This window comes from Theropithecus gelada, chromosome 9 (assembly GCF_003255815.1).
Source record: "Theropithecus gelada isolate Dixy chromosome 9, Tgel_1.0, whole genome shotgun sequence".
Lineage (NCBI taxonomy): Eukaryota > Metazoa > Chordata > Mammalia > Primates > Cercopithecidae > Theropithecus > Theropithecus gelada.
Genome location: NC_037677.1, coordinates 50282914 through 50355002, shown reverse-complemented (window position 1 = coordinate 50355002; position 72089 = coordinate 50282914). Strand labels below are relative to the sequence as shown.

The following is a 72089-nucleotide window of genomic DNA, read 5'->3' as shown; positions in this document are numbered from 1 at the left end:
CACAATTGTTTTTCAAACATTGTGCTGGTCACCCAGCAGCAGACTTGGCTACAGGCTGGTTGTGACCTCTGCTTTGCAGAAAAATAGAACTCCTCTTTTTACACTTGATCTTAGCCAAAAGGCTGAGAAGTGATAGAACTCCTCTTTTTAAAAGAGCGGTTCATGGATTTTTTTTACTGTAATTAACTTAGGATTTTGTTTTGTTTTGTTTTGTTTTTTGAGACAGTGTCTCACTCTGTTGTCCAGGCTGGAGTGCAGTGGTATGATCCCGGCTCACTGCAACCACTGCCTCCCAGGTACAAGTGATTCTCCCACCTCAGTCCCCCATTAGCTGGGACCACAGGCACACACCACCATGCCCAGCTAATTATTTTGTATTTTTAGTAGAGATGGGATTTCACCTTGTTCCCCAGGTTTGACTCGAACTCCTGAACTCAAGCAATCTGTCCGTCTAGGCCACCCAAATGCTGGGCACGAGCCACCACTCCAGGCCAGCTTTTTTATTTATATATTTATTTTGTGACAGACTCTTACTCTGTCACCCAGGCTGGAATGCAGTGGCACAATCACAGCCCACTGCAGCCTCGATATCATGGGCTCAAACAATCCTCCTGCTTCAGCCTGCTGAGTAGCTGGGACTATAGGCACATGCAAGCACACCCAGCTTATTCTTTGATTTTTTTCGCAGAGATGAGGTCTCACTATATTGGCCAGGCTGGTCTCAAACTCCTGGGCTTAAGCGGTCCTCCTTGATCTCCCAAAGTGCCAGGATTACAGGCATGAGCCACCGCACCCAGCCTACTTTGTTACTATTTGCCTTGTAATTATGGACTGCACCTTTCATTAAATGAGCTTTCAAATCTCTAAGACCAATGAATACTCTAGACAGCACAAGTGAACCAGCACTGACCACTTACATTTCCCTTCCTAAAAACCTAACACGGCTTCAAATTAGAAGGGAAACACTAATAGAAGGGAAGAAGAGACAATGACTACTGTTTCTACATTCATCCCTGGATTAGACTGTTCAAGGACCCTCTTTGAGTAAACAGTGACATCCACTGGTTAAAAATCAGATCCTGCAACATATTCACTCAAGAAAAGAAACAGGTTAGCAAGACATCCTTGATCTAGACTGGGGATTCTCAGTTACCAACAGACAGCAAAGAGAAAGTAATCCGGAGTCAAGACAAAGCAGATCTTGAGAGAACAGAGAGGTTAGTAAGAACAAGGAGGAAATGTGATCCCCAGTACATGCCAGGCTGCTTTGGGAATTACAGGAGTCTCCTCACTGTGCTCAAATCAGCTGCCAGACACCAGAGCCAGAGGGACCTGTGGTTCTGTACCATCTAGTACAGGATCCTGACCCCTCGTGATTACTGAACTCTTAGGTTATGGCCAGTCTGAATGGCAATGTGCTATAAGCATGAGCTACACACTGATTGTGAAGGATTATTAATGAAAAAATATACAAACTATCTCACTGATAATTTTTATATTTATGGCATGCTGAAATAATATTTTCGATTATGTTGGGTTAAATAAAATATACTATAAAATTAATTTTACCAAGTTGGATTTTTCTTTACTTTTTTCTTATAAGTACTAGCACAGTTATATCTCATCTACTCTCATTGTTCTCAGCCCTGCTGAGGATCAGAATCTCCTGAGGAGCTTGTAAAATATGCAGATGTGGGGGCCTCACCCTCACAGGTACTGATTCAAGTGGTGGAGGGATGTAATTGAGAGAAACACAATGAAATGTATTCTCCTTCAGTTTCCTTTCTCTGTGGTTTCTACATCTAAGCTCTCCTTGATCCCCCTGAATGTTATTGATCTGTAGTCCTCCTTAAGCACCACTTTCATCTTGCACTTCCCCGCTCACAAATATATAATGCCTTCATTCACTTAACAGTCGTTAGGCACCTACCATGCACTTCAGGCCCTGGAGGTGCAGAATGAAGAAGACAGATAATATTCTTCTGTCTTGGAGCTTACATTTGGGGTGGAGTGGGAGACATCAATCAAATCAGTCAATCAAGAAAAATATTAGCAGAGAACTAGAAGAGGGGGATATGAGAAGGAGAGATTGTATGGCCACTTTAGGCTAGGTGGCTTTGGATGGCTGCCCTGAGGCAGTTCAACTGAGGTCTGAGCAATGCCAGCTATGAGGTCAAGAGAAGAAGCATTGCAGGCAGGGGAAACCCAATACAGAGGCTGACAGTGGTAAGTCGGCTAGTGCATTTGAACAGCCAAAAGAAGCCCATGGTGGCTATAGCAAGGCAAGTTTAACCAGGATTGGAGGGGTGAGAGAGCAGAAGGGGGCCTGGGACTTTATCAAGGAATAATTATTAAGGAGGTGTTATGGTCTGAATGTGTTCCCCCCAAGGTTCCTATGTGGAAAGCTTCACCTCCTTAGAAGATAAGAGCTTTGGGAGGTAATTAGATCATGAGGATGGAGCCCTCATGAATGGTATTGGACCTCTCACTCTCTTTCTGCCATGTGAGGATACAATGAGAAGTCAGCAGTCTGCAACCCAGAAAAGGGCCTTCACCAGAATTGACCATGCTGGTAGCCTGATCTTTCCCAGCCTCCAGAACTGTTAGAAATAAACGTATGTTTTTTTAAAAGCCACTCGGTCTATGGTGTTTTTCTACAGCAGCCTGAATCAATTACAACAGGCGGAATCAAGGACTCTAAGCCTGAACTAGGACAAGGTGAAGCAGGAGCAGGAAAAGGAACATGCCAAACAGAGGGAAGGATTCTGTGCAAAGCCTCTGCGGCAGCAAGGATACCCAAAGGCCTGGAGACAGGCCCGTATGCCTGGAACACAGTGGGCAATGGGGTCAAGGTCAGAGCCAGAGACACAAGTCTCTGATATGTAGGAAATCTCTGTGCCTTCCTCTCAATTTTGCTGAGCCTAAAACTGTTCTAAAAAGAAGTAAAATCTTTTAAAAAGTTTAGGAACTCCCCCTCACAAGAAAAAAACTAAGTTGCTAGATGAGACATATCAGGGCCCCTGTACTTACTGTTTTCTCTGGCTGAAATAATCTATCCCTAGACTTGGGTGTGATTAATGCCTTTATATTAATCAGTTCTTGCACAATTGGCCTTTCTAGACCCCTCTATATAAGACAGCATCCCTTCACTATCTAGCCCCACCTTTATTTCCTTCACAGCACTTCAAATTACACATATAATTGTCATGTGTGTGTGTGTGCGCACGCGCGTGTGTGTGTGCGCGTGTGTGTTTCTTTTCTTTTTTTTTTTTTTTGAGACGGAGTCTTGGTCTGTCGGCCAGGCTGGAGTGGAGAGGCCTGATCTCGGCTCACTGCAAGCTCCGCCTCCTGGGTTCACGCCATTTTCCTGCCTCAGCCTCCCGAGTAGCTGGGACTACAGGCGCCCGCCACCACGCCCGGCTAATTTTTTTTGTATTTTTAGTAGAGATGGGGTTTCACCGTGTTTAGGCAGGATGGTCTCGATCTCCTGACCTCGTGATCCGCCCGCCTCGGCCTCCCAAAGTGCTGGGATTACAGGCGTGAGCCACCGCGCCCGGCTCGTGTGTGTTTCATAAAGAAGAAATGTACCTGTTCACCAATACGTGGCCAGCATATTGTTTATAATACCTAGGACACAGTAAGTATTCAGTAGATATTTGCTGAATGAAAAAAGAAAACATCACTTATCTGTAATGCGGAGGGGAATAAATGGAGTAGGACCACAGTGGAGACAGGCAGATGGCCAGAAGACTATCACAAATGGTCCAGGTGAGAAACAATGGTTTGGAGTATGGTGATAGAGAGGGAGAGCTCAAGATAAGGGAAGCTGGTGATATACAGTGGGTAAGGAGAAGAGGAATGTATCAAGGATAATTCTCAGGATGTAGGGTGGTGATGTTCATTGAGTTGGAGAACACTGGCAGAGGACCAATTCTAAAGAGGAAACCCTCACATTTGATTTTGAAAGAGTTGATCTTCAGATACTTTTGAGTAAACCAAAGGAAAATATTTAGAAGGCTAGTAGATTCTGAAGTATTTACAGACAAAATGATGTGATGATTTGCATCATCTTCAAATTACACCAGCCAAGCAGAGGATGAGGAGGAGCAGGGAGATGAAAGAAACAAAATGGCACAAAGTCAAGAGTAGCTGAAACTAGATTCTAATTATTAGTGGTTCATTAAATTGTTCTATTTTGATATGTGCTTAAAATTTTCCAGAGGGGAAAAAATGCTTTAAAGGATACAGGTGAATATATGTCTGGAGCAAAGGGGGAAAGGCTCAGACTAGACATGTAAATTTGGATGGTACATATTTAAAGGTGGTCATTAAAGCCATGGACATGGATAAAATCTCCCAGGCAGAAAGAATAGAGTAAATATCTAGGAGGCATCAGACCTCATCTTGTAGAAATCTACCATGCAGTGGCTGAGCAGAGGCAAATGCACCTGCAGAAGGGACTGGATGGAGTGGCCAAGAGAAAGAAACCTAGTCGAATGGGTGTGACTCCACAGACAGGTTCAACCAATGTCACAGAGGAGGAAGCTCTATTTATTAGCTTATATAGTTAGCCTATATAGAGAGGACCACATTCTTTGAGCATCTGACAGAGTGCCAAGTGGAAGGGACCTTGCTGATTCTTGTGGTCCCAAGCAGGGCAACATGGGTTAGTGCAGAAGTCTTGGGTAAGTAGGTTTCCCCTCAGTGTGCAAAGGGGGTGCTCAGAGAGGCCTTCATCTGTTAAAAAATGTTCTTGGTGTAATGCACTGCATCAGGCATCAGACAGGCATAGAATTTCTCTGGAAAAACAGGGAGTTTGTAAAAAGAGCCTGGGAATGGATCGGGATAAATAAAGCAATGAACATGAAACAAGGGGCTGATGGTGTGGGCACCTCTTCTATGTCCCTCAAGCTGCTATTCAGATTCTTTCTTGTGTCATCATTGTTCTTGAAAGTACTTTCTTCTCTGCTGGAGTTTAACTTGTTTTCCTTTGTTTTTCCCTTTCACAACCCCTGGCAGATTAGACCGGAAAATGTTCATTGAGGGCAGAATGAGCAAAGCCCCTGTGCCGTGTCTTGGCCAGCTCTCATGCTTGGTGGATGCTGCCCTTCCTGGATATACTTCCTCCTCTGCACAGGGCTGGGGAGACTCAGAAGCCAGACCACCCAGGTGTGAATCTTGGCTCCCTCTCTTACCAGCAGAGAGACCTAATCTAGCAAGTCATCTTATCTCTGTGTGCCTCTAGCTCCACCAGCAGTAAGCTGAGGGAATGAGGCTAGACAGAGTGGCTCATGCCTGTAATCCTAACGTTATAAGAGGCCAAGGCAGGAGGATCACTTGAGGCCAGGAGTTGGAGACCAGCCTGGGCAACATGGTGAGACGCCATCTCTACAAAAAAAAAAAAATTTTTAGATTAGCTAGGTCTAGTGGTGGGTACCTGTAATTCCAGCTCAGGAGGCTGAGGCAGGAGGTTTGCTTGAGCCCAGGAGGTCAAGGCTGCAGTGAGCTATAATCAGGCTTCAGTGAGCTATGATTACACCACTGCACTCCAGCCTGAGTAACAGAACAAGACCCTGTATGAATGAAGATGACGGAATAACAGTCACTATTTGAGAGTTTTGTGAGGATTCAAGGAGCCACCATGGGAAAAGCAGTTAGAGCAGTGCCTGGAAAATAACAAGCTCTGAGTAAAGGTTAGCTCTTATTATTCTCTACCCATCCCAAATGCATGCTCCTCCTCCTCACCCCACCTCAAGTCCAGCTCCATGTTCTGTGACCTTGCTCATGGATTTTGTCTAAAACCTCAAGCGCCCTTGCCATAGTTCCCTGGCAGACATCCAGGCATCTTTCAAATCCCAGCCCCCAGCTCCAAGCTCCCAGCCCCAACCTCACAGTGTGGGTGTTTAAGTCATTCTTCTCTAGACCAGAAACCCCTGAGGTCAGAGATGGGGTCTCACCTCTTCATGCAACCTGTACCTAATGCAGATCAGGCACCTGGGAGACGTCTGGTGAAGGTTTCATGAGGACATGAGAATACCGAACTTGGAATCACACGAAGCAATGTTTGAGTCCAGGCTCTGCTATGAAGTTTGCAGACAAATTCTCTGTGCTTTGGACCTCAGTTTGCAATCCGAAAAATGGTGCTTGCAGTGTCTGCCTTATAATGCTGCCGTGATAATTGAAATACCCAAGGGAACATGAGGTACAATTCCTATTACTTCCGCATTCCCTTCAGGATTCAGGTGCTTGTAAAAACCTTCACCATGCCCTTGGCCCTCCCTCACTAGCCTGTGAGCCCTTCTCTTTGTTAGCCTGTTTCCAGTTCCTTTTGTTAAGAGTCCAGCCGCTCCACCTGTCTGTGAAGGCACTGAGATCTGGAATTTTCCTACTGTCTCTTCTAATAAATGCAGGTGCAACTCCCTTTAATGGGCTGTCAGTGGGCAGTAAGAATCTGGACTGCACAATTAAATGAAACAAATGCCTGGCCATCTCTGCTAACAGCTGTGAAGCTCAGGAAACCCTTATGTCCTGAAAAACTGAGGTTTTATTTAGCATCTGTACATTAAAAGCACAGCCCACTCCTTTTGGAGATGGCGTTGTTCCTGTGCTCTTCGCATTATTTTTCCCTTCAACTTGGTAGTTCACACAGATGGGTAAAATGACAGAGGATGAGAGAGGATGAAGGTTGTTCTTTAGAAAAATAATTAACCTGCATATGTGTGCTGGTGCAGAAGGAGAATCTTTCATGCCAAACCTCAGCATCCAGGCCCCTGTAGTACCTGGGCCTCCTTCCTCTCACTGCCTTCAGCAACTCAGCCCACACAGCTCTTGCTGAGCCCCTGAGAGGTGAGGTCCTATGGAAGCCAGGCCCCAGTCATCTGGATATCTACAGGGCTAGTGTAAGGTTGGGGGATGCCCAAACAAAGCACCAATCCAGGGTCCTAGAAGGCCACCTGGGCTCCCCTGTGTTGCATGTCAATACAAATCCACCCTTGCTAGGGGACCTGAAGTTCTTTTTTTTTTTTTTTCTTTTTCTTTTTTTTTTTTTGTGAGACAGATTCTCACTCTGTGGGCCCAGGCTGGAGGGCAGTGGCCAGATCTCAGCTCATTGCAAGCTCCGCCTCTGAGGTTTATGCCATTCTCCTGCCCCAGCCTCCCAAGTAACTGGGACTACAGGCACCCGCCACCTCGCCAGGATAGTTTTTTTGTATTTTTTGGTAGAGACGGGGTTTCACCATGTTAGCCAGGGTGGTCTCGATCTCCTGACCTCATGATCCACCCATCTCAGCCTCCCAAAGTGCTGGGATTACAGGCTTGAGCCACCGCGCCCGGCCCTGAAGTTCCTCTTAATCCAGGCCGGAATGCATTGTTAGTGGCCCTGTTTATCCCATAAACAAAGCCTGGTGTACAACTGAAAGTCCTAGGCTTCGTTGATTGTGGTGTCTCTCAAATGTCCTGTAGGAGGCTGGTTAGTTTTCTTCTGGTCATGCTAGCTCAGGAGGAACCGGTACTAGCTTCAGCTTATGGTTTTACTTTGCAGGCTAAGAAATAGAGTATTTGCCACAGGGGGTGGGCTCTGCTTTCTGGAGAATGATCATTAGTATTAACTTTTTTGTTTAACCAACGTTTACTGAGCACTAACTATGTGCTGGCTAGGAGGAGAAGTGTATTAGTCCATTCTCACACTGCTAATAAAGACATACTTGAGACTGGGTAATTTATAAAGGAAAGAGGTTTAATTGAGTCACAGTTCAGCACAGCTGGAGAGGTCTCAGGAAACTCACAATCATGGTGGAAGGGGAAGCAAACATGTCCTTCACATGGCAGCAGCAAAGAGAAGCGCTGAGCGAAGTGGGGGAAAAGCCCCTCATGAAACCATCAGAACTCATCAGAACTCACTCACTATCACAAGAACAGCATGGAGGTAACTGCCCCCATGATTCAAATACCTCCGACTGGCTCCCTCCCGTGATATGTGGGGATTATGAGAACTACAACTCAAAATGAGATTTGGTTAGGGACACAGCCATACCATATCAAGAGGCAATTAATGACATCAGAACAGATGGGGTTTCTGGGATGAATGACTGAGACACAGGGAGACAAAACAATACATAAACTGAAGGGGGCAACTTACTGTGGTCAGTGATGACCCCTGTTACAACCCAGGAAGCCAAAGCCAAGGGAGCTAAAGCCCGCAGCGGGCTGTTCAAGACATAGAGGAGGCCTGAGTGCCTATGCCTCCCGCCTGTACCAGTTGTGACACTGAGTGGGCCCCTGACCCTTTTGAATCTGAGGTCCTTCATCCACACAGTGGAGGTGATAATCCAGTAAACATTAGCTTCCTTGTCCTTAAGGTAGGAAATTAGAGCACTGGAGAAATGATGGGCTTTGGAAGCAGAAAGAATAGAAGTGAGTTCACCAGTGTGTGCTGACTTGCTGTGGGAGGTTGGGAAAGTCACTTACCATCTCTGAGCCTCATCCTCTCATCTCTTTACTGAAGATGATAATGCCTGCCTCATGCGGTGGAGAGGGACAATGAGTTGCTGCATGGGAAACCCTGGAAAGCCCTGAACAGTCACTCAGTCCCAACCCTTTGGTCCATGAGACACTCCAACTTTTCAGGGAAGAGAGCATGTCCAGATTTGCTCGCAAACGTATCTTTGGTGCTTGGCCCTAAGGCACCCAACACATAGGAAGTCATAAAAATTTTTGTTGAAGGAATGAACCTCCTAATTTTGCAATGGGGAAACAAAGGTATTAAAGTAACTTAACAACCTTGGGTCTTTTCAAGAACAATTTTGCTAAAAGTCAAAAAACAAGTTGGTGACCAAATGTGGGAACGTTCCCAGTGCACCATGGAAGAGGAGACAGCAAAAGGCAGAGTGAATCCCCAGAGACCCCAGAACAGAGGTGTAAATGCTCGTTCTACTTGAGGCCTATGCTGGAAAAAATTATACAAGCCCCTTGGAACTGAGAACATTTTTACAGTTTGGTCAGAAAAGCACTTCAGGGTTTGTAACTACTCAGGAGAAGGACCTGGAACGCTGTGATTCTCTGGCTCCCTTAAGCTCTCCTGGCAAGATTCAGGACAACCTGCTAAACTACAGCAGCTGAATTTTCACCTCCACATCATGTTTTGATAAATGCAAAATGGGAGCAGATCTGAACTTGTTTAGATGAACTGGAAGAATGATGAGGCAGAACCTCGAGATATTATGGCCTTTCTGAGCTTTATTACATGTGACACTATCTCATCTTCTACGTGCTGAGAAAACCATAGAAATCATCGTTTTTATCACTAAGCCAGTGACAATAACACTTAGGAGATGCTGTCATGCTTTGGGATAGAAAATCTATCTCCAGGCAGTGATAGGGTATGCCGCCATGCATCGAGAGTCAGCCAGAACCACTTGGTAAAGCAGTCTCCAGAGCTTGGCCACTGGTGGCTAGGCACCCATTGACCAATCAATCTATGGGTCATTCAAGGCCCTCAGTCAGCCAGTGATTCTTGATATACCACCTTCTGGATTTGATTCATTTTTAGATTCCACTTCCTTTTACTAAGCATGTGGTATTGGGTAAATAATATAATCCCTCTGGACCCCATTTCCTCATCTATGAGACAAGCAAGACAAGGACCCATTGCATTCGCTTGTTGTGAGCACTAAATTAAATAATGCATGCAAAATTTTCAGTAAAGTGTGCAGTGCATAGGAGGTTTTCCAGAAATGGTTGTTGATGCTGCTGCTGTCACCATTTTTTTTTTTTTTTTTTTTGAGATGGAGTCTTTCTCTGTCACCCAGACTGGAGTACAATGGCACGATCTTGGCTCACTGCAACCTCCGCCTCCCAGGTTCAAGTGATTCCCCTGCCTCAGCCTCCTGAGTAGCTGGGATTACAGGTGTGCACCACCATGCCCGGCTCATGCCTGTAATCCTAGCACTTTGGGAGGCCAAGGCATGCTGTTGCCTTTTTCATGTACAGTAGCTCATCTGCCAGTGAGTCAGACAGGAATTTAACTTCAGAACACAGATTAGATGATATATTCACGTTGATTTCTCTGGTTTTTAAAAAAAGTGTTTGTACATGTACAGACATTTATTTGAGAAACTGGGTTGTGAACTACCTGCCAGTTTGGATCGAGCCCTCACGGCCTCCTAGAACAGAGAACAGCACAGATGGCCAAGTCATGGCCATCTCACATATCACTGGGTCCTTCTGTAATCCAGTAACTGTGATCTAGGTACAGCATTAATTCACATTTTGCCCAAATCCCTTTTTTGCAAGTGCTTGATGCTCCTCCTATCACCTCTGTGGTGGTTTTCAGTATCTAAAAGCAGGGCATCTGTCCTGTGTCCCATCATGTTAGATTCAGTTCCTCACTCCAGCCTGCCCTGAATCTGTGGGTGTTTGATTCTGCCATTCAAAAGATTCACTATTTCTCTTTCTAATACACCTACCTCCTTTATCTAACTTATTGATAATGTTGATAGGAAAATAAATATGTTGGATAGAGTAGGAAAGAGGAACAGGAGCATTTGTAGAAAGCCAATTATACCTAGCTAGATGTGATGGTCCGTACCTATAATTCCAGCTACTTGGAGGTTGAAGTAGGAGAATCGCTTGAACCTGGGAGGCAGAGGTTGTGGGCAGTCAAGATCGTGCCAATGCACTCAAGCCTAGGCTACAAAGAGAGACTCTGTCTCAAAAAAAGAAAAAGAAAACCAATTATACCCAGTCCTTTAAGTTTATTGATAAGCAGTGAGGTTTAAGCTCTTAAAATCATGTGTTCTGGGGTCAGACTGCCTGGAAGCAGTACTCTCTGTGTGAGTTCAGGCAAATACCTCTGCCTCTCTGAGCCTTAATTTGCCCAACTATAAAATGGAAGGGAGGATGACAAGACAAACCTCAGGGGATTTGCTGGGGCCATTACTTGAGCTAATACATGTTCCTGATGTATGAACTCCAACCTCTTCAGATAGGGTTCTCTAGAGGGACAGCACTAATGGAATAGATATATATGCAAAAGGGAGTTTATTAAGTATTAACTCACATAATCACAAGGTCCCACAATAGGGCATCTGCAGGCTGAGGAGCAAGGAGAGTCAGCCCAAGCTCCAAAACTGAAGAACTTGGAGTACAATATTCGAAGGCAGGAAGCATCCAGCATAGGAGAACGATGTAGGCTGGGAGGCCAGGCCAGTCTCTCCTTTCACATTTTTCTGCCTGCTTCCATTCTAGCTGCACTGGCAGCTGATTAGATGGTGCCCACCCAGATTAAGGGTGGGTCTGCCTTTCCCAGCCCACTGACTCAAATGTTAATCTCCTTTGGCAACACCTTCACAGACATACCCAGGATCAATATTTTGTATCCCTCAATCCAATGGAGTTGACACTCAGTATTAACCACCACAAATCCACCCCTTGTCAAGTTGAACCCATACACATCTCCTGTGGTCGTACATAATCTTCAAATAAAGACAATAATAAGGTGATAATTATACCTAACATGATACAACTATCTTTCATACAACCAGAAACGCACCAATCCCCAACCCAAATACTATTACATGAAGTTAACAATACTTAAATGCTGATGTAAAGTCAATAAATCTTATGTCATATAATAAAAGGAAAAGAAAGGAAATAAAATGAAGATATTTTCTTAGTACAAGTGTATACATGTACAAGCATGTTTTTAACAAAAGAAGGAGGAAATATTCATGACAATTATAGTCCTTGTTTCTGCAGCTGGTCACGTGGTCATAGCCGGTATTGATGACTACCTTTGTCTACTACCCATTCTGTATTCCCTTTACCTTCAGCGAGCACCTCAGCAGGTCATGGTTTTTTCCCTGGTGGAGTGACCCAAACATTCATTCCTGAAGGGTCTGGGTCATTTGTAGTCCTGCCTGGATTGGGCTGTTGTAGTTTCCCATTGACCTTAATCACAGGGCACAATAATACTAAGAGACACCCTAATGGATCTCTTGTATTAAATGCATAATCTTCCTTACCTCTGTTGTGGAGTAGTGAACTGATTTCATCTTGACAGTCTGGGTCAATCACCCCGGTCAACACCATAACTCCCTTCTTAGCCTGTTGACTTAAAGGTAGCAGGAGCCCAAAGTGTCCAGGTGGCAATCTTAACTTCCAGCTTAATGGAATCGTTGTGTCTCCTGGTGGCAGTGCTCCTTCCTCTGGAACTAAGACCTCTAGGCCAGCAGAACTTAATGTTGCAGGAACAGGAAGCAAAAATTTTGCTAGTGGGTTACTAGGGGTGATGGTGAGTGGTGCCACTTCCACTTCTGCCCTTGATTCCTAGACCCGTGAATCCTGGCTATGGGAGAAAGAGTACCATATATTGGATGATGATTCAGAGCATACACAGCTTTCTGGAGAACTTTGCTCCAGCCCTGCAAAGTATTGTCACCTAGGTGGCATTGTAATTGTAACTTCAGAAGGCCATTCCACCATTCTATCAATCCAGCTGCTTCAGGATGATGGGGAACACAGTAAGACCAATGAATTCCATGAGCATGAACCCACTGCCACACTTCTTTAGCCATAAAGTGAGAGCCTTGGTCAGAGGCAATGCTGTGTGGAATACCATGACGGTGGATAAAGCATTCTGTGATTTCACGGGTGGTAGTTGTGAGAGAAGCATTGCATGCATGATAGGCAAACCCATATGCAGAGTAAGTGTCTATTCCAGTGAGGACAAACCTCTGCCCTTTCCATGATGGAAGAGGTTCAATATAATCAACCTGCCACCAGGTAGCTGACTGATCACCCTGAGGAATGGTGCCATATCAAGGGCTCAGTATTAGTCTCTACTGCTGGCAAATTGGGCACTCAGCAGTGGCCGTAGCCAGGTCAGCCTTGGTGATTGGAAGTCCATGTTGCTGAGCCTGTGTGTACCTCCATCCCTGCCACCATGGCCACTTTGTTCATGGGCCCATTGGACAATGGCAGGGGTGGCTGGGGAAAGAGGCTGAGTGGTGTCCACAGAACAGGTCATCCTATCTACTTGATTATTTAAATCCTCCTCTGCTGAGGTCACCATTGGTGAGCACTCACATGGGATAGAAATATCTTCACAGTTTTTGACCATTCAGAAAGGTCCATCCACATACCTCTTCCCCAAATTTCTTTGTCACCAATTTTCCAATCATGCTTCTTCCAAGACCCTGACCATCCAGACAAACCATTGGCTATACCTCATGAATCAGTATATAATTACACATCTGACCATTTCTCTTTCCATATAAAGTGCACAACCAAGTGCACTGCTTGCAGTTCTGCCCACTAGGAAGATTTCCCTTCACTGCTGTCCTTCAGGGACACTTTGGGGTGGTGCCTGCATATGGTGCAGAACCATCTGTGAACCAGTCCCTAGTATTCTCTTCCTCTATCAACTGATCATAGAGAACTTCCCATGAGGCCATCAGTGCAGGCTAGGGGAGAAAAAGCAGGGTGGCAGGAATGGAGGCCATGAGCATTTGAGCCCTTCCTCATGTAACTTGTGCCTTCAGGACCTGCTCAAGCCCGATCACATATATACCACTTCCATTTGATGATGGAATGCTGCTATGCATGAACCACCTTATGGCTAGATGGGTCAGAAGGCAGCCAGTTCATGATAGATAATTCAGGTTGCATGGTGACTTGATGGCCCATAGTCAAATGTTCCATTTCCACCAAAGCCCAGTAACAGGCCAAGAGCTGTCTCTTAAAAGGGCAGTAGTTATCTGCAGAAGATGGCAGGGCCTTGTTCCAAAATCCTAGAGGCCTCCGCTGTGATTCACCTATGGGGGCCTGCCAAAGGCTCCAAACAGCATCCCTATCTGCCACTGACACCTCAAGCACCATTGGATCTGCTGGGTCATATGGCCCAAGTGGCAGAGCAGCTTGCACAGCAGCCTGGACCTGTTGCAGAGCTTTCTCCTGTTCTGGACCCCACTCAAAACTGGCAGCCTTTTGGGTCACTTGATAAATGGACCAGAGTAACACACCCAAATGAGAAATGTGTTGCCTCCAAAGAGGCATTGTGCCTCTTTCTTGGTTGTAGGAGGGGCCAAATGCAGCAACTTATTCTTCATCTTAGAAGAAATATCTTGACAGGCCCCACACCACTGGACCCCTAGAAATTTTACTAAGGTAGAAGGCCCCGGAATTTTAGTCGGATTGATTTCCCTTCCTTTGGCACACAAATGTCTCACCAGTAAGTCCAGTGTGTTTGCTACTTCTTGCTCACTGAATCCAATCAGCATAATGTGATCAATGTAATGGACCAGTGTGGTATCTTGTGGAAATGAAAAGCGATCTAGGTCTCGCCGAATAAGATTATGGCACAAAGCCAGAGGGTTGATATACCCCTAAGGTAGGAAAGTAAAAGTATATTGCTGGCCTTGCCAGCTGAAAGCAAATTGCTTCTGGTGGGTCTTATGGACAGGAATGGAGAAAAAGCATTTGCCAGTCAATGGCTGCATACCAGGTACCAGGAGATGTGTTAATTTGTTCAAGCAATGAAACCACATCTGGTATAGCAGCTGCAACTGGAGTCACCACTTGGTTAAGCTTACAATAATCCACTGTCATTTTCCAAGATCCATTTGTCTTCTGCACAGGCCAAATGGGAGAGTTGAACGGGGATGTGATGAGAATCACTACTCCTGCAACTTTCAAGTCCTTGATAGTGGCACTCATATCCACAATCCCTCCAGGGATGCCATATTGTTTTTGATTTACTATTTTTCTAGGTAGAGACAGCTCTAACGACTTCCATTTGGCCTTTCCCACCATAATAACCCTTACCCTACCAGTCAGGGAGCCAATGTGGGGGTTCTGCCAGCCACTAAGTATGTCTATGCCAATTATTCATTCTGGCACTGGGGAAATGACCACAGGATGAGTCCGGGACCCACTGGACCTGCTGTAAGTTGGACCTGAGCTAAAACTCCATTAATTACCTGACCTCCACAAGCCTCCACTTTAGCTGGAAGACCACAGTAATGTTTTGGGTCCCCGGGAATCAATGTCAGCTCAGGGCCAGTGTCCAGTAGTCCCTGAAATGTCTGATCATTTCCCTTTCCCCACCCTGGTAAAAAGCCAGAATTTTCCTTGGGGAAGGATGGGAGAAAGATTCACTCCATAAATTGTCGCTAATGTAGTGGGGTCCTTCCTCAAGGGGACCCAGCCTCCCCTTCATTCAAGGGGTTCTGGGTCTGTAAACTTGCTGAAGTCTGGAAATTGACTGAGGGGTCGTGATCCTCTGCTTTTATAATTCAAATTAGTCTTTCGTCCATTCAACCTAGAAGTTTTCTGCTTATATAAATTAAGTAGGAATTTATTGATAGGAAGCAGGCTTCCTAACAATTTCACTTCTAGGAACACAGTGATTAATTAGCCAGTGCCAGAGCTCTACACGAGTCAGACTATTCTGATTGCCACTTTGCCTCTGCTGTTCATTATGGTAGCTACGCCCACCTTGCCTTTGGTGGTTGAGTGTTGCCACTTGACCCCTGCCACCTCGGGATCCAATTATTCCCATTGTATTTAAAGTTTGTAGTTGAGTGACTGGGGTTCCCACTGTTAGATCTGACATACAAAGAAGAGCAATTACAAGCCTCTTCAAAGATGCAGGTACTGCCCTCACAAATCTATCTCATGAGGCATTGGTCAAGGGTATATCTTCTGGACCCTCCCAGCTGGGATGAGTAGCTCTAAAGAGAGTAATCCACTCCACCATTCCAATCTCCCTAAGCCTCTGGATTCCTTCCTCTACATTAAACCAGGGGAGATCAGGCATTTCTAGCTCACTCAGAGTGGGCCATCTTTTAACCCATATTTCAGCTAACCAAGCAAATAAACTATTAGAACCTTGTTTAACTCCCAAAGCTGCAATGATAAATGCAGAGTCCCTACTTAATGGGCCCAATTCAATAAATTCAGCCTGATCCAACTCTATGTTCCTTCCACCAATATCCCACACCCTTAATATCCATTCCCATGCCTGTTCTCCAGATTTCTGTTATATAAATTAGGAAACTCAAGCGGTTCTTTTCGAGTGTAGTGCACTTCTTCATGGGTCACACTCTAAACCTCACCTCTAGGGGCCAGACAGGACTTCAGTCTAGTTATAGGTCTTGAAGCAAACAGGGGTGTTGGGGGTGGCTCCTGAGGAGAATCAACATTATGTTGCCTGATAACTGCCCCAGGGGATGCCATCACTGTTGCCTCAGGCAGAGCAGGGTTTATCTCCTCAGACAAAAGACTGATGGCAGCCTGAGTCGGGGAGGGGATGTTGCCCCTACTGGGGATAGGGAAGCTGTTTCTTCTGGCAAAAAAGGTTCATCAGAGTTTACAAACTCAGTATCCCCAGCTTCATTAGGGTCCTCCCACATATTCCCATTCCAAGTTGCAGGCTCCCATTCTTTTCTAATCAATGCCCTCACTTTAACAGTAGACACCTGGTGAGGCTGTGCATGCATCTTTTGTTGCAGGTCAGCCACTCGCATAAGAGCTTGTACCTGTTTTTCCACAATTTCAGCTCTTTCTCCACAGGAGATAAAACTCTCACTCAGGACAATCCTAGCAGATTTGAGGCTCAGTATCTGCTTTTGAAGCTGGGAGATAGAATTCCTGAGTTTATCATTTTCTTTTATCATTTGTCCATTGAACTTAGGAGCAACCAACCAGCTTCATTATGTTCCTTGACTCTCCAGATATAGTCAAAGGTATTATGTATAGAATCATTAAACTCCTTGCCTCTCATGAGCAATGAATCAGGAGTGTCAAATGCATTTATTTTGCATAACTCTCTACACAGTTCACAACAAGAACTCTCAGTGTTCTCCATACTATTAGAAGTAGAGTCCTTAGCATTGGGGGTCTAATCATAATTAAGCAGCCAATTCCAGAAATCCAAAACCAACAAAATAACTCCATCCTTAATATTCTGTTCCTTTAGAACCACTGCTGTTACCAAAATCTGTATTAGTCAGGGTTCTCTAGAGGGACAGAACTAATGTGATATAGATATAGATATATATAAAGGAGGGGTTACTAAGTATTAACTCACACAATCACAAGCTCCCAAAATAGGCCGTCAACAGGCTAAGGAGCAAGGAGAGCCAGCCCAAGCTCCAAAACTGAAGAACGTGGAGTCCAATATTTGAGGGCAGGAAGCATCCAGCATAAGAGAAAGATGTAGGCTGGGAGGCTAGGCCAGTCTCTCTTTTCACATTCTTCTGCCTGCTTATATTCTAGCTGCACCAGCAGCTGATTAGATTGTGTCCACCCAGATTAAGGGTGGTCTGCCTTTCCCAGCCCGCTGACTCAAATGTTAATCGCCTTGACAACACCCGCACAGACATACCCAGGATCAATACTTTGTATCTTTTAATCCAATCAAGTTGACCCTCAGTATTAACAATAACTAATGCTCAGTAAACATTACATTTGATTCTTATATAATCTTTATGACAAGACTGTAGGTGCTATTATTCTTTCCACTTACCAATAAAGAAATTGAGGCTCAGGGTGTTTTGGTAACTTTCTAGCAATGTTGATAGCAGAATGTACCTGGACACCTATCCCAGACTGTATGTCCCCGGACTCGTAAGTGCTGCTGCAACAGGCTGCCACCCAGGAGGTACTCCAGGCACATTTTCTGATGGATGTGTGTTGTTTTCTCATCCATGGTTCCAGCCATCACAATTCAGACTCTTCTCTCTTGTACTACTGAGGGAGAGAAAGCAGAAGTAGATGTCAGGCAATAGGTAGTGGGGATAACGGCCCTAAGACTCTATTCTTCCTCTGTTAATTTCCCTAGAAGCAGAAGCTCGTATGACAAGGGTTGAGTCCTTAATGAACAATTCTTGAGGACCTGAGTGTGGGTTTGTTTTGTCCACACTTACAGCATGGCTTAGTAGACAGCAAAATATACTTGGCTTTAGATGGGAATAACCTTAGCAATTTCTACAGCACATATAAGTGCACATAAACATGCACATGCTCAGCTAAGAAGAAAACTAAAAATATATATTCTTTGCATGGTCCACTGAGTGACATCCTACCTAGCAAAGAATCTCTAGCTCCAAGCACCTGCTCAGTCCAAACTTCAGACAAGCATTAGACTATTATCCTGGCCTCTAGGTGTGAGAGGAATAAAGATTGATTCTATCAAGGGTCTAGGAGAGGAAAGGAAGGGAGCCAAAACATGGCACAGGCCTTTACATAACCTATGGGAGATCACCAGCTCAAAATGGGATTCTTGAAGATTAAAACAAATAGTACTTCTGTATGCAAAGCAGCCCCAGACAGTATGATGGATGAGGGCTAACTCCTTCCCAGATCTGTGTAATTTCTTTCTGCTCTTCCTTACTGGGGGATTTAAGCCAACTCTGAGCTGGGTTTTCTGTGTGATGAGTGAAGCCTGGAAACCTTTCTTCCCATCCAAGGTGCCGGTTCAGCCAGAGGCAGTTCTGAATATTAGCTGTGGCAGCTTCCTGGAAGCAAAAAGAGAATAAGCTGATTGGTCCAGAGTTGGAACTTAGACCAGGGGTTGACAGATGTGTCTGCACATTAGAATGACCTGGGAAAGCATGTAAACATTTGAAATTGACCCAGCCATATTTCAGGTTACGTAAACTGCAATCTGTTAGGCAGGACACAAGCACCAGGAGTTTCGAAGCTCCCCAGATGATTCCAGTGTACAGACAAGCTTTGGGAACCACTGGTTTAGACATGTGGTTCTTTCCTGGCAAAGTCTGCACTCCTTAAAGGACATTTTGCAATGTCAGGAGACACTTTTGGTCATCGCAAATGAGGGATGATGCTGCTGACATCTAGTGGGAAAAGGCTGGGAATGCTGCTAAACATTCTCACAAGAAAGAATTATGTGGCCCAAAATGTCAATAGAGTCCAAGGTGAGAAACCTAATTTAGACCCTTGCAACTCAAAGTGTGGTTCACGGACCAGCAGCTTGTTAGACATACAGAACCTCTGGCCGGGCACGGTGGCTCACACCTATAATCCCAGCACTTTGGGAAGCTGAGACAGGTGGATCACTTAAGTCCAGGAGTTTGAGGCCAGCCTGGGCAACGTGGTGAAACACCATCCCTAAAATATATACAAAAATTAGCTTGGCCTGGTGGCGGGTGCCTGTAGTCTCAGCTACTTGGGAGACTGAGACACGAAAATTGCTTGAACCCAGGAGGCGGAGGTTGGAGGTTGCAGTGAGCCAAGATCTTCCAGCCTGGGCGACAGAGCGAGAATCTCTCTCTCTCTCTCTCTCTCTCTCTCTCTCTCTCTCTCTCATATATATATATTTATATGAGATATATATATAAGAGGGACAGAAATAGAAATACAGAACCTCAGACTCTACCCCAGACCTACTGGCTCACAATCTGCATTTGTACAAGATCCCCTGGTGATTGGTAAGCAGATTCGATTTTAGAAGCACTAGTTTAAACTAATTTAGGGCCGTTTTGTATAACGGGAGGTCCCTTCCATTTAAACTGCTAGACTGGATTTCTCATCCATGGCAACCATTTCTTCCACATTCTCATTCTCCCCACAACTCCTCAAGCTTGCATACAGGAACAGCCTCTGGCCTTCTTTTATTACATTGTATGCCTGTACACATATGTTTATGTTTATCACAGTCTCAGGCTTTAGAATCAGACACATCGAGTTTGGATCCCAGTTCTGAATAGGATCATTTAAAAGCTTAACCTCACTATGTCTTTTTTTTTTTTTTTTTTTTTTTGAGACAGAGTCTCGCTCTGTCGCCCAGGCTGGAGTGCAGTGGCGCGATCTCGGCTCACTGCAAGCTCCGCCTCCCGGGTTCACGCCATTCTCCTGCCTCAGCCTCCCGAGTAGCTGGGACTACAGGTGCCCACAACCGCGCCCGGCTAATTTTTTGTATTTTTAGTAGAGACGGGGTTTCACCGTGGTCTCGATCTCCTGACCTTGTGATCCGCCCGCCTCGGCCTCCCAAAGTGCTGGGATTACAGGCGTAACCTCACTATGTCTTAATGACCTAAACTGCAAATGGGAAAATGATGTGAAGACAAGATAAACCACGCAAAATTAGCGGTGGTGTCCAAGCAGTGTGAGTTGGAATCCGAACTTCACCAATTTACTAGTTTTTGATGTTGGGCAATTTATTTTCTTTCTTTGAACCTCAATTTTCTCATCTAAAAAAAAAAAAATGCATCACCACACCTGATCGTGGAGAGTATTATCCAGGCGATGGATTTTCAGAAGCTAACATGGAGTAGGAGTTCACATGCAGTCATTTGCTTGCTTCCTGAAATACGGCAGGAGCTCCATAAACAGGATAGTCTTTCATTCAAACCCCACACCAAAGCGCCATAAATCCCTTCTCTGTATTAATCTGGTGGGACATATGTTCACAGTCATAGGCTCCCCTTCCTCCATTCTGGGGCCAACACAGAAGGAGGATGTTGTCATCTGCTGTCTTGTCTCATCATCTCTGTTAAGACTGTGTCTTGAGGGTGGGTGACCCGCTTGTCTTCCACTGCAATCCCACTTCAGTCCCACTTGCAGCTGGGTGATGTGCACAGAAAGTCCTCAATAAATATTTTCTGCTAGTGATTCAGGATTCAAAGTCCTACAACTATAAGAGAGGTAACTGGGACTCAAACTTGGTTCCTCCCATTCTGAAACCCAGGCTGGCTTCACGTCACCACACTACCTCTCCATGGCAGGTGTTCCTGCCCCCCATCTCTTCCCATACACTCACAGAATGCAGCAGTCGGTTAGCAACTGCCTGGTGGAGTTTACTGTAGGGACATGAAAGTTCATTGTTTCTCCTGAAATGGATTGTAAATGGCTCGAAGCACAGGCCATGCTTTTTCCTTATTCTGTGCTCCTTAGGGACCTAAACACATGGCTGAGCACACAGCAGAAACTCAATAAATCTGTGTTATCTAATTGATTGATTGGTGAGCCAGTTGATTGATTAGGTCATGGTTGACTGAAGTAAACGCAGCATAAGCATAAAAGATGCAGGTTGCAATTATGTAATCTCCAACTCTGTCTTTGGAAAACTGCTCTAATTTCCTAAAGATTTTCCTACATTCAGGATAGACCTGTTCACCCAGCCTTCACCAAGAACTCCCATACACTTTATAGAAATTAAACATTCTATAAAGTGAGGATAACGAGGCAGGCAAGGGGAAGCACTGAAGCCCCAAACCCACAAGGCTTCTTGTGTCCTATTGCCATGCGGAGAAACACTGACAGGACACTGTGGAACAATATCCAGGCTAAGCCTAAAAAAATGACAGAAGTGAGAGGAGGAGGAACAGGGAAGAATGGGAGCCAAAAGGCACAAAGTTTGGAGCAAAGAGATCACCTATGAGGTAGAGCAATGAAGACAGCTTCCTTGGTGGGTTTGCCAGAGGACATCACCCATTCAGACAGGTAGGCAAACACCTGGCTTCAGGGGCTATAGAGAATATAATTAACACGGACAGGAACTTAAGAACCACACCAGGTGAGCCAGACAAATTTGAGCGATCCCAGCCAGCCAGCAGTGCCTCTGGTCCAAGTGGCTTGGCTTTAACTCAGGAACCCCAGAGCAGGAGGAGGCTCCACTTCCAATAATAAAGCACAGGTTGGAGCCATTGGACTTGCGCATAGAGATTTCAATTCTACTTTTTTGCCATAAACAAACTAAGCATCTGCTATGCGGTAACTGTAGCAAAGCAGCCATGAAAAGAAACATAAGTGAGCATTGACTTTGCCCAGGTTAAAAGACTACATCCTAAGTGGCCCATTTCTCAAAAGAAAAAGTGAGCCAGACCATCACTTCCCCTGCCCAGTCTCTGCCTCCCGCAGGCTGGGCCCGGGGCCAGAGGTTTAGACAAGACATCTTCAATCACTCTGTGGAATAAAGGTCTTCTGAGCCTTCAGCAGGGCTGGATCAGCCCAAATTCCTCACCCCTCTTCGATGTCAGAGGACAACTGTTGTTTCACCAAGACAGAGCTGAAAATACCTAAACCTCAGGCTGCAGGAAGAAATCAGCTGGAGAGCCAAGTGAAGAGCCAAAGAAGACTAAGGAGAGATAAGAGAGCAAAGGGTAAACTCAAACCCAGCCCACAAAGCAGTGACAGGCTCCAGGGCCTAAGAATCACGTAAGAAACAAAGGCAGGGTGCAGTGGCTCATGCCTGTAATCCCAGCACTTTGAGAGGCCGAGGCAGGTGGATCACCTGAGGTCAGAAGTTCGAGACCAGCCTGGCCAACATGGCAAAACTCTGTCTCTACTAAAAACACAAAAATTAGCCAGGCATGGTGGCGGGCATCTGTAATCCCAGCTACTCAGGAGGCTGAGGCAGGAGAATCGCTTGAATCCAAGAGGCAGAGGTTGCAGTGAGCCAAGATCACACCATTGCACTTCAGCCTGGGCAACAAGAATGAAACTGCATCTCAAAAAAAAAAAAAGAGAGAGAGAGAAAGAAAGTAAGGGAAGGGCTTATTTGAGGGATTTTCTCCAAAGATTAATTTCTTTTCTGGGCTGGTGTTTACGTGCCACCCATAAAGAAAGACCTTTCATGGAACCCAAACAGAAACAACAACCCCGAGCCCAGATCCGTCTCTATGAAGCCTGGAGATATCGTACGGTGGGGAAGAAGAGAAAAGAAAAACCTGAGATTCCTGTTTCTTACCCTTTTAAGAGCTGAGATTTTGATCTTTGTTTTGTTTTGTTTTGTTTTGTTTTGTTTTGTTTTGTTTTGTTTCTTTTCGGACTGCCTTAAAGGTAATCCAAGGAGGGAAAGACCCTGCTTGGGAACTGTGGGAAGATGGCCTGAATCTCAGAGTATCACTCTCAGGAAGAAAAAGAAGAGACTGCACTGAAGAGATAATGACATGCAATGTTATTTTTAAATTACTGGTGAGAATAAAAACAGGAACTATAAGATGTTTGAATTCAGGCCGGGCGCGGTGGCTCAAGCCTGTAATCCCAGCACTTTGGGAGGCCGAGACGGGTGGATCACGAGGTCAGAAGATCGAGACCATCCTGGCGAACACGGTGAAACCCCGTCTCTACTAAAAAATACAAAAAACTAGCCGGGCGAGATGGCGGGCGCCTGTAGTCCCAGTTACTTGGGAGGCTGAGGCAGGAGAATGGCGTAAACCCGGGAGGCGGAGCTTGCAGTGAGCTGAGATCCGGCCACTGCACTCCAGCCCGGGCGACAGAGCGAGACTCCGTCTCAAAAAAAAAAAAAAAAAAAAAAAGATGTTTGAATTCACACACACACACACTCACACACTCACACCTGTTCCCAAAATGACGCTCACTTGTGGTGAAGCTAAACAGCGCAGCAATCTTCTTTAATAATATAGTAGAAGGAATGCCTTCTGTCACTGTTAAAACTGTCAGAAGATACATTTTCACAAAGACTGATAGGAATGAAGTGTGTCCTTCAACTATATGGGAGGAAGCAAACTAATTTTGACCACTTACCAGTGGAAGCACCTTTTGGCAGGGGGCTGTGTATAATTTATCTCGTGTAACCCTCAGAGGAGCCCCGTGAGACAGCGTTATCACCTCTCATTTACTAATAACAAAGTCAAGATTCATAGAGGTGTAGTAAGTCTCGAGATCTCACAAGTAGTAAGTCAGCAATTTCACCAAACATTTGCAAGTTGACAATCTGATACTGACTTCTGCCCACTCCCCCAGCAAACACACCACCTCCCCCAAACCAGATCATCCTGAGAGGAATAATGGATAATGTGTCCCCGCTAAAGGCAGACGGGTTTTAAATCAATCCACCAAGTGACCAATTAACATTCTCCCTTCTATAGCCAGCCTCTGATTCCTGAAAGGGATGAGAAAATTCAGTGTCTTCTCAGCTCACATTGATATTCATCCCAATTACCCTCCTCCTTCTCCGTTCCAGCAGCACATAAATTACCAGCTCTGTTGTCAAATGCTGTATGTAATTGTGTTTAGCACAACATCCCAAGGGAATAGAAAAGCCATCCGCTCTGTGATGGGCTGAGGCATGCCAGGGTGTGCTGGAATGGAAGTTGAAGCCTGGTATCCACCCCTCTCTCTTCCCACCTCCCACAGAGGCTGGCAAGCTCAGGCAGGTCCAGGCCCATCAGGAGTCACAAACAGGAAGAGAGATCAGAGTGCGAGGTGAGTGAGCAATTCCCACGAAGAAACAGCAGCACCTCTGCTTGTGAAACTGCAAATCTAGGCAAAATAGGGATATATATTTTTTGATGCCCAAGGAACAGGTTCTTTCCAGGACTATATTAGTAAATCGCTAGAAAGAAATAAACGTTTTAAAGTAATTCCTATGAACCACGTCATGTAATATGTACTCATTTAATTTCTGCTGCAGCCCTTGGGGAGGGTGCTATTGGCCTTGCCCAAGGTGACACAACTGGTAAGTACAGGGCTGGCAATCTGTTTTCCTGAATCCCTTTTCTTATCCACATTCTTTATCCCAACATCCCCCTCTGCCCTCCCAAGGATTTGCCTTACATCTAGTTCCCTCAGAACCTTTCTCTAGCTGACTACCCAGTTGGAAATCAACCAACCAAGAGGCAATCCTTGTAAAATCCCCTAAATTAATACAAGTGTCTTGAAAGCCAAAAAGAAATCATCCTTATCATCACTGCCAATTAGAATAAAGTTTGGCTACAAATAAAATGAAGAAAAGAAAAAACTATGACTTAACTTACAGCTCTGGTAAAATGCTCCAATATTGATGATAGACCCAGCCTTTTTTTATCTTCCTGTTCTGTCACTTGCAGAGTGTGGCTCATTCACAAAGTCATCTCCTGGTCCAAATGGCTGCTGGAGCATTTGCCTTCACCTCAGAATGCCAGGCAACAGGGAGAAGAGATCAGGGAAGGACAAATGGGTTCTCCCTCCTTTAAGAAGCCTTTCTAAATTTTCTACCCATCAACTTCAACTCACATTATCATCAGAAATACTCACATGCTCACACCTGGCTACAAGAGAGCCTGGAAAATGTTGTCTACACTGAACACACTGTCACCCTTTCTTACACTGGGACTGTTTTCCTAAGGGAATAGACAAAATAAAGAGAGTGGGTAGCAAACATCCACCTCTGTCACAATGGCCATCACCCCCCTCCACCGCCATCATCACCACTTCTTACTCAGGACTTTCTATGCTTCACACCTTTGTTCAGTTGATCCCACAATAACCCTACAAAGGGAACCATGACCCAATTTTACAGGTTGGGAAATAGGATGTGTTAGTTCATTTGTGTTGCCATAAAGGAATATCTGAGAATAGGTTATCTATGAAGAAAAGAGGTTTAAGTGGCTCATGATTCTGCAGGTGGTACAAAAAGCTAGCACTGACAGCTGCTTCTGGTGACGCCTCAGGAAACTTACAATCATGGCAGAAGGCAAAGTGGGGGCCTGTGTTTCACATGGTGAGAGTGGAAGCAAGAGAGATTCCAGGCTCTTTTAAATAACCGGCTCTCACATGAACTCAGAGAGCGAGAACCCACTCATTACCACAGGGAGAACACCAAGCCTTTCATGAGGGGTCCACCCTGATAACCCAAACACCTCCCACCAGGCCCCATCTCCAACACTGGGTATCACCTTTCAACATGAGATTTGGAGGGAACAAACATCCAAGCCATATCACCAGGTTTCACAGAGGCTAAGTAACTTACCCAAGGTCACAGAACTGAGACGTGAGCCTGGAAGATATATCTATTATTAATATTTGTCCTGACTTCAAACTCCATGAAGTGCCCATTTGACATAAATGTCTAACGTGATATAAGTTAATTAAGAAGAACTTTGCTTTTTAAGTAGAGGGTAACTGTCTACCCAAATATCACATCATGAATCTCTCTGTCTGGTTCCAAAGCCCGGGATTCTAACTACTGCACTACACTTTCACCCTCCAATGGTTATTTTATGTACTGAACAGTGATAGAGAAATTAGAGCATCAGGAAATCCTCAAATCAGCCAAGTAAGAAGCTATCTTGTATGCTTGAGCAAAAACCAACTATAGCACCCTCAGAAATCTCACCCTAAAAAATGTTTTATCCCGATTTTACTGAGAAGAATGCCAGAAAGGCCAAGTCAGTGGCCACACACACACACACACACACCCTTAAGCCCTACCTCTCTCAATCAGGTGGCAAGTATCATTCTACTGAACAAACACCCTGTTTGGCCCTTTTTTACTTGTAGCTAAAGATTCATTTCTCTCCTTAGCTTCTTCCTATTGTGTCTTAAAACCTTTTTCACAGCTATTTTGCTTAGGAGTTTTTTTCATGACATTTATTTCAAGAGAAAGGCTGACCTGGTTATAACCTCACTCCTTCGTCTGCACATCCTCAGGCCTAACTGGATCCCAAGTTCCCAAATGGGATAAGCAGGTCAGCAGCCAAGAAAAATATAGCTTTCCAGCCGCCACAAAAAGAGGTGAACATTGTTATTAGACCCATAAGCAAAATGTCAAATTATGGAAAGTCTTAGCCAATAGCATTATGGCCCTAGGAAGCTTGGCCAGGAAGATCACAGAGCTGCCTACTACGGTTCTCTTAAATGTTCTACATCAGGATTATGTTAATATACTATGCCAATACTAATAGCAAATATACTGAAGATGCTATTTGTAGAACTGGACCAGACACATCATTTCCACCATTTAGCAGGTACCACTTCCAGGCCTATCACTGGTCAAAACTAGCGATACAGGAAGAAGAAAGCCCAGATCCTGCCCTCAAGCAACTCGTAGTCTAGTGAGTGAGCCAGATACATGAATTTATCATTTCAGACCACAGGCTTAGAGCACTGGCATCCAATGAGTTCAGTGCTTTCAAAACTCAGAAGAGGATCATTCTCTCTGTCTCTCTCCCGCTCTCTCTCTAGGGCTATCTGAGGGGACTGCCTGGAGAAAGATGGGCCTTGACTCCTGAGGTCATCCAGAGATAGTGAGCCTCCCACAGAGAACCCGGCCCTCACTCCAGAGGCAATAATCAGGGCTTTGTCCCTGGCCCAGGAGAACATCCACCTCCACATGCATTAGTAGTTAGTGTTGACTTTTACCAAAGATTTCTTGGGGATACTGAGGAAATATTGAATCACACACTAAAGAAAAAGCACAGTTTTTAAAATCCCTATGAGATATTTCTTTGCTTTGCTCAAGTTTTTGCTCAAGTTTTTCCCAGCTACTTCACCTCTCCCAGGTTCCCCCACATTCAATCTCATCAACAACCCACATCATCAGTACCCAAACACACCCCAAATGTCCAACTCAGCAAAAACAAGTCCAAAAAGATGGCAGAATAGGAGATGCTAGCTCTCATCACCCCCCCACCAAGAAACACCCATTTGGTAACCATCCATAGATAACTCAAAATGGCAGGAGCCCTAGAGTCTAACTGAGAGGTTCTAGCACCTGATGGAGAAAAAAATTCCTAGAGTGGATGAATTAAAGAGGGTAAGAAAAACAGTCTCCCTTGATCTACTTTACCCTTTCCCCAAGGCAGCACAGACCTATGCTGAGATAGGTGTCCTGTGCCTGTGCTCTCTCTCATGAGGAAAAGTCAGAGTAAAAGGAATGGAAGACTCCCCAGTTTTATTGGACACAGTCCAGAAGGACCACTTCTGTCTTGCTTCACTCAGAACAATGAGAGGATAAGCACCGGTGAATCATCTGGAGACAGCTAGGAGCAGGGTGGCAGCAGACAGTAGCTGGCATGTAGTTCTCAGCAATCAGCCAAGGATCCAGCTAAGTAGCTCACTGACTCCAGAAAGAGTTTTGCCCACAAACCCTGCAGAATAAACTGCTTATAGAGCTCCCCCACCAGCCAATGTGCACTCCCAAAACCTGGCATGCTCCCACCACGGATGGCACATCCCTGTGCATGGAGTGCACAAGCTCCCACAGACAGCATCAGGATCTCAATAGCAGGGGAGGAGTATAGAAGCCAGCTTGACTCTGCTGCTATGAAAGATGCTGCACAACACTGAACACTTCAGGACACTGCCCTATGGAAAATAAACAGGAGGCTCTCAGCACCTGGCCTGGCTTTGCAGGATCAAATTCTAAGACTTCCCTGCTAGGAGGGAACAAGAGGAGTGGAGTTGGACACAGCCTCAGAAAAGGTCTGAGAACCCCAGACACTCAAAGACATATCAGCACTCCAATGTTCATTGCACCATTATACATAAGAGTCAAGATGTGGAATCAATGTAACTGTCCAGCAACAGAGGAATGAATGAAGAAAATGTGGTATATATGCGGTATGTATACACAATGGAATACTATTCAGCTTTTAAAAAGAAGAAAACCCTGCCCTCTGTGACAACAGGGATGAACCTGAAGGACATTATGCTATAATATATATAATATGTGTTACATGTACAGAGAGAGGGAGAGAGAGAATGAGTTTAAAACAAATAAGCTTAAAAGAAGTATAATAAGACCTTGACTTAAGATAGAAGACAAAAATGGTAGTTAAGGAAAACTATCACTAAGTAAAAATGGATAGCTTCCCAACAGGCTGGCTAAAGACATACATGTGATGGTTTAGGAAAAGCAAACTTTCTCTAGGCTTTGAAATAAGAAAAAATATGCATTCCCTAGGTGTGTTTAAAGGGAGACTGTTTTTATGGTTAAAGAGAAATAGGATGCTGAGAACCATATCTTAGTAAATTATAAAATACTCCCCTTTTCTTCTCCTGTTCTCTTTCAATACAGTACTGAATCCCAAATTGTAACATAATTTTTTGTTTGTTCTAGTTCTACATCCTCCTTAAAGAATTTTTTGTATTCGGCCGGGCGCGGTGGCTCAAGTCTGTAATCCCAGCACTTTGGGAGGCCGAGGCGGGTGGAGATCAGACCATCCTGGCTAACGTGGTGAAACCCCGTCTCTACTAAAAATACAAAAAACTAGCCGGGCGTGGTGGCGGGCGCCTGTAGTCCCAGCTACTCGGAGGCTGAGGCAGGAGAATGGCGTAAACCCGGGAGGCGGAGCTTGCAGTGAGCCAAGATCGCGCCACTGCACTCCAGCCTGGGTGACACAGCAAGACTCCGTCTCAAAAAAAAAAAAAAAAAAGAATTTTTTGTATTCAAAAAGCAGAAAGCATACCCCAACTTAAATTGGTACTTCTCTCTCAGTTATATACGTATTTGACGGAAGTGACAAGCTTCAGTTTGCCCACAGGTTCACATCTAACTCACAGATTGAAGTGTCATTGTGGGATCTTCCCACCACAGAATGCTAGACGGAGGTTAGTTGGTGTCACCACACAAAAAAAGAAAAAATTAAAGATGACTACTTCTCAGTCCTCATTAGCATGAAAACATAATTGTGAATGTTATGTTTTTCAGAGACAAGGGTCATGCCTGTTGGAGCACCTATTGACTTGCAATCTTGTTGTCACTATCAGTCAAAAGGAAAGTATCAATTTATTTGTATGGCCTTTGTCAATGTTGGACTGAGAACATGCTGCATGAAATAATAATAATTAGCATTAAATTAGTGATGAGTGATGATAATAGTTACTGTTCATTGAGTGTCTTCTATTCTAAGTGCAAGCACTTTCCAAATAGTGTGTTATTTAATTCCTACAACAATCCTGTATATTATCCCCATTTTACTAAAGAGAAGCTGAAGTTGATAGAGGTTAAGTAACTTGTGTAATTCAAGATAGTTGCAAGACAAAATTCAAACCCAAATGTATCTCCATGCAGATTGTGGAAGAAAATAATGAATATCTTCAATTGAAATGTTATTATTTTAGGGAAGCCTCTGTGCAATATATGGCTTTGGAGACCATGCCACCAATGCCATGACAACCTAGCTCTTCCTATAAGACCTCCCCCTCTACCACCCACCTAATTCACATGGACATAGCCAAGGCTCCTGACTTTATTTTGTCTATGGTGATCCAGACTACCTGGATGATGGTTAATTTATGCGTCAACTTAACTTGATCATCAGGTGCCCATAAAACTACTGGTTAAACATAATTTCTGAATGTGTCTGTGAGGGTGTTTCTGGATAAAATTAGCATTTGAATTGGTAGACTCAGTAAAGTAGATGGCCCTTCTTAGTGTGGATGAGTCTTTCCAAGCCATTAAAGACCTGAATAGAACAGAAAGGGGGGGCGGGGAGAGAAGAAGAAGAAGTAGAAGAAAGGAGGAGGAGGAGGAGAAGGAGAAGGAGGAGAAGAAGAAGAAGAAGAAGAAGAAGAAGAAGAAGAAGAAGAAGAAGAAGAAGAAGAAGAAGAAGAAGAGGAGGAGGAGGAGGAGGAGGAGGAGGAGGAAGAGGAAGAAGAAGAGAGAAGAGAAGGAAAGAAAGAAAATAAAGAAAGAAAGAGAGAGAGAGAAAAGGAAGGAAGAAGGAGGAAAGAAGGAAGAGAGAGAGAGAAAGGGGGAAGAAGGAGGAAGGAGAGGAGAGGAGAGGAGAGGGAGAAAGGGAGGGAAGAAGGAATTCTCTCTCTCTCTCTCTGCCTGACAGGTTGAGCTGGAACACTGGTTTCCTCTGCTCCTGGACTGAACTTTACACCATCAATGATCCCGGTTCTCAGGCCTTCAGACTCAGACTAAAATAACACCACCAGCTTTTCTGGCCGCCTAGCTTACAAACAGTAGATCGTAGGACTTCTCAGCCCCCATAATCACATCTATTGGTTCTGTTTCTCTGGAGAACCCTGATTAATACACCCTGGTTCCGGATCATTGGCTCAGGAGTGACTCAAGATAAACAAGTCCGACATCTTTCTTCAGGAAATTTCAATTTAGAACTGAGAACATTCAGTCTGGTCCGGTCTATTGAAAAGAGGAAATGAAAATCCAAGTGCTGCGTTGAGGGCTTACCATGGTTTCTACCATGTGACCTGGTGGCAGACAAGGCCTGACGGCAAAGAAAGAGGAATGAGGTGGCCTTCAGGGGTGAGGAAGGTGGGCAAGGTCTGCAAACACTGTGGGCACTCTGCTTCTGGTTCCCATTCATTCCTGAGGGCTGGCCGTCTCTCTATCCTGTGCCCTCCTAGACCAATCTGTGTGCTTTTAACAAATCTCCCCTTTTATGCTTAAAGAAGATCTTGTCGATTCCTTGGGAACTGAAAGAACCCTCACTATTCAGGGTCATCTGATCAAAGTAGGTCTGGAGCTTCCTAGTGGTCTAGTTTCAGAAATACAACATGAATCCTGGGGAGGTTTGAGGACTGAATAATGAACACATACTTCAACTTTTCCCCTCCCAAGTGCCAGTAATCTCTTCTTTCAATTTGAAAGAAATCGAAAAACTATTCTAAAGTAAGTCTCAGGCAAGAATCTGAAGAGCCAGAAATCTATGTTCTTAGCTGAAGAGCTCAGAGGGCTGAGGCAGAATGATGGCTTGAGCCTAGGAGTCTGAGGCTACAGTGTGCTGTAACTGTGCCTGTGAATAGCCACTGCACACCAGCCTGAGCAACACGGCAAACCCCATCCCTTAAAAAATAATAAAAATACACCCGATGCGGTGGCTCATGCTTGTAATCAATCCCAACACTTTGGGAGGCCAAGGCAGGCAGATCACCTGAGGTCAGGAGTTCAAGACCAGCCTGGCCAACATGGTGAAACCCCATCTCTACAAAAATACAAAAATTAGCTGGGCATGATGCAGTTGCCTGTAATCCCAGCAACTCAGGAAGCTGAGACAGGAGAATCACTTGGACCCAGGAGGCAGAGGTTGCAGTGAGCCAAGATCATGCCATTGCACTCCAGCCTGGGTGACAGAACAAGACACCATCTCAAAAAAAATACAAAGAAAAAAATATATATATATAAAATAATAATACTAATAGTAATAGCCAGACATAGTGGCCTACACCTGTAATCTCAGCTACTTGGGAGACTGAAGTAGGAAGATTGCTTGAGCCCATGAGTTTGAGACCAGTCTGGGAAACAGAGTAAGACTCCCAGCTCAAAAAAAAAAAAAAAAATTTAGGTCAGGCATGGTGGCTCACACCTGAAAATCCCAGCACTTTGGGAGGCCAAGGCAGGAGGATCCCTTGATGCCATGAATTCAAGGCCAGCCTGAGCAACATAGCAAGACCCTACCTCTACAAAAAAAAATTAGAATAAAAATATAGACATAAAGCAAGAACGTTTATGTGCGGCAATACCATAGCATGTGGTTTAAGTCCTAACAATCAGATTCATTATTAATTGCTGCCTTGATACCTGGCACAACTGGGCGGGCCTGGAATGTCCTAACCACAAGTTCTCCTCTCCCTTCACACCATGGATAAGAATCCCTTGGCCGGGCATGGTGGCTCACACCTGTAATCCCAGCACTTTGGGAGGCCGAGACAGGCGATCACGAGGTCAGGAGTTCGAGACCAGCCTGGCCAACATGGCAAAACCCCGTCTGTACTAACAATACAAAAATTAGCCAAGTGTGGTGGTGCACACTTGTAATCCCAGCTACTCAGGAGGCTGAGGCAGGAGAATCGCTTGAACCTGGGAGGCGGAGGTTGCAGTGAGTCAAGATCATACCACTGCACTCCAGCCTGGGCGACAGATCAAGATTCCATCTCATGGGAAAAAAAAAAAAAAAAAAAGAATCTCTTGCCAAAAGACCCTTGTCACCAAATGGACCAGGTGCAGCTCCTCCTTATCCCTGAGTGGGGAGTCTTAGTTCCCTCCCAGCTCATAAAACATTTCAGACAAACTAACCACATCCCCTCCTGGTGGGAACCAGGAGTCCCCCTATCCACTTGATATCACAGAACCTGCCTCCCACAGCCTCTGTTCCCAAGTTCAACTCTGTTGTGGCCCTGTGTCTTTCTCCCCAGGCCATTAGTGTGTGTGTGATAAATAAATTGGTCTCAAGCTCATCTGTCCAATCTGGGCTGGCTGTCATGTGTTTGACCATCCCTACAACCCTAGGATTGTTCCCCAGTGGGATGAATGGGAAGCAATTCAAACACAGCAGCACAGAGATGGGCCAGAGGAAGGCCTGTGTGGGTAACACAAGAGGAGTAAGAGCCTTCTCTGCAAGGAACACCCCACCCCCACCCTACCGCCCCAGGATCCCAAGGGACATGGGGAAATTCACTCTGAGAGCAGTGGGGCATGCCTGAAGCCACTTGCCAGTTATAGCACCACCTGCTGGGGTGTTGTGCAAAATGATCTATTGAAAATGGCAAGGTCCAACCATCAAATGGTTACTAGACCATTAACTTCAGCATAACCTGTATAGAAGAAATCATAACCAATCCACACAGAGGTTCTCATGTTAACATTCAATACTTATTTATTGAAAAGGTTTTTTAAAATGCTCAGGCAAATTGTTTTTCTTCTAATTACAGCCACATGCATCTTTTTCTTAGTTCATTGTCTCAGCTCTGGTGATTGTCTTCAGTGGGTTCTTGACTCAATCAATGTGTGTTCATCTGTAAAACAGGGATGATAATAGCACCTACTATACGGGGCTACAATAATATCTGCATAACACTTAGAGCAGCTTCAATACACACAAGATCTTAGTAAGAATTAGAGAAACTTTTTTTTTTCTAAGTGGAACCTTGACTGGTCCTGACCTTTGAGAATGTCTACTCAGTGAGACCTCCACAGACGTACGGTCCATCCAGGAAGACGAGAAAGCTTAAATGAATTGATGAGAGAACAAGACTACATAATGCATGATCAAAAGTGTTAAAATGTGCAGAACTGACAATCTTTCCAAACAGCCAAGGGGGAAGAAAAGAATAGCACGGGCTTGGCCTGCTAGCTAAGTTTTAGAGAAAAAGAACTTGATCTTGGCCTTAATGATGCATAAAATTGTTAGAAAGAGAGGAATGGTGTTACATATGAAATGAAACTCTAGTAATTTTTCACTAGGCACAGGCTTATGGTCCTGGAAAATATTGTAATTGGCAAAACTGCATTTGGCAAAATCATCTTTAAAAATGCAAATGTCATTAATATGTTTATGTATAAGATATATTGAATATATATTCATCTATTATCCCCAACTCAAGCCTTAACCCCTCCGGGAAGGTGACCTTCTCTGAGAATCCGTCACTGTCTCCTGTGGGTCACCAGTGGACCACGGCATACTTCCATGTGGCCCTGAAACTCCATAGCATAACTTACCTGGGTCTCAGGCTTGAATCTCTAGCCACAAACTCAACTGTCAAGTGAATATAACTTTCCTTACTTTTCATATGAATGACTCAGTTGCAGCTTAAGATGGCATACTTTCCAAGAGAATTATGTAGTACCAAAGCAGCAACAGGGGCAGAAACCCAGGTCCTCAAAATCATCTATCCACGTAAGCTGAGATGTCTGTCACCCTGCCCAGCCCTTGGTTTTTGGTTCATGTGAGTTGGCCTTGGGTCACTGACCCTGTTCTTGTGTTCTTCAGACTCAGGGCCTGGCTCCACTGCTTCCCTGCCATTCTAGGCACATGAGAATCATCCTGCAGTTAAAGTCCCTGATATACTGCCGTTTCTTCTCTGCGGTCCAGCCACCTTCCCAGGACTGAACCCAGTAGAAGTCTCCTGGGGTTCTCAATATCGGTGTTCTTATCATTTATCCAGCTCTCTTTCTCTCCCTCAGGCCAAAAGGCCTCTTTTCTAGTCTAAAGGTTGAAGTAGGGTTATTCATTTTATCCCTGAGTATTTGTTCTAGACCATGAGTCTTTTCTGTTCCCCATAAATCCATCCCATGTATCCTACACTACTTCACCTGCCCACACTGCACTCCTTTGGCTCTCCACACCCTCATGCCCAAAGAAATACGTTACATTTTTTTTCATGGGGGTTGGGGTGCATTCCGTTCCTTTCCTAAGCTGCAAAATAATGTATAGGCTTTTCAACTATTTATGAGGACAAAAGAATAAGATAAAATATTTGTGTGTGCATGTATGCTTTTATGAGTTTATTCACAAATATCCCCACAAGTTAATTTATGCACACATGCGAACATATAAGGAAGCAGGCTTTGCTCCAGCAAAGCCTGGGTATTGTGTTCTATCAATATCTTCAAAACTTTCCAAACAGTTGTTGCACTAGAATCCTTGTCTCAAAGTCCCCCTCTGGTGGAACTGAAGCTATGACAATCAAATGGGTTGTTGAAGGGAATGATGCCTGCTGGAAGTTACCCCACAGAAAGAAAATACCAGGCAAAGGGTCAAGACTGATCTTAGCAATGGAAGTTCCACAGGTGTTTTCTGAATTAAATACCCCATGATTTGCCTGGCCTACATTGACATTAAACTGCTTAATATACATGGAAATGTTTTCCAAAATCTGCAAACTAACAATGGTTTTATAATACAAAAAGGTGATTTTCTAGATACCAATGATTCTCAAATTGTGGCTGATGGACCAACATCAGTATCAGGGCATTTTGTTAGAAATAAAAATTCTCAGGCCCACCCCAAACCTTCGAAAGTCTGGAGGTGACTACCAGCAATCTGTGCTTTCACAAGCATGCCAGGGGATTCTGATGCATGCTCAAGTTTGAGAACCACTGATATATGCTACAGAAAGGTGACCAAGACAGTGAGCTTTGTGAATGATCAGGCTCAACAGGAAGGTGAAGCCACACCGTGGGATAGTGGAGCTTTCTGCCACTTATTGAGTTTGCTTTGGGGCATGTCATTTATCCTTTCCGACTCCATATAGAGAGAGAGACTACATTATATATGTATATATAGACTACATTATATATGAACTAGTTTACATGTGTGTGTTGTAACCAGTTCATACCTCACATGAGCTACCACAAGAATGATATGCAGCATGTGTTTGGAAGGTCCTCATAACTGGTTGTTGTTGTTGTTGTTGTTGTTGAGAAGGAGTTTTGCTCTTGTTGCCTAGGCTGGAGTGCAATGGTGCGATCTCTGCTCACTGCAACCTCTGCCTCCCCAGATCAGGTGATTCTCCTGCCTCAGCCTCCTGAGTAGCTGGGATTACAAGTGCCCACTACCACGCCCGGGTAATTTTTGGTAGTTTTAGTAGAGACGGGGTTTTACCATGTTGGCCAGACGGGTCTCGAATTCCTGACCTCAGGTGACCCACCCACCTCGGCCTCCCAAAGTGCTGGAATTACAGGCATGAGCCACCGCGCCCAGCCGGGTCCTCACGATTGTTAAAAAGTCATAAAAATATGAGGTAAGCAGGCAGCCAGCTTTTTGAAAAACCGGCAACCACAGCAGCAGAACAGCTTGATTGGAGGTTCCAGCACATTCTGAACAGCCCTCTGAGGGCCTGAACAGCTGCTGGGTTCAGCCTCACATCTCAACAAATGCAACAGCCATTTGTCTGCCCTTGCTGACATGCAGGAGAGCATCTTTCCTCCATTGCCTGCCGTCTCCTGGGACTGGGCTCTGAGAGCAGGCAGCCACTTCCGCTTGATGTCCTCCCTTCGTTGTGACTACAAAGGGTGATGACTTACAAAGGGCATGTTTTAAAGATGTCTGGCTCAGCAGTTCGCTGCACTGTCTTCAGATGCACTGGTGACAGAGAAAAGAGCAAGGAGAGGAGGACGAATGAGAAGAGGGCTGGATCAACTCGCCGCAACCTGTCGGCTTCCTCTTCCTGTCTCAGCTTGGCTTCCTGGAAGGCTTGCTGCTACTCCTCAGAAATGAAGGGGTAATTAGATCACAGACTGAGTAGGGTGTACGGCCTGAGAAGGAGGCTGGATTCAGTATCGGGTAAGCAGTTCGCTCATGCCTCTTACCTGTTTACAGAACAAAAGTGTGCAGCCTCCAAACAGACCTGAGCCCTGCTGGGAATGGCTGTCAGTGGGTTCTGTGGAGAGCAGGGGTCACAGCACATGAATATCAAAGAGCTCTCCCTCCTCTGTAGGTGGACTGTCACGATTCAGCCTCATCTTCTGGAATCCCGATTGGCCTTCGAGGCTGACTGCTGCAGAAAAACTGATGAGCATAAAAAATCTATTATAACCGGGCCATGATGGGTTCAGCAGATTTCCCTGACATTTAGGCATCCCAGATTGAAGGCAGGTTTCCCTCACTACCTACATCTATCATAGTACTGACATTTTCTAGCAAAGAAAAAGAGCAAACAAGGAAGACCTCCTTGTTGTGGATTTTGTTTCTTTGAGTCTAAAAGCTGGGGAGAAGTAGTGCTAGTTTACAAAAGGGGAAAAATTTTCTGCAATTGACATTTTTCTTCTACAAAGTCAGACAAGCTAACCTCCAAATCACTTCCAATTCTGAGATTCAAGCATCCCAGTGGTTCTATTTGCTAGGAAATATAGAAGACTATAGTCCTTGGACACATAGAGTTACCATTTTAAGCACAAAATGCTGGGAGCTATTTTTACTTCATACCTAAGATTATTCTCGGGTGTTTAAGCCTTTCACCTAAACAGCACAGCCTGGTTCAAGCTTCAGAAGCACAAATTGAAATGGCATTACACTTTTAGCTCCCTGGTTCTGACAATAGACCAAGGGGAAGAAGGGGCAGATACAACTGTCATGCAAAGGAGGAAGGATGAACAATTGCCTTTCTCATGGCTCTGGACAAATTTTCTACATTGATTTGGAGCTCATAACAATCCCAAGGAAGGAGGGAGGACAGGGCATGCTTCTGGACTCCTGGCTCCATATAGATGGCTCCAAAATATCACTGGCCCTGGCACTCTGGCCAAAAAAGACCAAGAAATGAAAGAATAATCCAAAAAAAAAGGAAGAATAGCTCAGCCCTGTGGTTTTATAAACACAATTTCTCTCTTTTCTTACTGGAGCTCTCCTAAGACTGCAGCTATGGTTTTTCACATTCTTTATTTGTACAGATCCCAATTTAGCTCAAGGAACAAAATAAACCATAGCTCTCAATTAAATACACTCTGAAAACTGAAAGTTCATGTTTGGCCAGAGGTTTATTCACATTAAGCTGAGGTCTGCAGCCTGGGAATCCCATTTTGCTTTACCTTGTATTTTATTTCCACTGTAAGAGGCTCAGGGCTGACACATTATCTCCAATCGGAAGGATATTTGGAATCTTTGCATAACAGTACAATGTGAAGCTGCAGAAATTCAGTACTGATCATCTTGTAGCAATGGGACACAGAGATTGTATGAGGTTTCTCTAAGATCTCAAAGCGGATCACTGATGGGTATGTGGATATCCCATAATCTATTATACTTTTTTGGGCTTTATAAATATTCAACAGAGTCCTCTTCTTGGGCAGCCCTGTGTTCGAGCCTCATATGATAGAGGCAAGAATTGCCCATAAAGTGCAAAGTTTTCGTTCAACACATGCCAACCAACCTCCACATCCTGAATTCAGGGTTTGCTGGGAAGAGAGCTGATACATATGTCCAGGGAGCATGGAGGCTCCTGGGAGAAGGCTTCAGACCTAAACCTAGCCTCCATTCTCTTTTGAGATTCAGTGTTCTATTACACATCTTGATTTCATGTCCTAAACATCCATCAAAAGGATGAGACGATAGTGCCTATATCCAGAAAACACTTAGTATTAGTTGTTGAATTAAACACTCAGAGCCTGGTGAATGGACAGGGTGGTTCCTGCCAGAGCAGCTTACCCAACCCATTCAGAGCACATAATGATGGATGCCTCCCTGCTGAGCTCATCTCCAGGGCGCCTTCTTTGTCTTATCTATGTGGTTGCCTCTTTTTTAAGGGCTGCCTGCTCCCATTTGTGGGTTCCCTTTCTTGCTCCCTGTCATAGGACATCAATTCTCTTAAAATTCCCCCTCTCCAGGACTCTGCTCCTCAAACACATGTGTATACAAACACACACACACACACACACACACCCCACATCCCTCCTTTTCTTTTCTGCAGTCTTCCAGCTGAGTAGGTCATCATTCCGTGCTACCCATCATTTTCCTGGAAGGAGCTGGGGGTAGTTAGGATTCTTAAGAGTAGAAAAGGGATGAGTATAAAAGAGTAAAACCACAGAGACTATTTAGGAGATAACCACAATAGTTCAGGTAAGAAATGAGGGTAGCTTGGACAAGGGTTGAGATAGTGGAGAGGGTGAGGAGAAATCAGATTCAGAGAGCTTAGGGGATTTGCTGATGGATTGGCTGTTAGCTGAGAGGGGAACAGAATGATGACTCCTACATTTTTGTTTTGAGCAACCGGATAGATGGTAATGCCATTTGCTGAGATGGAGGAGACAGAGAGAAGATTTGCAAGAGGTAGCCATCCAGAGGTCATGTCTGAACATAAGTCTTGAGGTGCTACCGCACATCTAAGCAGAAAGACTGAACAGAGGTAGATACATAAATGTGGAGCCAGGGATGAAGATCTGGGAATAACCATATATCACAACCTAGATTGTTCCCTCAAGCAATGGTGAAGCAAGGTATTTCAGCTAAACCAAATCCACTGGGTGCCTAATGTATGCCCAGCATAATGGGCAGACTAAAATGAGAGACCAAAAAATTTGCTCCAAGTCCCTAAACTAAGCAAGTGTGTGATTCAAATAGAGGTCATCTATTCTTGTATCTAATCATTTATTGAACATTTATTAGGTGCCTACCATGTGCCAGATCCTGTGGGATCTAAAAGATAGTAGGACTAAAGACATAACTAGAATAGAATAAGTGCTGATTAAAAGTTATTAGTATCATCACTTATATTGTCTAGTGGAGAAGACAAAGGCAAAAAAGGAATTATGGAAAAGTTTGGAAAAGCGACATACCAGTGAAGGCTGCCTGATCCCACTCTTTCTGTCCACTGTGCTCCTAATTAGGCCACGGGCACCCAGCTCTGCTGTGGCAGAAATGAAGCTGTAACTCACTTATATGACTCCCAGTTGGGCTTCCTGAACCAGTGACACTGTAGTACTAGAACCAAGCCTTCACATCTCAGTGAAAAGTGAAGACCAGAGCAGCCCCAGTGTAATTTCAGTGACCCACGTTCTCTGTTTAGGAAGTCAGTGTTTCTTCTACACTGGCATGCTGGTATCTGCATGATTGTGACTTAGTGAGGGAAAAATTCATGCCTTAATTCTGTCTCATCAGAGGAAGCAAAGGGAGGTCAGACTATCATGGCCCCTGTACCTCCATGTCTGAACAGAATATAAAACACAAAAAGTGCAGACAACCATAATAGGGACATCCATGTGTGCTGTGTATCAGAAACTGTTCTAAGAACTTTTCATACATTCGTCTTCCTTTATCCTCACAGTAATCATGTGAAGTAAGTGAAATTATTAACCCCATTTAACACAGGACAGAACCAAGATTCCCCCAGTGTTGTAAGTGGTAGATCCAGGATGGGAACCAAGCAGTGCAACCTTAGAGCCTGCATTCCTAAATACTGTGTTACACTGAATGGACGCTTCAGTAAGACGCACCACATTGACCTCATGGTTATGTGTCCCCCAACATGCCAGCACTCACATCCAAGAGAGTGCCTACCTGAGGGGAAAACTGCCCACCATGCCTACTGCTGCTCCCTCTCCCTTCTGCCCTCACCACCTCTCCCTCCCACGCTCTGCAAACACTCCCCAACAAGCCACCCCAATTTACATAATCACTTTGTGCTTCTCTGCAGAGTCCTGATTTAAGCTGTCCAGAAACCCGCATAAAATAGTGGATTATTCATAGCTACGAAGAACCCTTTCCATTTTGCTGCCAGTTTTAAGCTGTTTAACTACCCACCAATCTGCTGATAAAATACAAAAATGTGATTTATCTCCAAACACACAGAAACATCTCAACAAATCGGATTTATTTTATCTTCCAAAAAATGTTGTTTTGGGTTTTCCAAGATGTCCTTTTCACAGTATTGTCCTCGTGATAAGTTGGATGACTTTGAGAAAAAGACCAGCAATTCATTTATACCCACTCTCCAGTCTGATTCCTAGAAAGATTTGTCTGCCTCATACTCTCTCTGGAGCCTTTGTTGAGTTCCCAGAGGGCAACTCTCGCATTCTCCCCTATCCTAACCTCAGGCTTCACCTCCCGGGAGAGGGACTAGGGACCAAGGAATTAAGTAGCCCCTCCTCCTTTTTATCCCATGTCCACCATCCTCAACATAATAGGGACCATAATGACCCAGGGTCTTCTGTCATTTCTTCCCACTCCACCCTCATTTCCCTGCAGCTCAGAACCTCACCTACTTGTGCAAACCGTGATCCTTTCTCCAGAGTCCAGTGGAGTCTCCATGTCATTGCAACCCATCCTCTTCGCCAACTTTTCTTCTTAATTTTTTATTGTTTTTGTTTTTTGCAGACTGGGTCTGGCTCTATTGCCCAAGCTGGAGGGAAGTGGTGCGATCATAGCTCACTACAGCCTTAAACTCGTGGGTTCAAGCGATCCTCCCACCTCAGCAGCCCGAGCAGCTGGAACAATAGGCATATGCCATCAAGCCCAGCTAATCTTTTGTGTGTGTGTGCGTTTTGTTTTGGTAGAGACAGGGTCTTGCTGTATTTTCCAAGTGGTCTTGAACTACTGGCCTCAAGCAATCTTCCTGCCTCAGCCTCCCAAAGAGCTGGGATTACAAACATGAGCCACCATGCTGGGCCTCTTCACCCTTAGTCTTTTCCCTAAATGGTACCCAAATTGTCTTCTCTTGGCTGTTCCTGGCCAATGCAGCTCTATCCCCAGGAAAGAATGTACCACTGGCAGAGCTGTACTCCTTAATTCAGGGCCTATGCTATGGTTTTTTCACAGGGCTGTAGCAGGGTTGTGGTAGATAGCATATTGGTCTCTTTCTGCTGCTTTGCCTCCTCTCAGAGCATGACTCTTCTATTTCAGTCAGAATCCTCTTCTCCTGGGCCCCCAGTCCCAATCCATTCTGCCCTTTCTCCAACCCACTGCTGTTGTCACCTGATTATTCTGCTGCATTTAAAAGACATTTGAAGGCCAAGCATAGTGACTCACACCTGTAATGCCAGCACTTTGTGAGGCAGAGGAGGGAGGATCACTTGAAGCCAGGAGATTCAGGCCAGCCTGAGCAACATAGCGAGGCCTTGTCTCTACGAAAATTAAAGAAATTAGCCGGATGTGGTGGCACACGCCTATAATCCTAGCAACTCGGGAGGATCACTTGAGCCCAAGAGTTCAAGGCTGCAGTGAGCTATGATCCCAGCACTGTACTCCAGCCTGGGCAACAGAGCCAGAACTTATCTGAATAAATGAAATAACATGCACAATATATGGGTGGTTCTGTTTACATTAGCATTGTCTTCATCATACCACCACTGTATCAACGCCACACTCATCATCATCTCCCCTCCTTTCTCCATGCCCCCCGACTCTAACACACCTAATTTGTTATTTCCTAAATATGACCACCTCCTTTGTGGCACCATGACGTAATGCTTTACTCTCTGAAATAGACATTTGTCAGACACAAACTCTTAGCTCGCTCTTGAACTATGACTCTGAGTTGGTCCCTGCCTTCTCTGAGCTTCCGTAGCACACTGTTCACACACACATGTAGGTACATTTTACACTGTTTCTAATCCAATTCTGTGGCAAATTAAAGACAGCCATGATATCTTTGGCATGCCTCCCATGGAGAGGTAGTGTCTATGTCCCCTCCCCTTGAATCTCGGTGGGTTTATGAATATACTGACCATTAAAATATGGCAAAAGTAATTCCAGGCTTTGAGAAATTGACAGTTACCACTTTCTCTTGTCTTGAATCACTCTCTCTGAGAGTCTTCAGCAGCTATAAGGTGGATGACTCAACGTCAAGAGTTTGAGACTAGCCTGGCCAACATGGTGAAACCCTGTCTCTATTAAAAATACAAAAAATTAGCCAGGCATGGTAGCGAGAGACTGAGGCAGGAGAATCACCCGAACCCGAGAGGCGGAGGTTGCAGTGAGTCGAGATTGCGCCACTGCACTCCATCCTGGGAGACAGAGAGAGACTCCATCTCCAAAATAAATAAATAAGTAAATAAGTCTTGGCTACCTGAGGCTGCTATACTGAAGAGACCACATGCAGATGCTCTGGCCAAAAGACCCAGCGAAGCCCAGCCTCCTAGCCAACCCCACCCAGAGACCAGTTATATAAGCATGAATCCACCTTTGACCATACAGATCAATCAGTCCACCAAACAGTGACCACTGAATGGCCTCTGTGCATACCACATGGACTAGAAAAATTGCCCAGAAGAGCTCTGCCCAATTCCTAATTTCAAAATTCAAGGTACATAATAAAACAGCTGCAGTTTTAAGCTGCTAAGGTTGGAGTGATTGTTACATAGATTTTCCAGCTTCAAGAGGCTGCCTACATTTCTCGCCAGCAATTTAGCACCTTTCCTCTGCCTTCTCTTCTGTCCTTACACCTATTCATCTGGCCCTCCTGAGTCCTTATCACAAGGACACTGCGATTACAGTAGGCCCAGTAATCTGGATAATCCAGAAGACTGTCCTCATCTCAAATCCTTGATCATATCTGCAAAATCCCTATTGCCATAATGTAAAGTAACACATATACAGGTTCCAGGAATAAGGACTTGAACATTTTGCGGGCCAGTATTCTGCCTAGCCACATCAACAAATGTCTCAGATTCCTCAAAAGATTTTGACATCACCAAGAGGAGCTTGGAGTATGTAGATGAACACAAAGCCTTCTGGTTGGTCTTGTTCACATTGTACATACATTTTTTAGGATTTTGCAAATATTCTAGTATCCAAAATGTTATTGTCTGGCTCTTAAAATTTGAAAAAGTCTTTATGTCACAAGTGACAGGCTAAAGCTTGTGCAAAGTGAATGAACCTATGTGTAAATATTTGGAATCAAGGGTGAGATGCCAGGCCACTATAAACTCATACTTACCTAGTGGTAAGTATGATCATGAAGGTGACTTTCCCAGGGTGAGGCTTATCCATTGCACGTTGGGTGTGCTGACATCTGCAGGAAAGCGGACTGCATAATTTGTGGTAATGAGGGTACGGCACTTGCATTCTCTTTTGTATCACTGTTGGTCAAATGATAGAAGTCATACTTGGGATGTGTGGCTACTGTTTTGCTTTGTGACTTACCGTTCTCTAAAGTAGATATGACATTATGGGGTATGTAGTATGCCTTTGCAGCCATTTCTCAGGATGTATACCCTTAAATATCTCCAGAAACAGCAAGTTATACTACAGTGTAATCTATGCTAGTGACAGGCTTCCTTTGTACTTTCTCTCTGATTTTACTTTTTGTTTTTGTTTTTTTTTTCAAAATAATTTGATGTTTTTATTGAAGTAACGTGTGAGTGTTTTTGAAAATGTCATATGAAAGGGATAAACTTGAAAGGTAACTCTTCCCCAACCACTCCTTCCTCACCTTCCCCATTTGTAGCTGTTTCTTCATTTACCTCAATATTTTTGTGCTGGTATTTATAATAAGAATTTCACTGACATTTCCCCACCCCAGTACCTTCCCTCCTCCATCCTTTCATTATATAGAGTGCTATAAACTCCATGTCTGATTCACTTGGTCAGCAGTATGAATCAATTGAGATAAAAAAGAACACTGCAGTTAGAGAAAGCTACTTTCAAATAGTTCTACACGTTTTTAGATGATTCCCAATATGATCATCTAAGGAGTGGAACTCATAATCAAAAGACCTAGTTTCAAGTCCTGATTTGCATGGACAATTTCACCTGATAGCTGTGTTCCAGAGACTTACGCCAGGACCTAATAAACGGACAGGTAATAAATATTTTAGGCTCTGCAGGTCATAACAAATACACAACTCCGCCATTATAACCCAAGGAAGCCATAGGCAATACATAAATGAGTGGGCGTGGCTACCCCACAAATAAAACTTTATTTGCAAACACATACTGCAGCTGGTTTGGGCCCCAAGGCTATAGTTTGCTAATCTCTGGCCTAGGATATTACATGGAGACAATAAAAACACATGGGATAGCTATGAGCATTAAATAAATAAAGGTGTGACAGTCCTTTACAGACAAGAAAGCATGACATAGGTGAGAAGAGAGAGTAGGGCTAAGAAGGGAAGCAGAGAGCACTGGAGATAACCTTGCCTTACTCCTTCATTTGCTGCAAGGCCACTCTGTTTATTATGGCACATGATGTATAAGATGGTACTGAATATGAGCGCTGAATCTGCAGTCTTGCTTCTAGAGGCCAAATTTGAAATCGTATTTACAGTCCTGTTTCCTGCAGCTTGAGTTATTTAAGATTTGGTTTAATTCATTTCGGAGCATACAGACTGGGGAGTAGTTTTTGAGACAAGATATAACATCTTATATAATTGACCATGCAAAACGTTTTAGGCAAGGAATTCTCACAGCTCTATTGCTTTAACAATCAACAAAGAATTACTGATATGTCAGGCCGTGTGCCAGAGGGCTGTGGACACAGAAACGAGTGAGACATCACTTTAACTCAAGTCCTTGGTTTAGCAGGGAAAGCACACGTGTATAAAGAGAACAATAGCAAAATGCAATAGTAGTCTTTAAAAAAGAGAGAGACAGTGGAAGGCTGACATTCCTGCTCCTTCATGTCTTTTAAACATCTTTACGACATGTTGATAGATCTCCACATTTTGAATTCTGCCTTCTCGATGTAGGAAAAAAAAAAGTTTCCAATCTCCCTTGCTGTTAGAATGGAGGCATGTGGCTTTGTTTTTACCAGTCAGACACATCTACACAAGACCTGGATTGGTAAGTAAGTTATGTGAGGGGACAAGGAAGAGGGCGGGACACCCACTCCATGGGTAGTGGTGGCAGCAGAGGAGGCCAGCACGGTTTTGGGACCAAAGGCAAAAGCTGCTTCCTTACCAGGAGAACCCAACCCTGGTATGATGTTGGGAGCTGCTGCTGCTGGAAAATGAATCTGAAACTTATTTCCCAAGCTCTTCCAACAACTCGGTAAGCTTTCCAATTTCCTCAATTGATTCCTTCTTGCTTAAGCTAACTAAAGTGGATTCTGTCATCGGCCATTAAGAACCTGACTGATACATGAAGATTGTTCAAGGTTACTTAAAGTTAAATGGAAAAATAAAGTTTCTCAGAGGCAGTGATGTTAAAGATGAGTCATTCCAGAAGGACATCTTGGACTGAATGAATTGCATCTGCAAAGGCTAGGAAGCATATGAGACCATGCATTGTTCAAGAAATGAAGGTGAATGTGGTTGAAATATTTGCAGCATAAGAAAAGTGACTAGTGAGGGTGCTGAAAATGCAGGCAGGGATCATGAAGGTTTTTCAATGCCTTGATTGGGCATTTATATATTGAATAAATGGAGAGCCATTAATGACTTTAAGCAGGAGATTGTCAATATCATATTAGCATTTTCGGGAGATCCCTTGGCAGCAGTGTGGAGAATTGAATGCGGGGTGGGAGAGAGACCAGAGCAGGGAGAACTATTAGGAGGCTATTGCGCTCGTCCAGGTGAGAGGTAATAAGATCGAAGTTGAAGCAGTGGTGGTATAAATGGAATGGGGGGAGGAGATTGACTTTTTTCTGCTGAGATTTTGATTTAATCAGGAAAGAAGAAACAGCAGACTCACCAATATGTTGCCTCTCTACTAGAGGAGATAATATTCCATTAAAAACATCTAAATTGCAACCTTGGATCTCTATATCCCCAGGGCACACTGCACAGAGCCAGCATGTGAAACCCCTGTGGATACTACCGTGAATGTTTATGTGTTTCTAGAAGTGGACTGGAGGCAGTGAGATAAAAAGCCTTATTTTATGGCTATGGCCCAGAGCATTCCTTTCAGAAGGAGAGGTGCCTCTGGGACAAGTTGTGAGATAAATCTTATAAAGGTGACATGGTTATTCATTTCCACAGAGTCCCATTTTTCACAGGGTTTCTACATCCAACTTTTATCCCCTTGTCTAGGGCAACTCATCAAGAAATGTCCCTACCAAGAAAACTGAAGTTACTAACCATATATGACTTCTAATACAAGGGGTCCAGGTTTCCAAACATTTCTTCTATTCAAAGTAGGGAAGACGGAATGGGGCATGGGACTTCAGGAACAGGAGGGCGTGAGAGAAAGTAAGCAAGAAAAGGAGACAGCGCAGACGTTCTCAGCTGGCCCTCCCTGCTACATGTTCATGCAACGCCTTTTATGCCATTTTTCTCTCCCTCTTTCTCCCTCTCCTTTAAATTGTAAAAGTATAAAATATTTAAAGAAATACGTTTGAAAAGACAGTAAGTCACCTGTAATCACATCATCTTAGCACAATCAGCTTTCCTTTTCGTGCATTCACTCCTAGCCCTTGTTCTCCACTTGGGTAGCTAATTTTAGAGTTCTTATTGGAATATATTTCTTCAGCCCAGTTCCCCAGAAAAGCAGACTCTGAGTCAGATCTCCATGTTGGAGGTTCTTGGGCACAGACAACATCCACCGTGGGGAGTAAGGGAAGCAGAGCTGGCCAGAAGAAGACATTGGACTGAAATGCAGTAGCCCCTCAGAGTTGCCCCAGATGAAAGCAGGCCCCCCTCCCATTTACCAACCAGTGAGTGAAGTCAGACCACCTCCAGGGAAGGCCATCACCGCCAGTGAGAAGATTCCTTTCCGACAAAGGCCAAGTCCAGAGAAGAGCTCAGCTGTGAGTCACAAGCAGCCAACATTCCTGGCAAGTGGGGGAAAGAATGCCTTGATCCCAAAGGCCATATCTGGGCATGCAACAAGCGTATGGAATCCACAGCATAGGGATCAGTAGCACTGCACTATATTAGCAATCTTAAGCAACACAACAAGTCAGCTGAGAAATCACGGGCTTCTTCAGGATCACACAATGCTAGGTGTTAACTCTCTTCTACATACCAGTTTTTTTGTTTGTTTTTTTTTCACTTTGAGTTCTGTGATACATGTGCTGAGTGTGCAGGTTTGTTACATAGGTATACATGTGCTGTGGTGGTTTGCTGCACCTATCAACCCATCACCCAGGTTTTAAGCCCCGCATGCATTAGGTATTTGTCCTCAGTGGAGCACCTCTGAGCCCAAGTTTCTTTAACTTTAAAACGAGAAAAGTACTAAAACCTGACACTGAGGTTTGCAGGAAGATGAAATAAGATAGGGTGTATAGCAAATAGGAAGCACTAAGGAAATCAAAGTTACTATGATTAGCATTCAGTTCATCTTTGGTCTGTTGAAACATTACATGTGGCGGTCACGTTTAACAGCTGCATAATATGGCATCATAATGAATAGTTGCATTACTTTACTTAATCGTCTTCTAGTATTTGATACAAAGGTTGTTGCCAATTAATCACTATTAGAGAGCAAGTAAAAATATGTCTCTTTGCCATGTAACTTTTTTTGTATTTTGTCGGTTCTTTAATTCTCTTAGGTAAATTATATTCTTGTGTCAAGAGACGTGGATGGCTTCTGTACAATTCTCAAATTCTAAGTCATTCATTCTCTGCAAGACTATCATGAGCCTCCTGTCAGTGAGAAGCGCTGTCACCCAAAATATCTGACAGAGCTTCAGCTTCTTCTTCCAGCTCAAGCGGTATGAAGGCAGAATCTTTTACTCAAATATAAATGTATGAAAAAACAAACGAGTTGAAGTTGTGTTTTGTTTTGGGTCAACTCTGTTATACCCCCAGACACACACATACACACACACACAATTTCAGAAATCAAATTCAGCCTGGGCACAGTGGATCACACCTATAATTGCAGCACTTTGAGAGGCCAAAGCGGGAGGATTTCTTGAACCCAAAAGTTCAACACCAGCCTGAGCAATACAGTGAGACACCTGTCTCTACAAAAAATTTTAAAAATTAGCCAGACAGGGTGGCACACACCTGTAGTCCCAGTTACTCAAGAGTCTGAGGTGGGAGGATTGTTTGAGCCTGAGAGGTTGAGGCTGCAGGGAACTGTGATCACATCACTGTACACCAGCCTGGGTGACACAGCGAGACTCTGTCTCAAAAAAAAAAAAAAAAAAAAAAACAGAAGTCAAATTCAGACAATTCGCACCTTTAGTTTCATAATTAGGTTGGTTTCATAGTTTCTCCCCTCTTACTAAAAATAATTTACGGTTCTAGTTGCCATGTTCAGGATATATATAAATGTAAATAATATGAAAATGAGAAGAAAGTTGTTTTAAACACATTGACAGTTAAAACAACAACAACAACAAAAAAAAAAAAACCTAAAACATACCCAAAAATGATTGTAACAGTAGTGATTAATTCTGGGTAGTTGAATAATAGGGACCGCCATCTTCTCCTTCTCCATCCTTTTCAGTATTTTACAAGCATTCCACCCATTCATGTCCATCTTAGAGCGCAGGGGTGGGGGCAAGTTTGAGCATTTGTCAGACTGACACGGATACAAGACCTGCCTGGCCACTCACTGGCTAGATGAGCCCTTGAACTTTACTAGCCGGCTCACAGGGTTTCTGTGAGGACTAAAAGATATTAAAGCAAAAATAGCTGTCCCTAGTGAGTAGTTGGCACCCAACGAAGATGAGATTCCCTCCCCTCTAAAATGGAGGTGAGGACGGCGCCACCTGGTGGCCCCTGCGGCTGTCAGCTCCTTCCGTGGGACCAAGTGAACATTCCCCCACTCATACTCCCTTGGGGCCACCTCCTTCCCCACTCATACTCCCTTGGGGCCACCTCCTTTATGGCTGAGGCTCAGAAGGATTAAGAATAAAGAGCAATTATAGAACAGATACAGGATAATCAGTTAATTAACATTTCAGAGATAAGGGAACAGAAAACTCAAATCCCACAGTATAAATGAATGGCAGGCTGGGTCAAAAGGATCCAACTTATAAAAGCGTTCCACTCAGAGCCAGAAGAGGCTTCCCGCTCCCAGCCTGGCTGGTCTTTTGCTTTCTCCTCTTGTCTTACTAAATCTTTTATCTCCCTCTCCCTCCTCCTCCCTTTCTCTAATACTGTGCTCTCCCTTTTCTCCATGGCTCCTGTTCTTATATTGCCGATTTTTCCCATATTTCCCTGTTTTCCCTCCCCTGGATTAACTGAGCAGTTTGGGGTATGCATTGTGTATTTTAATATTATGGGAATGGAGGCTTTGATTTTTATGTCCAAAATATTTTATCAAGGTTTTTATTTTAAAAGGTGTATATATCATGAAAGAAGTATTTTATTTGAGTCAGAGGAAAGCCACAGAAGGAAAGCCTCCCCAGTGATTTAGTGTTGATCCTGGATATTTTGAGCCTGTCAATTTGCTCTGTGAGTCTACTTTCCAGATATGTCAGCAAGACTGCATAGGCCTTAAGCGTTTTCTTGGGATTCCCCAAAGAACTAACCCAAGGAACACAGAGAGGATTAGCAGCCTCTCAGACCCACTCAATTCCTGGAAGATTCTGATACAACTACTGTCTCAGGTTCAAAGGCTTTAGTCAGGGTAACAGGTGTCCTCTCTGAGCCAGCAGCCCAATGGTACACAGCTGGGGCCCTGGGGGGTTGGCAGCAGTGGGAATCTAGGAAGAGGGGTCACAATAGCCCCAGCAAACTAATGTACTTTCCTTTCTGTCTTGAGCCCCATTGGGCAGTGAAGGAAGTGCATGGCTGTATTAGTCTGTTCTCATGCTGCTAATAAAGACATACCTGAGACTGAGTAATTTATGAAGGAAAGTGGTTTAATTGATTCACAGTTCCACATAGTTGGGGAGGCCTCACAATCATGGCAGAAGGCAAGGATAAACAGTGTCACATCTTACATGGTGGCAGGCAAGAGAGAGTGCTTGTGCAGGGGAACTCCCATTTATAAAACCATCAGATTTCATGAGACTTACTATCATGAGAACAGGACGGGAAAGACCTGACCCCAAGATTCAATTACCTCCCACCAAGTCCCTCCCACAACATGTGGGAATTATGGGAGCTACAATTCAAGATGAGATTTGGGTGGGGCCACAGCCAAACCATATTTACGGTTAATAGTCACTTCAGTTCACAAGTGGGCTGTGGTCCTCTACTCAGATCAAGATTATGAATATAATGGGTGGTGAGATCCACACATGCCTGCACCTCAGACAGCAGGACCAATATAGGTCAGTAGTGCCATTTGCTACAGGAGAGACTGCAATGAGCAGAGTTTAGATTGCCACAAAAACAATAATTTCTTGATCTTCAGCTTTTCCTGAAAAGTCTGTCCAAATTCTCTTTGGACTGAGTTCTATTTCTTGGCTACAAAGGCAGAGAGACATGCCATCCTAGATGGCATTTAGGAAAGAAGAGGCAAACTTTTGCATGTGTGTGTAAACGTTTAGATGTCAATCATTCAGGACAAGCTGTTAGAAACCCTGGCCTTTCCAAAGAACCCAGCTGCAAAGAACTGCAGTTCACAAGAGCAGCACTGCCTAGCTGAGTGCTCACACCCCAGCTGCTGTGGTCTGGCCTTGACCTTGGACCCACCAGGGCAACCCAGACTTGCTGTACTCAGATCTTATACCACTTAACGACAATCCCCCAGAATCCAGATTGGCCAATCTCTAACCTGACTCAGGCTACACAATAAGGTTTGGTGTACTATGTCTCTCACTCTGTCCAATGACTAGGAGGCCCTGGTCTTGCCAAGTTCTCCTGCTTAATATTTTTAGTACTGGTCATTTTGGGACTCATGACTAAGAAAGGACAGTAATGGAAAGCACTCAGAGCTCTTCTCCAGAAGAAGGAAGTGATTAACTGTCAGCCACAGCCCAGGCAATTGAGCATGAACACTGAAGTTTTCGCAGCCTGAAAACTATGACAAAAGGAAGGAGAAGCCACCAGGTGGCCAGGAGACTCTGGTGGATTGCACCAGATAGAAAAATAGGAGATGCCACCAACAGGGCAGGCATGCCATGGAGATGGACCTGGAGGAGAGGGACAGAGACAGAAACAGTATCTGTAAAACTCCACCTACCCATAGGACTAGAGTATCATCATCTATGGCAGCAGTTTAGCTCTGGGCAGAGCCCTGGAGACTCATAAGACAGTTAAATCTGATGGAATCTAAGACATCTAATTTAGGTTATCTGCATTTAAAACTACCTCAAAACTTCGTGAATTAAAGCCCGCTCCTTTTTATTTTCATTTCCTATTATTCTGTAGGTTGGCTGGGACTCAGCTGGATGGTTCTCTCCTCTGGGGTCTCTCCTGAGGCTGCAGTCAGGTGGCTGCACCTTCCAGGATACCTTCTCCCACATGTCTGGCTGGAAGTGTTTCTCTCTCCCCATGTGGTCTCTCCACATGGGCTTCTTTCCATGGTAGCTGGACCCTAAGAATGACCATTCCAAAAGGACAGGTTCTCACTGTCTAATTGTGCCACACATGTTAATGCTCCATTGACCAAAGCAGTGAAATGGCCAAGCCCAGAATCACAACAGCATACATACCGCGAGGTGAGGTGCATGGGAGTCCCAAATAAACAGATGATCGTATCTGCACTCACTCAATTGTTTTTGTGCTGCCAATATTTTATCTTATTTTGTTCTCTTCCTTTCTCCATTATATTTTATATAGTTTTTGTGAAATTCCCTTCTTTTCTCAGCTGAGCCAAATGAAAAACAAATTTCTTCCCCACTTCACTTGAAGATTCTAAAATGAAAGCAATGCCACTTGTCCTGATCTCCTACTTAAACACACACACACAAACACACACACACAAGACACATACCCATCATGATGGCGGCCACGGAAGTCAGTTGGACCAACACCCAAAGAAACCTGAGTCCCTGGGAAGGCAGTCATTACCAATGTTCAACTATTCTTACCTGAGAGTCTTCTTCCAAACACTCTCAGCAAAAACTTTCCAGTGCTCTGAGATTGGTTCTTCTTTTAAGGGAAGCTGCTTCCTCACACAAAAGACATTGTTATATCACTGGTTACAACAAAGTTCTATCACGACTCAAGGACTTTCAAGACAGTAGCCTGAGCCCAATTACTGAATGGCGCTGTTTCATCTTAATGTCATCAGATCCCTAAAAAGATATTCGCCTGAAAGTTGAGTGAAGCCTCTCTATTGTCATGGGACCAACTCCTTAGTGGCACCCGTAGCATGGTGACCTGCTGCAGTCTCTGATAACTGGAACTAAGAAATAACTCAGTCTCCTTAGTAATGGAAAACTTGATTGAAATGGAAATTGTATGTACTTCTCCACTTATATAATCACTGAACAATGCTGGAAGAGTTCTGCAAGCATTTTGGCTGCATTTACCAACTTCTATTTCTTTTGTGAGTAGAGAAAATTCACGCAAACAAAAAAATACATTTAGATGAAATAAGGATTGGTACAGGTTCAACCAAACAGAAAATTTGCAATCTAAATAACAAAGGATTCCAGGACCTGAATCTGGCAGCAGTCTAACCAGCTTCACTTTCAAATATGTAGTTAATAAAGAATACATTGGATCACACTGCATGCTCTTAACTTTGAGTCTGATAAATTACTAAGACCCTCAGCACTGCTCATTTCTGATGCTCACTGGGATAAGGAAAATGAGTGCTGCCCTAGCCCAAAAGGTTGGTCAGTACCAAGGAAAGATCACTTACAGTCAAAATTGTTTTGCTGATCTCCTGGGCAAGCACCATGTTGCACAGCTACAAACCATCTCCGAGCAATTCCAAACCAGTCAGCTTATCTTCCAGCTTTGGAAGAGTTGGCTATTTCTTTCATTGCACTTGAAGGTAAAACATTTGGCTTGCCTGTAAGGATCAGTGGTGCAAAAACTCTGTGCATTTAAATGCTAGCATCACACTCAGCACCGTGAGAGGCTTCCTGCATGAGACACCATCAGAAGCTGAGCCCTCCCAAGGAAACAACCAGTTCCTGTTTTCAATCTGACTGTCACTCTGGGTCTGAAACATACCTTCATTGAATGGAGTATTGACCTTTATTGACTGCTCTATTCATGTGATTTTCTTTCTTTATCCCTCCTCCTGACCTCTCTCTTACAGACACAAGGTGTTGAATTCCTACAATTCTATTATAGTTGATCTCTTTCCCTCTGGCTGTCTGACAACTCCCTTCCAAGTTTTAGAAGACAGTATAATACATGGTTAGGAGAAGACATCTGACTGCTGAGGTTCAAACCTGGACCCTCTACTTACTAGTCTGTGACCATTACAAGACACTTATTTCTCTATGCTTAACGTTCTCATCTGAAAAACAGGAATAGTAAGGTTCCCTCATGGTGTTGTGAATGAAACATTTAATACTGGCTCATAGTACACCATCAATAAATGTTATCACTACTAGTAGCAGTAATAATAGCAGCAGCAGCATTGTTGTTCTTGTTTTTACTGCAACAACTAAAATTTTAATTCCCAATCTAAGTTCAGCCAGGCCATAGTCCCAAACCCAGGGCTGTCCACAGGCAGGAGAAATGTAGGAGCCCCTCCCTGGCTCAACACCAAGTCCATGTTGCTGCGTATCCCCTTCTGACCTTAGTACCTCAAACAGCCATTTTCGTTCTTTCTTTCTTTCTTTTTTTTTTTTTGGTTATCTTTTTTTGATCTTGCTCTGCCACCAGGCTGGAGTGCAGTGCACAATCTTGGCTCACTGCAACCTCTGTCTCCCAGGTTCAAGCGATCCTCCTGCCTCAGCCTCCCAAGTAGCTGGGACAACAGGTGCGTGCCACATTGCCCAAATAATTTTTGTATTTTTAGTAGAGACAGGGTTTCACCATGTTGGCCACGATGGTCTCGATCTCTTAACCTTGTGATCCCACCTGTCTTAGCCTCCCAAAGTGCTAGGATTACAGGCATGAGCCACCATGCTCAGCCAAACAGCCATTTTCAAATGGGCGTCTACATTGGGGATTGCTACTCCATAGTCAGTCCCATGAACTCCTCTATCCAATCTCTTACTGCCAGGGATCTTTTCTAACTGGATTGCAGCCTTTGATTCCCTCTTATTAGGTCACTGAGTCTCCTTCTGAAGTCTGTGGCCAGCTGTTCTATTTACTTCCTCTAGTCTGCTTCTCACACCACCAACCAAACTTCTGGCTGCTCAGGATCACCTATGATCACCCACTGTTGGCCCTGGGTCGTCCTGGCTCCCAGTGTTTCCAGCCCCACAGAATGACAGTATAGATAACAGTTATGAGTACCTACCAGGCATTGTTCTAAAAACTTTATGCATAATAACTCATTTTCTCCTCACATCAACTTTAGGAAGTAGATACTATTATTAGTTCATTTTCACTTATAAGGCAACTGACACACAGAGAGGTTCAGTAGTTTTCCTGAGAAATCACAGCTACTTAATTGTGGCTCCAGGATCAACCCTAGAACTGTGGCTCCATAACCCACCCTACAGTATGTAGGAAAACCCTCCTAAAACACTGTGTGTGTATGTGTGTGTGTGTGTGTATATACATGATATAAGAAAAAATGCTTTGGAAGGTGCTAGTGAAATATAAACTTTCTCTTGTATTGCAGCATTTAATACAAGTTCTTAAAATAGGAGGCAAACAAAAAATATTTACTGATTGAACAATCCTTGTAGCTGTAAAACCTCCCACCCAAAAGCAGGGCATATCAGTTCATTCAGACTAGATTTTCTGTTCCCAAACATCCTTGTGCTCTGATTCTGATCCCTAAAGCCTGAAGATGGACCTTCCAGCATGGAATCACCTCCTGCTGTCATTCCCACCAACTTATTGCCCCACCTCCACATGGAGAAATGTTTGGGACCTGGGACTTACTTTAAGGTGTAGCCAGTAGCCTTCATCCACTGTTTCTTTCTATAAAGCTTACATAGCATTCATGTGCCCATAAGCCCATCCCTCAAATGCTAACCTTATACTTGCTGCTGTGGTTGAACCCCAAGCTTTAGCCTGGGCTGGGGGTAACTGTCATGTTGCTATCCAGCAAACACTGGGTAATTCCCTAGGATTTCAAGAGGCAGATGTGCAATCTGCCGTGTGCTATGAGCTCCTTGGAAGACACCAGGTCATTAAGTACCAGCCCTTCCTATTTCTGAGTTCTTTAGAGTTGAGCAATGTCCTTTTCACATACAAAGAACATCAAAAATTATAAATCTTTATTAAATGCTGAGCCCATTTACAGAGGTTTCAGCAAGAGACACAGCTCATTCAATCTTTGCTTCGTCAGGCAGTTTGGAAAGCACTTTATAAGAATACTCAAAACGTACATTTAAAGTACACCTTAACATTTCATGTGATTAGAACTCAGTTTAAACTCTAACTAAAATATGCAAATAGCCAAAGCATGCCTTTAAGATGAGATACAATATTACTATCATTTTCTCATGCTGTACCAGTTACTCCATGCTGAGAAGAATCTAATCCAAAATCAATTCTCATCATGCAGAAATCATCAAGCAAACTGACATAAAAACTGTCATCAGGAGGATAAGTAATTTTGGAGAACAAAAAAATTCACTGAAGTTGTGCAGCTTCTCTGGGGAAAAGGTAAAAGCCTGTTTCCAGCTGACTAGTTCTGCCTGGAATCACCCATAGTTTGGACAAAGATGCCAAGCACTCTCTCAGCTCAATGAACATTCATGATAACAGTGACAAAACATTATAATTAGAAAACTCTTTACAAAGTGTGTGTAATCACATCTGATCCTGTGACATCAGTATCATTATCCCCATTTTAGAGCTCAGAGAACAAAGTGAGGTCATGAGACTTGTCTAATATTACACAGCAAATTTGTTCCTTCATTTAATAAATATTTATTGAGAAATCACCACATGCAAGGCATTGAGATACATACTGGGGGACTAGAGAGGAAGAAGACATTTTCCCTGTCTGAATAATATTTGGAGACATCACGCTATGGGATTTCTTCCTGCTATCTTTTCTCTTTCCCTGACCTTGTTGTTTCTCCTTTAAGCAAGCCTTTCACCAGCTCTGAGCTCACAGCCCCAAGGGAAACATTTAGCAGGGGGAAACAAAAGTAGCTCATATGACTTCTGGCTCTAATGTTCCAAAAGCCTAAATTATTGAATATTACAGGAAAAAAAAGAGTGTGTCTTAAAGAAACTTGAAGATATAATTTTTCCCAGACTAGACCAAGGTTCTCCTAGTGCTCAGAGGAAAGGAGAAGAGAACAAGAGGAAGAGGAGATCGAGGGGTCCCGGGAGAAGAGGGGGCCTGTGCCTCCTTCCCAATAGTGCTACCAGGGAGGAGGATGCCCTAAAGGGAAAATTGACAGTGTGTTCATCTAAGCTTCCTGGAGCCTAGCCTCACCGGTGTGGTTAGGAGCAGCAGAAAGTCAAGTCATTTGATGGGACCACAGACACAGGGACAAAGGATGGCTCCACAATTCACCTGTTTGGACTGATGATCCTGTGTTATATGACCCTGGAACTAGGGGACATGTCTGAGGTTGGGGACTCCAACTAGAAATAAAAAGTTGAATATAGAAAATAAAGAGATACTCTAGTCCTAATACACCTCTGTTTATGGTCTGAGATGCATACCCACTACCCAGATAATAAAAATTAGTGGAGAAGGAAGTCTCATTTCTAGAAAGATAGCATAATTTCCCAGTCCACTGACCTTCTTGCAAATAACTAAAGCTAGGCACAGTGGCACATACCTCTAGTCTCAGCTACTCAGGAGGCTGAGGCAGGAGGATTGCTTGAGCTTGGGAATATGAAACCAGTCTTGGCAACATAGTGAAATGCATTTCTAAAAGAAAGTAAAATAATATAAACTCTGAACACTATTAAAATATTACCCGATGCCTATGAGGAGTGAACAGAATTTGCAAGGGAGCTGAAATTTGGAAGAAGGGATTGGCACCAGGTGAGTCCCTCCTCTTTGTGGCTTTGGTCCACAGGAGAGCTGTGAGCATGACATGACATGGAGTGGCTTCTGAAAGAAAATTTGTCACCTCTCTGGCCAGAGGAAAGAGGAGGCAGGGCAGCCATGGCCCCAGAAAAGTAAGGGAACATTCCAGAGAGAAGAAAGACAAAGAAGGGGTTCTCAGAGTCATATGCAACTCTGCCCAGTCACTGGCTGGCTAATGAGTCACAAGTATCAAGGCAGGCCGCAAACATCACAGCTTTGAGAAGTGGGAAACTGAGCTGAGATTTGGGCTGCAGCCCAGCTACTATAACCATGCTCAATGAAGTAAGGGAAAATATGCTCACAATGAAATAAATCTTTGCAGAAGAGTAGAAAACATAAAAAAGAACTAAACGGAAACGTTAGAACTGAAGAAGACAATATCTGAAAATTATAAATCCACTGGATGGGCTTAATATCAGAATGAATATGACAGAGGTCAGTGACTTTGAAAACCAAAAAATAATAATTATCCAATTGGGAAAAACAGAAGAAAAAGATTGAAAAAAGTAAAAAGAGCCTAGGAAACTATGGAACAATTTCAAACAATATAACCCAGAAAGAGGAGATAAAGGGAAGGGGAAAGAAAAATATTTAAGAAACAGTGGTTGACATCACTTCCAACTAGCAGTCCCCTATTCTTTTGCTTTACCTCCACATGGAGAGAGAACTGGAATCCAGACTTGCTTTGAAGCTTGGCTAGCAGTCCTCACAAATTTGATGAAAAACATAAATTTAAGGAGTCCAGATGCTCAGGAGACACCAAACAGCATAAATACAAAGAAAACTAAAAGTATGCTTAGGCACATCATAGTAAAACTGCCAAAACAAAAAAAAGAGAGAGAGAGATTAAAAATAAAAGTCTTGACAGCAGCAAGAAAAACACAGCATATCACATCCGGAGTTTTTTTAAAAAAAAGAGAGAGAAAGAAAGAAAGAGGACTCAAATGACAGCAAACTTATCAGAAATCATGGAGAGGCCAGGCACAGTGTCTTACACCTGTAATCCCAGCACTTTGGGAGGTTGAGGAGGGTGAATTGCTTGAGATCAGGAGTTCAAGACCAGCCTGGCCAACATAGTGGAACCCTGTCTCTACTAAAAATACAAAAATTTGCCGAGTATGGTGGCACATGCCTGTAATCCCAGCTACTCAGGAAGCTGAGGCATGAGAATTGCTTGAACTCAGGAGGTGGAGGTTGCAGCAAGTCGAGATCATGCTGCTGCACTCCAGTCTGGGTGACAGAGCAAGACTATGCCTCAAAAAAAAAAAAAGAAAAGAAAAGAAAAGAAATCATGGAGGACAGAAGACCACATCAACCCAAAACTCTATATCCAGTGAAAATACCCCTCAAGAATGAAAGTGGCAGGAAGATGTTTATAGATAGTATGAAACTAAGAGAATCTAATACAAACTCACCTACACCATAAGAAATGCTAAAGTTAGTTCTTAAGCCCTACGAGAAATGACACCAGGGGAGCTCAGATCTTCATTATTTCGGTTAAGTAGATATGGCATTGCCTTGCTGAGTGTGGAACGTAGGTAGAGATGATACGTGTGACAATGACAGTATAAAGAATAGAGGCTGGCAAATGGACCCCAATGGTTCAGTGTTTTACATTCTGTGGCAAACGCTACAACTCTGAGTAGCTAAGGATGTTTTATCAGTCAAAATTTAGTCAGGAGGCCAGGTGTAGTGGCCCATGCCTGTAATCCCAGCACTTTGGGAGGCCAAGGTGGGTAGATCACTTGAGCTCAAAAGTTCAAGACCAGGCTGGGCAACATGGTGAAACCCTGTCTCTACCAAAAAAAAACAAAAAACAAAAAAAAGCCGAGCGTGATGGCATGGGCCTGTAGTCTCAGCTACTCTGGAGGCTGAGGCACAAGAATCACTTGACCCCAGGAGACGGAGGTTGCAGTGAACTGAGATGGCACCACTGCACTCTAGTCTGGGCTACAGAGAGAGACTCTGTCTCAAAAAAAAAAAAAAAAAAAGTCAGGAGACAGAAACTCTACTAGTTATCTGATCATAGAAAAAGTTGTTAATAACCACTAAAAATGGCAAACACAGGAAGGAATGGCAAACACAGAAAGGAGGTTGAAAATCCCTAATTCAAAAACTCAAAATTCTAAAGGCTCCAAAATCCAAAATTTTTTGAGCACTGACCTGATGCCGAAAGTGGAAAATTCCAAACCTGATGAGTTGCAGTTGAAGCTTCATTTCATGTAAAAATTATTAAAATACTGTATGAGAAGGTAGCTGGCAAGATGGCTGAATGGGGAACAGCTCTGGTCTGCAGCTCCCAGCGAGATCAACGCAGAAGGCTAGTGATTTCTGCATTTCCAATAGAGGTACCTGCCTCATCTCATTGGGACTGGTTAGACATGGGTGCAGCCCATGGAGGGCAAGCTGAAGCAGGGAGGGGCGTCGCCTCACCAAGGAAGCCCAGGGGGTTGGCAAACTCCCTGCGCTAGCCAAGGGAAGTTGTGGGTGACTGTGCCATAAGGAAGGGTGCATTCTGGCCCAGATACTATGCTCTTCCCATGGTCTTCACAACCCGCAGACCAGAAGATTCCCTCAGGCACCAACACCACCAGGGCTCTGGGTTTCAAGCACAAAACTGGGTGGCCGTTTGGGCAGACACAGAGCCAGCAGCAGGAGTTATTTTTCATACCCCAGTGGCACCTGTAACGCCAGTGAGATAGAACCGTTCACTCCCCTGAAAGGGGTGCTGAAGCCAGGGAACCAAGGTCTAGCTCAGCTGATCCCACCCCCATGGAGCCCAGCAAGCTAAGGTTCACTATTGAAATTCTCGCTGCTAGCACAGCAGTCTGAAATCAACCAGAGACACTTGAACTTGGTGGGGGGAGGGGTGTTCACCATTATTGAGGCTTGAGTAGGTGGTTTTCCCCATCACAGTGTAAACAAAGCCACCAGGAAGTTCAAACTAGGTGGAGCCCACCGCAGCTTGGCAAAGCCGCTGTAGCCAGACTGCCTTTCTAGATTCCTCCTCTCTGGGTGGGACATCTCTAAAAGAAAGGCAGCAGCCCCAGTCAGGGGCTTAAAGATAAAACTCCCATCTCCCTGGGACAGAGCACCTGGGGGAAGGGGCAGCTATGAGCACAGTTTCAGTAGACTTAAAAGTTCCTGGCTGCCAGCTCTGAAGACAGCAGCGGATCTCCCAGTACAGCACTCAAGCTCTGCCAAGGGACAGACTGCCTCCTCAAGTGAGTCCCTGAACCCAGTGCCACATGACTGGGAGACACCTCCCAGCAGGGGTCAACAGACAACTCATATAGCAGAACTCTGGCTGGCATTTGATAGGTGCCCCTCTAGGACAAATCTTCCAGAGGAAGGAACAGACAGCAATCATTGTTGTTTTGCATCCTCTGCTGATGATACCCAGGCAAACAGGGTCTGGAGTGGACCTCCAGCAAACTCCAGCAGACCAGCAGCAGAGGAACCTGACTGTTAGAAGGAAAACTAATAAACAGAAAGGAATGGCATCAACATCAACAAAAAGGACGTCCACACAAAAACCCCATGTGAAGGTCACCAACATCAAAGACCAAAGGTAGATAAATCCACGAAAATGAGGAAAAAACAGCACAAAAAGTCTTAAAATTCCAAATACCAGAACGCCTGTTCTCCTCCAAAGGATCACAACTCCTTGCCAGCAAGGGAACAAAACTGGATGGAGAATGAGTTTGATGAATTGACAGAAGTAGGCTTCAGAAGGTGGGTAATAACAAACTCCTCCAAGCCAAAGGAGCATATTCCAACCCAATGCAAGGAAGCTAAGAACCCTGAAAAAAAGATTAGAGGAATTGCTAAATAGAATAATGAGTTTAGAGAAGAACATAAATGACCCAATGGAAATGAAAAACACAGCACAAGAACTCTGTGAACCATACACAAGTATCAATAGCCGAATTGATCAAGCGGAAGAAAGGATATCAGAGATTGAAGACCAACTTAATGAAATGAAGCATGAAGACAAGATTAGAGAAAAAAGAATGAAAAGGAATGAACAAAGCCTCCAAGAAATATGGGACTATGTGAAAAGAACAAATCTATGTTTGATTGGTGTACATGAAAGTGATGGGGAGAATGGAACCAAGTTGAAAAGCACACTTCAGGATATTATCCAGGAGAACTTTTCCAGCCTAGCAAGACAGGCCAACATTCAAATTCAGGAAATACAGAGAACACCACAAAGATACTCTTAGAGAAGAGCAACCCCAAGACACATAATCATCAGATTCACCAAGGTTGAAATGAAGGAAAAATGTTAAGGGCAGCCAGAGAGAAAAGTCGGGTTACCCACAAAGGGAAGCCCATCAGACTAACAGCAGATCTCTCTGCAGATATCCTACAAGCAAGAAGAGAGTGGGGGCCAATATTCAACACTCTTAAAGAAAAGAATTTTCAACCCAGAATTTCATATCCAGCCAAACTAAGCTTCATAAGCAAAGGAGAAAAAAATCCTTTACAGATAAGCAAATGCTGAGAGATTTTGTCACCACCAGGCCTGCCTTATAAGACTTCCTGAAGGAAGCACTAAATATGGAAAGGAAAAACCAGTACTAGCCACTGCAAAAACATACCAAATTGTAAAGACCATCAACGCTATGAAGAAACCACATCAACTAACAGGGAAAATAACCAGCTAGCATCATAATGACAGGATCAGACTCACACATGACAATATTAACCTTAAATGTAAATGGGCAACTGCCCCAATTAAAAGACAAAGACTGGCAAACTGGATAAAGAATCAAGACCCACTGGTGTGCTGTATTCAGGAGACCCATCTCACGTTCAGAGACACACATAGGCTCAAAATAAAGGGATGGAGGAATATTCACCAAGCATATGGAAAGCAAAAAAAAAAAAGCAGGGGTTGCAATCCTAGTCTCTGACAAAACAGACTTTAAACCAACAAAAATCAAAAGAGACAAAGAAGGGCATTTCATAATGGTAAAGGGATCAGTGCAACAAGAAGAGCTAACTATCTTAAATATACATGCACCTGATACAGGGGCACCCAGATTTATGAAGCAAGTTCTTAGAGACCTACAAAGAGACTTAGACTCCCACACAATAATAGTAGGAGACTTTAACACCCCACTGTTAATATTAGACAGATCAATGAGACAGAAAATTAACAAGGATATCTAGGACTTGAACTCAGCTCTGGACCAAGCACATCTAATAGACATCTACAAAACTCTCCACCACAAATCAACAGAATATACATTCTTTTCAGTACCACATCACACTTATTCCAAAATTGACCACATAATTGGAAGTAAAACACTCCTCAGGAAATTCAAAAGAATGGAAATCATAACAAACAGTCTCTCAGACCACAGTGCAATCAAATTAGAACTCAGGATTAAGAAACTCACTCAAAACCACCCAATACCATGGAAACTGAACAACCTGCTCCTGAATGACTACTGGGTAAATAACGAAGTTAAGGCAGAAATAAATAAGTTATTTGAAACCAATTAGAACAAACACACAATGTACCAGAATCTCTGGGACATAGCTAAAGCAGTGTTTAGAGGGATATTTATAGCACTAAATGCCCACAGGAGAAAGTGGGAAAGATCTAAAATTGGCACCATAACATCACAATGGAAAGAACTAGAGAAGCAAGAGCAAACAAATTCAAAAGCTAGCAAAAGACAAGAAATAACTAAGATCAGAGCAGAACAGAAGGAGATAGAGGCACGAGAAACCCTTCAACAAATCAAAGAATCCAGGAGCTGATTTTTCAAGAGATTAACAAAATAGACCACTTGCCAGACTAATAAAGAAGAAAAGAGAGAAGAATCAAATAGACACAATAAAGAACAATAAATGGGATATCAGCACTGATCCCACAGAAATACAAACTACCATCAGAGAACACTATAAACACCTCTACACAAATAAACTAGAAAATCTGGAAGAAATGGATAAATTCCTGGACACATACACCCTCCCAAGACTAAACCAGGAAGAAGTCCAATAGACCAATAACAAGTTCTGAAATTGAGGCAGTAATTAATAGCTTACCAACCAAAAAAAAGCCCAGGACCAGAGAGATTCACAGCCGAATTCTACCAGGGGTACAAAGAGGAGCTGGTTCCATTCCTTCTGAAACTATTCCAAACAATAGAAAAAGAGGGACTCCTCCATAACTCATTTTATGAGGCCAGCATCATCCTGATACCAAATCCTAGCAGAGACACAACAACAAAAAAGAAAATTTCAGGCCAATATCCCTGATGAACATCGATGTGAAAATCCTCAATAAAACACTCGCAAACTGAATTTAGCAGCACGTCAAAAAGCTTATCCACCACGATCAAGTAAGCTTCATCCCTGGGATGCAAGGCTAGTTCAACATATGCAAATCTATAAACATAATCTATCACATAAACAGAGCCAATGACAAAAACCACATGATTATCTCAATAGATGCAGAAAACGCCTTCAGCTAAATTCAACAGCCCTTCATGCTAAAAACTCTCAATAAACTAGATATTGATTGAATGTATCTCAAAATAATAAGAGCTATTTGTGACAAATCCACAGCCAATATCATACTGAATGGGCAAAAGCTGAATGCATTCCCTTTGAAAACCAGCACAAGACAAGGATGCTGTCTCTCACTACTCCTATTCAACATAGTATTGGAAGTTCTGGCCGGGGCAATCAGGCAAGAGAAAGAAATAAAGGGTATTCAAATAGGAAGAGAGGGAGTCAAATTGTCTCTGTTTGCAGACGACATGATTACATATTTAGAAAACCCCATTGCTTCAGCCCAAAATCTCCTTAAGCTGATAAACAACTTCAGCAAAGTCTCAGGATACAAAATCAACATGCAAAACTCACAAGCATTCCTATACACCAAGAATAGACAAACAGAGTGCCAAATCATGAGTAAACTCCCATTCACAATTGGTACAAAGAGAATAAAACACCTAGCAATACAATGTACAAGGGATGTGAAGTACTCTTCAAGGAGAATTACAAACCACTGATCAAGGAAATGAGAGAGAGCACAAACAAATAGAAAAACATTCCATGCTCATGGATAGAAAGAATGAATATCGTGAAAATGGCTATACTGCCCAAAGTAATGTATAGATTCAATGCTATCCCCATAAAGCTACCATTAACTTTTTTCACAGAATTAGAAAAAGCTACTTTAAATTTCATATGGAACCAAAAAAAGACCCCATAAAGACAATCCTAAGCAAAAAGAACAAAGTTGGAGGCATCATGCTACCTGATTTCAAACTATACTACAAGGCTACAGTAACCAAAACAGCATGGTACTGATACCAAAACAGTATACAGACCTATGGAAGAGAACAGAGGCCTCAGAAATAACACCACACATATACAACCATCTGATCTTTGACAAACCTGACAAAAACAAGCAATGGGGAAAGGATTCCCTATTTAATAAGTGGTGTTGGGAAAATTGGCTAGCCATATGCAGAAAACTGAAACTGGACCCCTTCCTCACATCTTATACAAAAATTAACTCAAGATGGATTAAAGACTTAAACATAAAATTTAAAACCATAAAAACCCTAGAAGAAAACCTAGGCAATACCATTCAGAACATAGGTATGGGCAAAGACTTCATAACTAAAACACCAAAAACAATGGCAAAAAAAACCAAAATTGACAAATGGGATCTAATTAAACTAAAGAGCTTCTGCACAGCAAAAGAAACTATCATCAGAGTGAACAGGCAACCTACAGAATGGAAGAAAATTTTTGCAATCTATCCATCTGTCAAAGGGCTAATATCCAGAATCTACAAGAAACTTAAATGAATTTATGAGAAAAAAAAACAAACAACTCCATCAAAAAGTGGGCAAAGGATATGAACAGACACTTCTCAAAAGAAGACATTTATGCAGCCAGTAAACATGAAAAAAAGCTCATCATCACTGATCGTTAAAGAAATGCAAATCAAAACCACAATGAGATATCATCTCACACCAGTTAGAATGGCGATCATTAAAAAGTCAGGAAACAACAGATGCTGGAGAGGATGTGGAAAAATAGGAACACTTTTACACTGTTGGTGGGAGTGTAAATTAGTTCAACCATTGTGGAAGACTGTGTGGTGATTCCTCAAGGATCTAGAACCAGAAATACCATTTGACTCAGCAATTCTATTACTGGGTATATACCCAAAGGATTATAAATCATTCTACTATAAAGACACATGTACACATATGTTTATTGCAGCACTATTCACAATAGCAAAGACTTGGAACCAACCCAAGTGCCCATCAATGATAAACTGGATAAAGAAAATGTGGCACATACACCCCATGGAATACTATGCAGCCATTAAAAAAGGATGAGTTCATGTCCTTTGCAGGGACATGGATGAAGCTGGAAACCATCATTCTCAGCAAACTAACACAGGAACAGAAAACCAAACACTGCATGTTCTCACTCATAAGTGAGAATTGATCAATGAGAACACACGGACACAGAGAGGGGGAACATCACACAACTGGGTCTGTCAGGGGCTGGGGGGCTAGGGGAGGGATAGCATTAGAAGAAATACCTTATGAAGATGATGGGTTGACGGGTACAGCAAACCACCATGGCATGTGTATACCTATGTAACAAACTTCACGTTCTGCACATGTATTCCAGAACTTAAAGTATAATAATAAAAAAAACTACCCTATGAAATTGCCTTTGCACTATCTGTATAGGATGTATATGAAACATAAATTTTGTGTTTAGACTTGGGTCCCATCCCCAAGATAGCACATTATGTATATGTAAATATGCCAAAAAAAAATTAAAAATCTAAAACATTTCTGTCCCCAAGAATTTTGGATAAGAGATGTTCACCCTGTATCTCTAGCACTGAAAGAGATGACACAAGGAAAGAACTAAGAATTTGGAAGACCCCTTTTCCCTCCAAGGCTGAGATTAATGCCAAGAGGCCGTAGCAACCACAGGAGCACACAGGCCTCCAGAGGTAAAGAAATTTGCCAGGCTATGTGGAATAAAGCTGGTCTGCAGGAGCAGCCCATGGGATGGCACAGAAACCCACCAGAGGGTGCAAGCCAGCTGCAGCTGACCCACAAGGCATGGCCTGCTGGGGTGCTGGTGGACCTGAGCTAGTCAGCAGGCAGAGGCCTCCTGGTAGCAGAAAAACGCTCTGGAGAGTGAGGACTCCTGGACCTTCTACATACTCGTGGGCTGGCAGCCATACCACATGAGGAAAAAGACCCCAAGAATAAGGAAAAGCTTCTTTTTTTGCTGCCAGACTTGCAGCCCTCTCGTGCCCTCTATTGGCAGAGTATAAGATTGCACCAGTTGGCAAAGGAGAAACAAAGGGTGGATCTGGAATTGAAAGGCACTAAATTGATAACTGGCTTAAATGTATAGACTAATTCCTAAGGATGCCACAAAGAAAAAAAAAATTCAAAACAAATTTAAGTAACTCAAAAACAAGAAGAAAGGGAGAATGAAGGAACAAGACACAAAAGGGATAAATAAAAAATGGTAGACTTAATCTCAAAAGTAAAAGTGAAAGAAGTGAAAGAAGTCAGACCCAACAGAATGCCTACTGGATGATTTCACTTATGCAAATTTTCAGAAAATGCTCCTTAACCTATAAAGACAAAAAGCGGAATAGTGGTTGTCTGAGACTAGAGAGGAGGGCAGGATAGGATGGGCTACAAAGTGGCATGGGGGAAATTTGGGGGATGATATAAATGTTCTATATATTGATTATCTTGGTGGTTTCATGGATATATACATTTGTCCGGAAACGCATCATTAAACTGTGTACTCTAAATGGATGCGGTTTACTGTACAATAATTTTACCTTAATACACTTTTTAAAAGGCAATAGATAAAATGTATCAATAGGTGCAAATGGGCTGAGCTGGAAGAGCAGGGGAAGAAGAGCTGAATGGCCATCCAGTGGATGTAGTGGCCTTCCTATGCTGTGCTGTGCTTTGCAGCCTGTACATCACCAATGGATCCGAAGTCTTATGAACCCAGTCCCATCTAGAGAGTTACACAGCCTCAAAGATTCAGCTTTCCAGACCCAAGCATCATAGCGCTAATGTGGGTGGTACTTTGCTGTCCCAGGTATCTGCTGTATTAATATAACTACCCATGGCAGAATAAGAAAATCACCTGTTAGGTAATACCTAGATAGAGACATTTCCTAGACATGCCTGGGCTCAAGCTCAGCCTCCAGGAGTTGGCTTCTGGCTTTGATGGACAGATAACTCCAGGAGCCCAACAGCCCCCTGGGAGGAGCACTGAAACGTGAAGGTACAGTCAACAAAGACAGGACACTGAAGTTAGAAACCACATTGAGAGTCAGGACTGTAATAAATAACCAAGCATTTACTTCCCTTTTCCCCCTTGGATGTCTTTAAAAATCAAAGCAAATAAATTTTGACCTTGTGTAATTCACCAGTATGGTAAAGACCTCTCCCATACCAGTCAACTTTGGCAAACTTGACATTGGATGATTTGGGAATAGAACAAGAAGGTTTTTCTGAGTCTACTAAAATGGGTTATGAGCATTTCTTTAGATGAAACAAAAAGGAAAACACTTCAAAACAAAAATATTCCAGGTAACTGATATACAGTTTACATTGCACATATAAAGCATGGAACTAATTGCTAAGTAGAAAGAGAAGCCTTGAGAATTGACCTTTCCAAACACAGTAATCTGCTTACAGTAATACAAATAGAAGTATGTGAACTGAAGCCATAAAAATGTTTCTCTTTTAGTATATAAAATGTTAAAAGATCCATGGCCAAGCACAGTAGCACACTCCAGTAATCCCAGCTACGTGGGGGGCTTAGGTGGCAGAATCCCTTAGCCCAGGAGTTCAAAGTCAGCCTGGGCAACAGAGAGAGGTCCCATCAAAGATCCAAGTGAGCACCATTTCCTTTGAAGTCATCATTGTGGAAAACCATGCATTTATTCCCAAGTTCGTTCAGAAATTATATTTTGGAATTGAATTATTTTACCATATCTTTAATAATCCACAGGGCTTCTTATGCTACAGTCTGAACACAGCTATTCTGGAACAAAAAATATAAAGTATAACGTCATTGGTTAATATACTGGACACTACAGATAATCAATAAATGTTGAAGTTTTTGTCTTTCTTCAATAGTGATGAACTTTCTTATTCAGATTTCATTTTTGGCAATACAGAGAAGTCACTTGGAATAAAAATTACTCACTTGTTTACTCTTTATTGTACCCACTATGTTCCAGACACTGGTCTAGATCTGCACAGGGAAGATTGTCTTGATGCTTTAGAGTGAGTTTCAGAATCTGCCCTGGCAATGTGATGGAGCAACTTACTGAAACTTTTGGGTCTGTTTCTTCTTCTGCAACAAAGGAGTAATAATAACAATTACCTAAAAATGGTCCCTTTGGGTGGCTGTGTATTTATTCCAAAATGAAAGTGTTATGGACTGAATTGTGTTTCCCCAGAATTGTTGAAGCCCTAACAATTTTGACAGTATTGGAGATAAGGCCTTTAAAGAGGTAATCAAGGTAAAATGAGGTCATCAGGTCCTTGACTTGCATGAGCCATCTGCAAGTCAAGGATAGGGGCCTCAGAAAGAACCAACCCTGCCAACATCTTGATGTTGGCTCCCACTTTCCAGAACCATGAGAAAATAAATTTCCGTTGTTAAAGTCACCCAGTCTGTGATGCTTTGTGATGGCAGCCCTAGCAACCTGATACAAAGGGAATATGGATTTATTCCAGTCCTGTATGCTCCAGATAAGACCATCCTCCCCAGCCTCCTCATTACCATTGGCAGAAGGGAAGAGGAAATGCCCAAGTATGTAATAATCCTGGCCAGATTCCACCACCTCTCTCTTCGTTCCCCATCCTCTGACATTCACAGCTTTGCCAAACAGCTTACATTGATTCCAGCAAGGCTAATTCCTCCTTGCTGGTTACCTGATCATCACAAGAAGACCAAGACTCTCAGACTCCTCGTCACTCAGATCCTCTCCTTCTCAAATCCCTAGTTTTACTCCAACTCTTAAAGACCCTTTCCTCTGTAACGTATAAAATCACAAGGCAATATCAGCAAAATCTCTATTTCAATAATGTTTTTTTGAAGAGTTCCCTTTGTTTTTCCACTTTACAGAAACTTTGTTCTCCCTGAGAACACTGCTTCCCCTGCAGCCCTCTCTAGGGCTTGTGATTTTCTAAAGCACATGCTTCCTATCACTGGGCCTGGTAATGGGGTAGGGTATTCTGCTTGTTCTTTGTAGCAGACCCTAAAACTATTTCCCTTTCTCCTCCCTAAACACCCAGTCTTGAAGCCCACACCGTTAGACAATTTCCTCCTATTGAAGTCTTCACTGGACCTCAGCATCCCTGAGTTTTGTCTCCACATTCCTTGTCACTGTCTCTAACGTGACTCACCATAATTCCTAGTGATTTTGAAATTCTTGGAAGTAAGACTCCCAGGCCTCTCGTTTTCTTGACATCCTCTTCTCCAAAAAATTTGTCCTCTACTATATATCTGCCATGACTCTCAAAGTCATATTCTAGATTGTCTTATGCATTATCCATATTTGTTCTTTCTCTCTAAGCTCAGTTTGAAGCCTTAGACTCTGTTCATCATTTCTATATTTCATTCACTCATCCAGCGAAATGAATGTTGTTCCAGGCACTGTTCAAGATGTTGGTGATATAGGACTGATCTAAACGGGCAAAAATCTATACCCTTCTTGAACTTACACAGGGTTGAGGGAGATGATAAACCAAATGTATACTATTTAATTTGTAATAAGTGCTACAAAAAAAAAAAAAAAAAGCAAAAAAGAAAGTTAGGCAGTATTGAAGAGGTCTACTTTTTTAAAGGGTGGCCAGGGGTACACACACACACACATACACACACACACACACATACACACAAGAAATATTTGAGCTAAGACCTGAATGCTGTAGGACTGAGCCAGGAAGGCATCTGGAAGAAGAATGTTCCTGAAAGAGCAAATAGCAAATGCAAAGGACATGAGATGGGAGCTTATCCGGGTGTTCAAGAAACAATGAGTAGACCAGTGTGGTCAAAAAGGACCCTGAGGGGAGAAGGAGGAAACAAGGGTAGAAACATGGGTAGGGGACGGGAAAGCAGATCTTGTAGGGCACCCTAATCAGCCACGGTAAGGACTTTTGCTGTTACTCAGATCCATCACCACTGAGGCTTTTGAACAGAGGAGTGATGTGATTTTCCCAATGTATTCCACAATACTCAATTCTCAGAAGCTTTTAACCTTACCAGGATCTTCAATCCACTGATCCAACCTCATTGTCCATCCTATAATCATTCCCTTACAAATTCCCTCAATTCCTTTGCCTCTCTCACTCTGCAGTGTTCATCTGGAAGAAAAAAAAAAAAAAATCCTAGTTAAATCCAACTTTGTGCCTGCTCTCTACCTGCACTCCCACAATTAACCGCAGCTGGAAACAAGCACCCAAACATACTGACTTAAATTCACAGTTACTAAACCAAGCTTTTAGTGTGCCCTGGCAGTCCTGCTACATTCCTTTACCTCGTTATCCCATAAGACTATTTCACAGCCCCTCTTCTTTTGACAAACGCCTCTCACCTCCTCCCAACCCTATCAGTTTATTTCTATTCCCTCACAAAACACAAACAAAAGAAAACTTCCACACCCTTCCAGTGCCATGTTTACCAGCCTACCCCCATCTGCACATATACATCTGCCTTCCCTCCTGCTACTATGGGAAGGTTGTCCTCACTCATCTCTCAGTCCTATGCTTCTGCTTAGACAATGGATCTTGTATCCTTTTACCCACTCAAGGATCTCCCTCAAGCCATTGTTCCCTCTCTATCCTGAATTACCAATTTTTCTCCTTTCTACTGGGTAATTTCTATCAACATACATAATTTTAATCATTTCATCTTTAACTATATATATTTTTTATTCTACATCTCCTTCTACCAAATTCCATTTCTCTGTCCGCTTTAAAGCTTGTCTATACTCATTGTTATGGGTTCAATTGTGTCCCACCAAAACTTTTATGTTGAAGTTAAACCCTCGCCACCTCAGAATATGACCTTATTTGGAGATAGGGTCATTGCAAATGTAATTAGTTAAGATGAGGTCACATGGGAGTAGACTGGGCCCCTAATCGGATATGACTAGTGTCCTTGTAGAACATAGAGACACACAAGTGAAGATGAAGGCAGAGATCAGGCTGATGCAACAAAAGCCAAGGAACACCAAAGATTCCCAGCAAACCCCAGAAGCTAGGAGACAGGCATGGAGAGAGTTTCCTTCAA

At 43.5% G+C, this 72089-nt stretch overlaps 1 pseudogene; it reads left to right on the top strand.

Annotated features, from left to right (window-relative positions):
* Positions 1-43795: 43795 nt before the first annotated feature.
* On the top strand, positions 43796-43938 carry LOC112632316 (annotated as a pseudogene).
* The last annotated feature ends 28151 nt before the right edge of the window (positions 43939-72089 follow it).